The following is a 72,089-nucleotide window of genomic DNA, read 5'->3' as shown; positions in this document are numbered from 1 at the left end:
TTGTGCATTGTTTTCTTCTTGGGGGCGTCGCCTTTTCAGAGCTTGGACTTCAGGTTTTGTCTTGGTAGTGGTTGTACTTTGCAAGGACTGGAACATTGTAGTGGGACTTTTCTTTCTCTTTGTAGCTTCTTATTTTATTTTTTTTTGGTTGTGTGCATCCATCATTAGGATATTGCGTTGTTGCAAAGATTGGGTGTAATTGGTGTCTTCACGATATTAATATATTCTCCTTATTGAAAAAAAAAATCAAATAAGAATCAGCTCGGCGCATTGGAAAACAAACAAGAGAAATCCTGCCTACCTATCGCCTTAAAATCTAATCCAAGTTACACATGCTGTGTTTTTTTGAGAAACACGGTATAGACGTAGTGTAACATCCCAAATTTTAATAAAAGAAAGTTAGAAGAATTCCAGAGAGCAAAGTGCCAAACCAACAAAAACTTTTTAAATTGCATATAGTGCCATGCATAGGACTTGTGCATTTGATTGATATGCCATGATGATTGTTATTATGTGTATAAGCTAAACCCTAAAACTCTAATGTGATCATGAGAAGATCACCAACCAAATAAATCAAAAAGAGGAAGAAAATCAAATAAAGGAAAAACCCTAAAACCCTCACATATGCCCTATGGCATTTTTATAAATTTTGACCTTAGACCAATTTGGTCTTCACCATTAGTTGAATAATGTTACTAAACACTTATTACAACTTTTGGAATCAAAGAATCACAAATCAAATGATTTTCAAATACAAAATGGGCTCACATATGATAATGGTCAAATCTGCCAATTATAGTCTGATCACTACTTTGAGCCCTTGCAATTCAAAATTTTCAAACTAAACCTTGCTAACTCTTTGCACCACATCCAAGACAACATCAAGGTGAACACTTTTTGTAAAGATCACCATGCTAAATTCTTTCTAGATCAATAGCTATGCTCATCCAAAGTTGATACTTTTTATTAAGTGCAACAATCTCACACTTGTCAAATTTTGCACTTCTTTGAATTCAACAATTCCACCACCACACTTCATCACCTCTGGTCATTTCTAACTCAATGAAACACACGCAATTCCAAACTTACAACCATTTGAATTAAATCGAATTTAAACAAAATTCACAAATAGCATCTATGTAACTATTTGACACTATTTGCAATAGTGATCTACCTCATCTAATCCTCAAACCTAGTCCAAATGGTCCCCTGGTCCCCTCTAACCATCAATGAAGCATAGTAACCCTAAGGGAGAGGAGGAGCAAGGCTAGGACATGGCCATGCCGGCCATGTCATCAACCCGACAACCTCCCCCTCTCCTCCTTCCTTCCCCAACCTGGCCACCTTGCCAATGCTCGCCACCACACCCTACTGAACCTCCTAGAGCAAGCCCTGGTCGAGGAGGAGCTCGACAGCCGTGATACGCGTACAACACGCGTCCGTTGGGAACCCCAAGAGGAAGGTGTGATGCGTACAGCTGCAAGTTTTCCCTCAGTATGAAACCAAGGTTTATCGAACCAGTAGGAGCCAAGAAGCACGTTGAAGATTGATGGCGGCGAGATGTAGTGCGGCGCAACACCAGGGATTCCGGCGCCAACGTGGAACCTGCACAACACAACCAAAGTACTTTGCCCCAACGAAACAGTGAGGTTGTCAATCTCACCGGCTTGCTGTAACAAAGGATTAGATGTATAGTGTGGATGATGATTGTTTGCAGAGAACAGTAGAACAATTGCAGTAGATTGTATTTCAGATGTAAAGAATAGGACCGGGGTCCACAGTTCACTAGTGGTGTCTCTCCCATAAGATAAATAGCATGTTGGGTGAACAAATTACAGTTGGGCAATTGACAAATAGAGAGGGCATGACCATGCACATACATGATATGATGAGTATAGTGAGATTTAATTGGGCATTACGACAAAGTACATAGACCGCTATCCAGCATGCATCTATGCCTAAAAAGTCCACCTTCAGGTTATCATCCGAACCCCTTCCAGTATTAAGTTGCAAACAACAGACAATTGCATTAAGTATGGTGCGTAATGTAATCAATAACTACATCCTCGGACATAGCATCAATGTTTTATCCCTAGTGGCAACAGTATATCCATAACCTTAGAGGTTTCTGTCACCCCCCCAGATTCACGGAGACATGAACCCACTATCGAGCATAAATACTCCCTCTTGGAGTTAAGAGTAAAAACTTGGCCAGAGCCTCTACTAATAACGGAGAGCATGCAAGATCATAAACAACACATAGATATAAATTGATAATCAACATAACATAGTATTCTCTATTCATCGGATCCCAACAAACACAACATATAGCATTACAGATAGATGATCTTGATCATGTTCGGCAGCTCACAAGATTCGACAATGAAGCATAATGAGGAGAAGACAATCATCTAGCTACTGCTATGGACCCATAGTCCAGGGGTAGACTACTCACTCATCACTCCGGAGGCGACCATGGCGGTGTAGAGTCCTCCGGGAGATGAATCCCCTCTCCGGCAGGGTGCCAGAGGCGATCTCCTGAATCCCCCGAGATGGGATTGGCGGCGGCGGCGTCTCTGGAAGGTTTTCCGTATCGTGGCTCTCGGTACTGGGGGTTTCGCGACGAAGGCTATATGAGCTCTCCGGTCTTCTGGAAGCTTCGTGTAAAAATAGGCCCCTGGGCATTGATTTCGTCCAATTCCGAGAATATTTCCTTACTAGGATTTCTGAAACCAAAAACAGCAGAAAACAGCAACTGGCTCTTCGGCATCTCGTTAATAGGTTAGTGCCGGAAAATGCATAAATATGACATAAAGTATGCATAAAACATGTAGATATCATCAATAATGTGGCATGGAACATAAGAAATTATCGATACGTCGGAGACGTATCAGCATCCCCAAGCTTAGTTTCTGCTCGTCCCGAGCAGGTAAACGATAACAAAGATAATTTCTGGAGTGACATGCCATCATAACCTTGATCATACTATTGTAAGCATATGTAATGAATGCAGCGATCCAAACAATGGCAATGACATGAGTAAACAAATGAATCATATAGCAAAGACTTTTCATGAATAGTACTTCAAGACAAGCATCAATAAGTCTTGCATAAGAGTTAACTCATAAAGCAATAATTCAAAGTAAAGGTATTGAAGCAACACAAAGGAAGATTAAGTTTCAGCGGTTGCTTTCAACTTATAACATGTATATCTCATGGATAATTGTCAATGCAAAGTAATATAACAAGTGCAATATGCAAGTATGTAGGAATCAATGCACAGTTCACACAAGTGTTTGCTTCTTGAGGTGGAGAGAGATAGGTGAACTGACTCAACAATAAAAGTAAAAGAAAGGTCCTTCAAAGAGGAAAGCATTGATTGCTATATTTGTGCTAGAGCTTTGATTTTGAAAACAAGAAACAATTTTGTCAACGGTAGTAATAAAGCATATGTGTTATGTAAATTATATCCTACAAGTTGCAAGCCTCATGCATAGTATACTAATAGTGCCCGCACCTTGTCCTAATTAGCTCGGATTACCTGGATTATCATCGCAATGCACATGTTTTAACCAAGTGTCACAAAGGGGTACCTCTATGCCGCCTGTACAAAGGTCTAAGGAGAAAGCTCGCATCGGATTTCTCGCTATTGATTATTCTCAACTTAGACATCCATACCGGGACAACATAGACAACAGATAATGGACTCCTCTTTTATGCATAAGCATGTACCAACAATTAATTTTCTCATATGAGATTGAGGATATTTGTCCAAAACTGAAACTTCCACCATGGATCATGGCTTTAGTTAGCGGCCCAATGTTCTTCTCTAACATTATGCAATGCTCTAACCATTTTGGTGGTAAATCTCCCTTACTTCAGACAAGACGAACATGCATAGAAACTCACATGATATTCAACAAAGAGTAGTTGATGGCGTCCCCAGGAACATGGTTATCGCACAACAAGCAACTTAATAAGAGATAAAGTGCATAATTACATATTCAATACCACAATAGTTTTTAAGCTATTTGTCCCATGAGCTATATATTGTAAAGGTAGAGGATAGAAATTTAAAGGTAGCACTCAAGCAATTTACTTTGGAATGGTGGAAAAATACCATGTAGTAGGTAGATATGGTGGACACAAATGGCATAGTGGTTGGCTCAAGGATTTGGATGCATGAGAAGTATTCCCTCTCGATACAAGGTTTAGGCTAGCAAGGTTATTTGAAACAAACACAAGGATGAAGCGGTGCAGCAAAACTCACATAAAAGACATATTGTAAACATTATAAGACTCTACACCGTCTTCCTTGTTGTTCAAACTCAATACTAGAAATTATGTAGACCTTAGAGAGACCAATTATGCAAACCAAATTTTAGCATGCTCTATGTATTTCTTCATTAATGGGTGCAAAGTATATGATGCAAGAGCTTAAACATGAGCACAACAATTGCCAAGTATCACATTATCCAAGACATTATAGCAATTACTACATGTATCATTTTCCAATTCCAACCATATAACAATTTAACGAAGAAGAAACTTCGCCATGAATACTATGAGTAAAGCCTAAGGACATACTTGTCCATATGCAACAGCGGAGCGTGTCTCTCTCCCACACAAAGAATGCTAGGATCCATTTTATTCAAACAAAACAAAAACAAAAACAAATAGACGCTCCAAGCAAAGCACATAAGATGTGATGGAATAAAAATATAGTTTCAGGGGAGGAACCTGATAATGTTGTCGATGAAGAAGTGGATGCCTTGGGCATCCCCAAGCTTAGACGCTTGAGTCTTCTTGAAATATGCAGGGGTGAACCACCGGGGCATCCCCAAGCTTAGAGCTTTCACTCTCCTTGATCATGTTGTATCATCTCCCTCTCTTGATCCTTGAAAACTTCCTCCACACCAAACTCAAAACAACTCATTAGAGAGTTAGTGCACAATCAAAATATACATGTTCAGAGGTGACATAATCATTCTTTACACTTCTGGACATTGCACAAAGCTACTGAAAGTCAATGGAATCGAAAAATCCATCAAGCATAGCAAAACAGGCAATGCGAAATAAAAGGCAGAATCTGTCAAAACAGAACAGTTCGTAAAGACGAATTTTATTGAGGCACCAGACTTGCTCAAATGAAAATGCTCAAATTGAATGAAAGTTGCGTACATATCTGAGAATCACTCACATAAATTGGCATAATTTTCTGAGTTACCTACAGAGAATTTTGCCCAGATTCGTGACAGCAAAGAAATCTGTTTCTGCGCAGTAATCTAAATCTAGTATGAACCTTACTATCAACGACTTTACTTGGCACAACAATGTACAAAACTAAGATAAGGAGAGGTTGCTACAGTAGTAACAACTTCCAAGACTCAAAAATAAAATAAAAGTACTGTAGTAAAATAAACACATGGGTTATCTCCCAAGAAGTTCTTTCTTTATAGCCATTAAGATGAGCTCAGCAGTTTTAATGATGCACTCGCAAGAAATAGTATTTGAAGCAAAAGAGAGCATCAAGAGGCAAATTCAAAACACATTTAAGTCTAACATGCTTCCTATGCATAGGAATCTTGTAAATAAACAAGTTCATGAAGAGCAAAGTAACAAGCATAGGAAGATAGAACAAGTGTAGCTTCAAAAATTTCAGCACATAGAGAGGTGTTTTAGTAACATGAAAATTTCTACTACCATATTTTCCTCTCTCATAATAACTTTCAGTAGCATCATGAGCAAACTCAACAATATAACTATCACATAAAGCATTCTTATCATGAGTCTCATGCATAAAATTGTTACTACCCACATAAGCATAATCAATTTTATTAGTTGTAGTGGGAGCAAATTCAACAAAGTGGCTATCATCATATATAGGAGGCATATTGTAATCATAATAAACTTTATCCTCCATAGTAGGTGGCACCAAGATACCACTATCATCATAAATGGGAGGCAAAGTATCATCAAAGTAAATTTTCTCCTCCATGCTTGGGGGACTAAAAATATCATGCTCATCAAAACCAGCTTCTCCAAGCTTAAATTCTTCCATAGCATTAGCAATAATAGTGTTCAAAGCATTCATACTAATAACATTGCATTTAGCACGCATATAAAGTTCCATAGGTTTTTTAATTTTCTCTTCAAACACCTCATGTCCTAACTCAAGATAAATACTATAAAGATCTCTAATATTTTTGTTGTTTTCCATTAAGCCTAACTAGTGAAATAAAAACATGCATGGAATTAAGTAAAGTAAAACAAGTAACTAATTTTTTTGTATTTTGATATAAGGAAGCAAACAAAGTAGTAAATAAAATAAAGCAAGATAAAAACAAAGTAAAGAGATTGGAATGTGGAGACTCCCCTTGCAGCGTGTCTTGATCTCCCCGGCAGCGGCGCCAGAAAATCTGCTTGCTGGCGCGTAGTTGACGTGGGAGTTAGAAGTCTTCTTTTCTTCAGTTCCCCGGCAACGGCGCCAGAAAATCTGCTTGATACGCGTACAGCACGAGTCCGTTGGGAACCCCAAGAGGAAGGTGTGATGCGTACAGCGGCAAGTTTCCCTCAGTATGAAACCAAGGTTTATCGAACCAGTAGGAGCCAAGAAGCACGTTGAAGGTTGATGGCGGCGAGATGTAGTGCGGCGCAACACCAGGGATTCCGGCGCCAACGTGGAACCTGCACAACACAACCAAAGTACTTTGCCCCAACGAAACAGTGAGGTTGTCAATCTCACCGGCTTGCTGTAACAAAGGATTAGATGTATAGTGTGGATGATGATTGTTTGCAGAGAACAGTAGAACAATTGCAGTAGATTGTATTTCAGATGTAAAGAATAGGCCCGGGGTCCACAGTTCACTAGTGGTGTCTCTCCCATAAGATAAATAACATGTTGGGTGAACAAATTACAGTTGGGTAATTGACAAATAGAGAGGGCATGACCATGCACATACATGATATGATGAGTATAGTGAGATTTAATTGGGCATTACGACAAAGTACATAGACCGCTATCCAGCATGCATCTATGCCTAAAAAGTCCACCTTCAGGTTATCATCCGAACCCCTTCCAGTATTAAGTTGCAAACAACAGACAATTGCATTAAGTATGGTGCGTAATGTAATCAATAACTACATCCTCGGACATAGCATCAATGTTTTATCCCTAGTGGCAACAGTACATCCATAACCTTAGAGGTTTCTGTCACTCCCCCAGATTCACGGAGACATGAACCCACTATCGAGCATAAATACTCCCTCTTGGAGTTAAGAGTAAAAACTTGGCCAGAGTCTCTACTAATAACGGAGAGCATGCAAGATCATAAACAACACATAGATATAAATTGATAATCAACATAACATAGTATTCTCTATTCATCGGATCCCAACAAACACAACATATAGCATTACAGATAGATGATCTTGATCATGTTCGGCAGCTCACAAGATCCGACAATGAAGCATAATGAGGAGAAGACAACCATCTAGCTACTGCTATGGACCCATAGTCCAGGGGTAGACTACTCACTCATCACTCCGGAGGCGACCATGGCGGTGTAGAGTCCTCCGGGAGATGAATCCCCTCTCCGGCAGGGTGCCGGAGGCGATCTCCTGAATCCCCCGAGATGGGATTGGCGGCGGCGGTGTCTCTGGAAGGTTTTCCGTATCGTGGCTCTCGGTACTGGGGGTTTCGCGACGAAGGCTATATGAGCTCTCCGGTCTTCTGGAAGCTTCGTGTAAAAATAGGCCCCTGGGCATTGATTTCGTCCAATTCCGAGAATATTTCCTTACTAGGATTTCTGAAACCAAAAACAGCAGAAAACAGCAACTGGCTCTTCGGCATCTCGTTAATAGGTTAGTGCGGAAAATGCATAAATATGACATAAAGTATGCATAAAACATGTAGATATCATCAATAATGTGGCATGGAACATAAGAAATTATCGATACGTCGGAGACGTATCAAGCCGCCGGACCACGCGCGCCCAGTGGTGGCCACGCCATGCCGACGACGTCGCGCGTGCATGCCCGCAGACGCGCCCTGGACACGCGCCGTCTGGCCACCTCGAGCACGCCCTGGACCACCTCGCCACGAGTTGAGCACCGCCGCACACGTACGCAGCCGCCAGACATGCTCTCGACCACGACCCGTGCCCGCCGCCGCCGGAGACGAAGAGGAAACCCCGACGCGGACACCGCCAGACATGGAAACATTGCGACCGCGTTAGGCACCGCCTACCCTAGCTGTCGCCGCCCAGAGGACCGTGGTGACGTCGCGAACACCCCTGCGCCCTCGCCTAGCTCGATAGCTCGCCGGAGGAGCCGCGCCATGGTCGACCGCATCACTGCCCCGCCACCCTCACTCAATCCTATAAATAGCGAGTTCCCTGGAAGCAACGGAGCACACCACCGCACTCACCACCCTTCACTGCCTCTCCACCACCCCACCACTCACTCAATCATCGCCGGAGCTGCTCCAATTTGAAGATCGGAGCCGCCAGTACCCGGAGGTCGCCGCCGTCGATTGGAGCCGTTCCAGGAGCTGCCGCCGGTACCAGACGCTTCGCCGTCGTCCACAACGTCATCACGCACACTGCCTACCCTAGCTGGAGCCACGGTGAGCTCTCCGACCCCCTACCCTCACCGCCAGCACGTCGGGTTCTCATCGGAGAAGACGATGAACCTCGACCGTTGATCTGCGTTCTAATCCAACGCCTCAGTTTAAAACATACCGATTCGGTAGTTATGAGCCGCTGACGCGTGGACCCCACGCTGTCAGCAAGCCCGCGCGTCTGTGGACCGTGGTGGGCTGGACTGGGCCATTTTAATTCGAATCAGCCCAGTTTCGTTTTTCTGCCGGCCCTGTTAATTCAAATCCTATTTAATCAAATCCAATTAATTTCAATACTGCCCCAACTTTGAAATTGAATAGATTCAAATTGGCTTAACCAAATTCAATGAATTTTATATTGTTGGAAAGCTAGTAAAAAGATCTACAAATTGCCACTGGTCCCATATCAAGATGAGTTGTAGAATTAATCTGATAAAAAGAAGAAGACATGGACTTTTCCCTATTCAAATAATTATTAAAAATCAACTAAAATAGATATTAAGTTAGTTCCAACTCCAATAGCTCACATTTGACTTACATTAATTGTTTATGCAAGAAAATGGTGTGGTCACTTTGCATGATCATGCCCTAGTTTAATTAATGGACAATATGGCTAGTTTAACTAAGTGATATTGTCCAAAACTATTATACAAATCATATGAAGTATTATACTTCATTTAAAACTTTGTCTCAAATGAATTCATGTGATGTTTGGACCCCTGGCCAAACTCACTTATATGAATTACTTGGAGATTTAAATCATATGTAGCATTATTAAATGGTATGAGGTGGTCTACCTCATTTAAAGCATTTTCTCAAATGATAATGATGAATGTTTGACTTAGGTCAATATAAGTTCATGTATGATTGTTTGAGAGATTAAATCTTAAGAAGATTACAATGAGAGGAAATTATTTCTCAAGAACCCTATGGAAACTATCATTTACATATTAAATAAAAAGAAGTAAATTCTCCTCAAGCCACACAACCAATGCACCCAAATTAGATTAATTGTGTGCTTAGAATAGTTTGTGTGATTATATGTGATGTATGGAATAGCCATTGAATTAGTGAGTATTTATACACGTACTTAAATTTAGACGCTAGCACCGGCGAGTACACGGAAGAAGAAGGTTGCTACCAGGAGGGGGAGGAGTAGAACTTTGAGAACTACCAAGGCAAGCTAATATTCTTGCAAAGTGCAAAGCCCTTTGGGGCAAGGCACCATGAATCTTACCTTTTCTTACCATAAGCCTATCCCAAGTACATTACAAGTTTTACTTGTTGTTTTCCAAGAGTTATTTTTATAGTTAACTTTGGTCAAAGTACAGGAAGTTTACTAGACTAGTAAAGTTAGTCTCAATCTAGCAAAGCAAGGTAGCACCCCTCATGATTTAGAGCTAGTGCTAATGAATTAAAACTTGACTACTCTAGATGGGAACAATGTGACTTGAATTGAAATTTGAAACCTTGGAATGATGAAGCATTCCATTGAATGATTTTTGAAGGTGAATATGACCAAGAGAAGATAGTGATTTTTGATAAACATGATATTGGTTTGAATGCGATACCTTTCCAATATTAAGTACCCCCACAATACCTGATTATGGGTAGGGCTTAACTGGAAGTTTATGCCTCTTAGTATGGGTTCCCCCTGAACACACGTCATAGGGGTTATGCTTGAGGCTGCCTCCGTTGTTGAGAAAAGATGTGAATTGAGGTGAATTGTACGGCCAAGCCCTGTGCAGTTCCCAGGTTGACAGTTGGTCTTCACTGGGAGGCCAAGCTCATGGGGAGAGGTGCTCATACTAGGATTCGTAAGTGAAAAGTTATGGTTGATGATCCGCGTACTGTGTTACGATGATTCGGGGTAATCCCGACGGATGAAATCAAATGTTGTGGCACAAGTGTGCAACCTCTGCAGAGCGTCAATCTGTGGTGACCCGGCATACCACTGCATGGTGTAGTATGCAAGTCTGATATAACACCAATGAAACACCGTTCCACTAGTATTATATCGCTCAGAGTGGTACAACAGAAACATATGCGGGTCCAAGGCATGTCTATAGAATTACAACAATGACTCTATTACATAAGATCAGCACAGCCTCCTACTTTACAATGAGGTAAACTGCAGATAACTCCAGAAGAACGACTCGTAGTCTAATCCTATCACGAACTCTATTTGTAGAGTATTTAACTAGCTATAGAGGCTAAGAATAAATTCTAGCTAAATAGGAGCTAGGTTTAGGAAGCTAGTTCCCTTCTATGGGTAAACTAGGTTTTCTCCTTGTTGGATGCAGTATTTGACTCCTCTGACAAGGTTCCTGTCTCTTGAAGTAGTTGTTGACTCCTCGCCCTTCGAGTTGCACTGTAGATCCTCCTTCGATGCCTCCATATCTAAGCAGGGGATTTAAGAGTGGGATGAGTACGAGCGTACTCAACAAGTTCATTATAGGAAAGAGGTGTTTAATGCACTAGCTACAGCATTAGACCAGAAAGTCTAATACCAATGCAGGTTTTCATAACCATTTCTTCAAAAGGTTGCTTTTATTCAGAAGAACTATGTCCGTCAGCCTTCACCGGTTTACTAGAACTTCATGGAGCTCCTTTCTGGCCGCGTTCGCAGTTCCATATCCCGGAACAGGGAGTGACAGGTCACGGTTCTTTACACTCTGCAGAGGTGTGTTGCTTTACCCATAAGAGATCTTATCCTTGGTGCCAACCGGGCATATTCCCCGTCCACACTTCCTATGGTGTGAGGCCCGGTATAAGGTCTAGCCAATCATGTTCCTTCGCTACCTCGCACACCCACCCTTTGTTGCATGCCCCAACCCTGGGTCCACGCCGATCCCATTATTCCCGTAGATTTCAGGGTGGACCCCGACCACGACGTCAATGCAGGGCTCTACCATACATTCCTACGCCGGTAGCTGCAACCCATCATAGACCGCAATACCGTGGGGACTTAAGGCTTCCCCAGCCTACCGCTTGTTCTTCGGGCGACAAGTGTCTACGGACAATGCCGTGGGGACTTAAGGCTTCCCCAGCCTACCGCTCGCCCCCGACAGATACAAGTGTCTACGGTAGAGCGCATCCGTTGATGTACGAGAGGTGGAAACACTTTTGACTACTCCGTCCCACTCCGGATCTTATGGTTAACACGGGTATTACGGCACAAGAATCACTGGCGACATTTGTTGTTTAATCCTAGATGGATATAAACCCTTGCAATGGAACCTCCACCATATCAACACAATCCATGGTTCCATTGCCCACCACATAGTCATATTCATAGTTATGAAAATAGTGGTTTTGGTTTTTATGCAATAGTGATAACCATAGTACTTTGCAAGTAATTTGATAAAGATACTCAAATGACATGAGCAAGTGATGAACTTGCCTTTCTTGACTGCAAGATTAAGCAGGCAAGGTCTTCGATACGCAATAACTCCAAATTCTAAAATAGCATCATCGTCCGGTAAGGACGATGTTTAAAAGATTGGCAAGGATGCAATAATGCATAAGAATGAGATGCAATCGCTCTAAGCGTGATCTAACCCCGATGATTTAGGATCAGTGAGTTGTAATAATTGGTTTATGGTGTGTTGCACTTTTAGAGTGATTCACATACAAGGTTCTTGTTTAGGTGTGATTACTTGGTATTATAAACAGGTAGATAATAAAGCATAATAATTAATTGAGCACACAAAGAATGACAATTGGCATAATGTTTTCAAGTAAAGAACAGTGGTCAGTTTTAGTACTATATGGCATGGTTAATGATTGATTATCATATACTTTAAAAGAATAACTTTTGAAGAACATGTACTTTGATAAAGAACAAGTATGATAATTAGGTTTGTGGGGTTCTATGGTTTTCTATGGTTCTAATTGGTTTCTGGAGTAATTAGTAGATGGATCACAACATAGTTGGATTCATCAAAAGCTAGAACTTGTAAGGTTGAGTTAAGCCTAGGTATCTTAAGCATTTATTCGTACAAGGTTGCTATCAGGACGGGTTCATCTTATTGGTGATAGTCAGCTAGGGTTTATAGGTCCTTATTGTAGGGATTCGTTGCATAGAAAACAAAAAATTTCCTACCGCGAACACACAATCCAAGCCAAGATGCAATCTAGAAAACGGTAGCAACGAGGGGATTATCGAGTCTCACCCTTGAAGAGATTCCAAAGCCTACAAGATGAGGCTCTTGTTGCTGCGGTAGACGTTCACTTGCCGCTTGCAAAAGCGCGTAGAAGATCTTGATCACGGCGCCACGAACGGGCAGCACCTCCGTACTCGGTTGTTGATGAAGACGACGTCCACCTCCCTGTTCTAGCGGGCAGCGGAAGTAGTAGCTCCTCTTGAATCCGACAGCACGACGGCGTGGTGTCGGTGGCGGTGGAGAAACCCGGCGGAGCTTCGCTAAGCGTGCGGGAAGTGGAGGAGCGGGGCGGCTAGGGTTTGGGGAGAGGGGGGCCCTGGCCACTAAGGGGTGCGGCCACCTTGTGGTCTTGGGGTGGCCGCCCCCCTCCCCTTGGCCCCTCATTATATAGGTGGAAGCCCCAAGTGTTGGACTACAAGTCTCCGAATAAGACCCGAACCCAAAACCTTCCATGTGATAGGGAAACCTACCCAAGGTGGGAATCCCACTTGGGGTGGGATTCCCCCCTTCCATGTGGGGGTTGATACGTCTCCGACGTATCGATAATTTCTTATGTTCCATGCCACATTATTGATGATATCTACATGTTTTATGCATACTTTATGTCATATTTATGCATTTTCTGGAACTAACCTATTAACAAGATGCCGAAGAGCCAGTTGCTGTTTTCTGCTGTTTTGGGTTTCAGAAATCCTAGTAAGGAAATATTCTCGGAATTGGACGAAATCAACGCCCAGGGGCCTATTTTGCCACGAAGCTTCCAGAAGACCGGAGAGTCAACGAAGTGGGGCCACGAGGTGGCCAGGGGGTAGGGCGGCGCGGCCCCACCCTTGGCCGCGCCGACCTGTCTCCTGGGCCCCTCGCGACGCCCCCTAACCTACCCTTCCGCCTACAAATAGCCTTCATCGCGAAACCCCCAGTACCGAGAGCCACGATACGGAAAACCTTCCAGAGACGCCGCCGCCGCCAATCCCATCTCGGGGGATTCAGGAGATCGCCTCCGGCACCCTGCCGGAGAGGGGAATCATCTCCCGGAGGACTCTACGCCGCCATGGTCGCCTCCGGAGTGATGAGTGAGTAGTTCACCCCTGGAATATGGGTCCATAGCAGTAGCTAGATGGTTGTCTTCTCCTCATTGTGCTTAATTGTCGGGTCTTGTGAGCTGCCGAACATGATCAAGATCATCTATCTGTAATTCTATATGTTGTGTTTGTTGGGATCCGATGAATAGAGAATACCATGTTATGTTGATTATCAATTTATATCTATGTGTTGTTTATGATCTTGCATGCTCTACGTTATTAGTAGAGGCTCTGGCCAAGTTTTTGCTAGTAACTCCAAGAGGGAGTATTTATGCTCGATAGTGGGTTCATGTCTCCGTGAATCTGGGGGAGTGACAGAAACCTCTAAGGTTATGGATGTGCTGTTGTCACTAGGGATAAAACATTGATGCTATGTCCGAGGATGTAGTTATTGATTACATTACGCGCAATACTTAATGCAATTGTCTGTTGTTAGCAACTTAATACTGGAAGGGGTTCGGATGATAACCTGAAGGTGGACTTTTTAGGCATAGATGCATGCTGGATAGCGGTCTATGTACTTTGTCGTAATGCCCAATTAAATCTCACTATACTCATCATAATATGTATGTGCATGGTCATGCCCTCTCTATTTGTCAATTGCCCAACTGTAATTTGTTCACCCAACATGTTGTTTATCTTATGGGAGAGACACCTCTAGTGAACTGTGGACCCCGGTCCAATTCTCTATACTGAAATACAATCTACTGCAATACTTGTTCTACTGTTTTCTGCAAACAATCATCTTCCACACTATACATCTAATCCTTTGTTACAGCAAGCTGGTGAGATTGTCAACCTCGCTGTTTCGTTGGGGCAAAGTACTTGGTTTGTGTTGTGCAGGTTCCACGTTGGCGCCGGAATCCCTGGTGTTGCGCCGCACTACATCTCGCCGCCATCAACCTTCAACGTGCTTCTTGACTCCTACTGGTTCGATAAACCTTGGTTCTTACTGAGGGAAACTTGCCGCTGTGCGCATCACACCTTCCTCTTGGGGTTCCCAACGGACGCGTGTCGAACGAAAAGACAATACGTCAATCACGCGCATCAAGCAAATTTCTGGCGCCGTTGCCGGGGAGATCAAGACACGCTGCAAGGGGAGTCTCCACATCCCAATCTCTTTACTTTGTTTTTGTCTTGCTTAGTTTTATTTACTACTTTGTTTGCTGCACTAAATCAAAATACGAAAAAATTAGTTGCTAGTTTTACTTTATTTGCTATCTTGTTTGCTATATCAAAAACACAAAAAAATTAGTTACTTATATTTGCTTTACTTATTTCAATATGTTTCCTTTTAATTTTACCGTAAAAGACATGCCGGTAGGACGCGGGTCTATAATTGGGAGAAATAATATAGAAGAATTTTTCAATCATGTTAGTACCATTGAAGATTTTGAAGATAGACACTTGGTAGAACTTGCTCCTACTTATGAAATTGCTGCTGCTGCTTTAGTTCGCATGTTGGAAACTAAATTTGTTAATCTCAATCCTATAATCCAACACATGTTTCTTACACTCGGTGATATGGAAGAAGGGGAAAAGAAAGATTTTGTTTTAGAAACCCTTCTTAGAGAATTTGGTGGTATAGCAAGAGAGGCTAGAAAAGTCTTTATTAAATATAAGATGCTTGGTTCTTATACCAATTTTGTTAGTCTCCTTGAAAAGATGGATATGGATAGAATTAAGTATACTAATAATGTTAATGACGGTGGGGAGATCAAAGCACCAATACCATGTAAGCTCCTAGCGATGAATGATGTACTAGAAAATAACTATGATTGGTTTGTTCCTGAAAATTTGTTTGATGAGAGTAGCAAGCCCAAGACTAATGAAAAGGGAGCCGCTAAAACTTATGTATCCAATATACTATGCATGGTTGAGAAAACTCCAAACCCCGCTGTAGATGCACCATCTCTTGATAACACTTGATACACACTTTCTGCGCCTAGCTGAAAGGCGTTAAAGAAAAGCGCTTATGGGAGACAACCCATGTTTTTACTACAGTACTTTGTTTTATATTTGTGTCTTGGAAGTTGTTTACTACTGTAGCAACCTCTCCTTATCTTAGTTTATTGTTTTGTTGTGCCAAGTAAAGTCGTTGATAGTAAAGTTCATACTAGATTTGGATTATTGCGCAGAATCAGATTTCTTTGCTGTCATGAATCTGGGCAAAATTCTCTGTAGGTAACTCAGAAAATTATGCCAATTTACGTGAGTGATCCTCAGATATGTACGCAACTTTCATTCAATTTGAGCATTTTCATTTGAGCAAGTCTGGTGTCTCAATAAAATTCGTCATTACGAACTGTTCTGTTTTTGACAGATTCTGCCTTTTATTTCGCATTGCCTGTTTTGATATGTTCGATGGATATTTTGATTCCATTGACTTTCAGTAGCTTTTTTCAATGTCCAGAAGTGTTAAGAATGATTATGTCACCTCTGAACATGTATATTTTGATTGTGCACTAACCCTCTAATGAGTTGTTTTGAGTTTGGTGTGGAGGAAGTTTTCAAGGATCAAGAGAGGGAGATGATACAACATGATCAAGGAGAGTGAAAGCTCTAAGCTTGGGGATGCCCCGGTGGTTCACCCCTGCATATATCAAGAAGACTCAAGCGTCTAAGCTTGGGGATGCACAAGGCATCCCCTTCTTCATCGACAACATTATCAGGTTCCTCCCCTGAAACTATATTTTTATTCCATCACATCTTATGTGCTTTGCTTGGAGCGTCGGTTTGTTTTTGTTTTTGTTTTGTTTGAATAAAATGGATCCTAGCATTCTTTGTGTGGGAGAGAGACATGCTCCGTTGTTGCATATGGACAAGTATGTCCTTAGGCTTTACTCATAATATTCATGGCGAAGTTTCTTCTTCGTTAAATTGTTGTATGGTTGGAAACGGGAAATGTTGCATGTGGTAGTGTATAATAAAATACTTGTAGAACACTGAGCTTTGATAACTTAATTCTTTGCAAATGTTTTGAGATATTTAGATGGTAAGGCTTGCTGGATAAATAAGTTAAAATTAGTAGTGGATTGTTGTCTTTAAGCTTGTGCCATACTACAAACTCTATTTAAATAGTTGAAGGCGTAGTTGGACTTGATAACTTTCCATGTCTGAGAGTTCATCGTAATGACTAAGTTGTGCTGAAGGTTGAGGGAGCTAGCGGGGTACTTGTGCCACCGTGAACGGCCCTCCTTGGAGTGAATTTTAATCATGCTCTTAATGATGAACCTGTTAGATGTTTGCAATAAGCTTGTGAGTTCTTTTTGACTAATGTTAAGCTACGGTTTTTGGCACTTCCACCATCCAAATTTGCTAGCCTCTTCGGTACTGTGCATTGCCTTTTGCTCACATTGAGAATTGTGCATACTTCGCCGGTACATCCAAACCCGTGGGAGAACTTTCTCTTGTTCTCCTACACATAAGCCCATACATCTCCTCAAAACAGCCACCATACCTACCTACCACAGCATTTCCATAGCTGTTCCGAGATATATTGCCATGCAACATCCATTTTTACATTACATGCCATGTTGTCATTTATTATTTATATATTGCTTTGCATGATCATATACAGCTGATGTGTGGTTTACCCATGTTACGCTAGATCATTGCACATCCTGCTACACTGGCAGAGGCATACAGTTTCATACATCATGTTTCATTCATTATGAGTTATTTGTACCAAAAAGTGTGTTGTCATAATTAGAATGTTGCCCCTAAAAATGAAAAGAGCCATGGAGGCCATCAAAAAGAAAAAAAAAGAAGAAAGAAAAAAAATGAAAAGAAAGAAAAAAGGAAAAAAAAGAAAAAAGAAAAAAAAGAGAATAAAGAAAAAGGGGGCAGCATTACTATCTTTTATCCACACTTGTGCTCATGTTTTAGCACCCGCATTATTCATAGTCATCATTTGTGCTCATGTTTAGCACCTACATTCATATGAGAGAGTTTTCATGTTTTACTAGTATAACTATGTGGGGATTTTACACTATAGAACTTGGGTTGTATATTCCAATGATGAGCCTCCTCAAAAGTGCTCTAGGTCTTCATGAGAAACCAAGTAGGATGGACCCCCACTAGTTCCATTGGAGAGCTTTCATACACATATAGCTCTATGTGCATCCGTTGCATGGCAATCACTACTCCTTGCATAGCTTCGATCATAAGGCTTTCTCTTGTCTAATGGTCATTTACAGCTTTGCAAGCCTTTCTTCCATTTGGCCTTCCAAACCCCCATTAAAGTTCTTTATGCCATAACATCCTGGTGCTAATACCAAATGCTTGCGCTCACCGGTTGAGTAGACTTCGAAACAGTTGATTCATGACGTTCATGTTTATGTTTACTTGACTGAATCCTTCTTATGTTGTGAAAATTTACTTGATGCTTGGAATGAAGGATAGAACTTCTATGCTGAATACTTAATACATCTTTAATGAACTTTGTACGGTTGCATGTCTTTAAAGCAATAGTTCATGAAAACTTCTAGCTTGTCTAACTCTTGCATTATCATCTCTTATATCAATATAGATACTTTCTTTGAATGATTTGATCTCAGCTCATATGCTTTACAATAGTATGATCAAGGTTATGATGGCATGTCACTCCAGAAATTATCTTTGTTTATTGTTTACCTGCTCGGGACGAGCAGAAACTAAGCTTGGGGATGCTGATACGTCTCCGACGTATCGATAATTTCTTATGTTCCATGCCACATTATTGATGATATCTACATGTTTTATGCATACTTTATGTCATATTTATGCATTTTCTAGAACTAACCTATTAACAAGATGCCGAAGAGCCAGTTGTTGTTTTCTGCTGTTTTTTGTTTCAGAAATCCTAGTAAGGAAATATTCTCGGAATTGAACGAAATCAACGCCCAGGGGCCTATTTTGCCACGAAGCTTCCAGAAGACCGGAGAGTCAACGAAGTGGGGCCACAAGGTGGCCAGGGGGTAGGGCGGCGCGGCCCCACCCTTGGCCGCGCCGACCTGTCTCCTGGCCCCCTCGCGACGCCCCCTGACCTACCCTTCCGCCTACAAATAGCCTTCGTCGCGAAACCCCCAGTACCGAGAGCCACGATACGGAAAACCTTCCAGAGACGCCGCCGCCGCCAATCCCATCTCGGGGGATTCAGGAGATCGCCTCCGGCACCCTGCCGGAGAGGGGAATCATCTCCCGGAGGACTCTACGCCGCCATGGTCGCCTCCGGAGTGATGAGTGAGTAGTTCACCCCTGGACTATGGGTCCATAGCAGTAGCTAGATGGTTGTCTTCTCCTCATTGTGCTTAATTGTCGGGTCTTGTGAGCTGCCGAACATGATCAAGATCATCTATCTGTAATTCTATATGTTGTGTTCGTTGGGATCCGATGAATAGAGAATACCATGTTATGTTGATTATCAATTTATATATATGTGTTGTTTATGATCTTGCATGCTCTCCGTTATTAGTAGAGGCTCTGGCCAAGTTTTTGCTAGTAACTCCAAGAGGGAGTATTTATGCTTGATAGTGGGTTCATGTCTCCGTGAATCTGGGGGAGTGACAGAAACCTCTAAGGTTATGGATGTGCTGTTGCCACTAGGGATAAAACATTGATGCTATGTCCGAGGATGTAGTTATTGATTACATTACGCGCAATACTTAATGCAATTGTCTGTTGTTAGCAACTTAATACTGGAAGGGGTTCGGATGATAACCTGAAGGTGGACTTTTTAGGCATAGATGCATGCTGGATAGCGGTCTATGTACTTTGTCGTAATGCCCAATTAAATCTCACTATACTCATCATAATATGTATGTGCATGGTCATGCCCTCTCTATTTGTCAATTGCCCAACTGTAATTTGTTCACCCAACATGCTGTTTATCTTATGGGAGAGACACCTCTAGTGAACTGTGGACCCCGGTCCAATTCTCTATACTGAAATACAATCTACTGCAATACTTGTTCTACTGTTTTCTGCAAACAATCATCTTCCACACTATACATCTAATCCTTTGTTACAGCAAGCCGGTGAGATTGACAACCTCGCTGTTTCGTTGGGGCAAAGTACTTGGTTTGTGTTGTGCAGGTTCCACGTTGGCGCCGGAATCCCTGGTGTTGCGCCGCACTACATCTCGCCGCCATCAACCTTCAACGTGCTTCTTGACTCCTACTGGTTCGATAAACCTTGGTTCTTACTAAGGGAAACTTGCCGCTGTGCGCATCACACCTTCCTCTTGGGGTTCCCAACGGACGTGTGTCGAACGAAAAGACAATACGTCAATCACGCGCATCAGGGGTGGCCGGCCCCCTTTGGGGGAGTCCACTTGGGACTCCTCCCCCTCTAGGGTTGGCCGGCCATGGAGGTGGAGTCCCTTCGGGACTCTGCCTTCCAAAGTGGTTTCTTCCGGACTTTTCTAGAACCTTCTAGAACCTTCCATAGAACCTTCCGGATCATTTTAAATCTTATAAAATGACTTCCTATATATGAATCTTATTCTCCGGACCATTCCGGAACTCCTCGTGATGTCCGGGATCTCATCCGGGACCCCGAACAAATATTCGAACTCCATTCCATATTCAAGTTCTACCATTTCAACATCCAACCTTAAGTGTGTCACCCTACGGTTCGCGAACTATGCGGACATGGTTGAGTATACTCTCCGACCAATAACCAATAGCGGGATCTGGAGATCCATAATGGCTCCCACATATTCAACGATGACTTTAGTGATCGAATGAACCATTCACATACGATACCAATTCCCTTTGTCACGCGATATTTCACTTGTCCGAGGTTTGATCATCGGTATCACTATATACCTTGTTCAACCTCGTCTCCTGACAAGTACTCTTTACTCGGACCGTGGTATGTGGTCTCTTATGAACTTATTCATATGCTTGCAAGACATTAGACGACATTCCACCGAGAGGGCCCAAAGTATATCTATCCGTCATCGGGATGGACAAATCCCACTGTTGATCCATATGCCTCAACTCATACTTTCCGGATACTTAATCCCACCTTTATAACCACCCATTTACGCAGTGGCGTTTGATGTAATCAAAGTACCTTTCCGGTATAAGTGATTTATATGATCTCATGGTCATAAGGACTAGGTAACTATGTATCGAAAGCTTATCGCAAATAACTTAATGACGTGATCTTATGCTACGCTTAATTGGGTGTGTACATTATATCATTCATACAATGATATAACCTTGTTTTTAATAACATCCAATGTTCATGATTATGAAACTAATCATCCATTTAATCAACAAGCTAGTTAAGAGGCATACTAGGGACTCTTTGTTGTTTACATATCACACATGTATCAATGTTTCGGTTAATACAATTATAGCATGGTATATAAACATTTATCATAAACATAAAGATATATAATAACCACTTTTATTATTGCCTCTTGGGCATATCTCCTTCACTTATAAGCAGGGTTGATGATGATTCTTTATTTACTTCAAAAGAATAACTTTTGAAGAACATACTTCTTAAATAATAAGAAGTATATCAATTAGGGTTGAGGTGGTCTAGGCTTTATTGTTGGTTCTATTAAGTAAGGAATAATTGGCTCCTGATTAGGATGGTTGATAAGTATCCAACACTAGTAGGGTTTAGTGGAATATGATTAGGTAATGCTCAAGATTTGGCATAGTTGCTCCTGAGGTTCATCACATTGGTGTGATGCTAAATAGGAATGAATAAGGATGATGGATTTGGTAATAGGATCTAGGGTTTACACTTGGTTGGCCCTACTTGATTATTTAGGCCTGATGAAAATGAACACATGGGATACCCATATATTAGTGATAGGTCTTCTACATTTTATGTGGCCAAGACAAGTATTTAGTTGCTATTAGGGTTCTATGCTTTGAAAGAAAAGTATCATGATCACATGTTCTAACCTAGGGTTTAGGTTAGAACCATTTAGGGTTCCTATTGAGTAATGGAGCTAGGGTATGGTGCATAATTGAATTAGGGTTTTAGGGTTCCACATGAAATTATGTGGTTATCACTTTGTTTATATTGGAACTAGGTCTTCTTATTTACCCTATAATTCTTGGATTAATAACTTCATTAATGAACTTGAGGTTATTAATAACTTTGAAATAAAATGATATTGGATTAGGTATTTTATTAATTTTCAAGAATTAATAAATAAGATATTTGTTAATTAGGGTTTAATTCCCTTTAATAAGGAATTAATAAAGTAACAAATGAAGAAAAATAGTTTTAATGTTTTATTTCTTTTACTTATTGGTTTTTATTTATTTTAGGAAGTTTTCCTAATTATTTAATTTTAATTGAATTTAGAATTAACAAAAAGGCTTAATTAATAAGTATTAAATAATTAAATTTTTATTAAAAATAAAAATTTCATTTTATATTTTTATTGGATAGAGTTTATTTTTAGGAGCATTTTGATATCTTATTTACATTATTCTGAGTTATAATGAATTTTCTAGAATTTAGCAAAGTTGCATGTATTTGCTGGAATTTATAAATGACTAGAAATACTAAACGTACCCAGTCTAGTACTACCCTAGTGACTGACTAGTGGGACCACTGCCACGCTGGATGCCACGTGGGCTGACCAAGTCAAAATTAAAGATGTGGTCTGGGAGCTTCTGGCCGGCGGGAAGGTGACGATGGCGCCGTCGATTCTGGGCTCGAGAGGATGGGCGAGTTACTTCGTTCGAACCAGCACGCGAAAGCAAAGCGGATGGTTGTGGCACCGCTCAAAAATGGTCACCGGAACACTACCGACGATCATGGAACGCGGCGGTCTCCGGTGAGCAACGGCGATAGAGGGCTACAGGGCGAACTAGGATGCAATAATAGACTCCTAAGAAGCGTATGATCACCTTGATGCTCCCTGGGTCATCGCCGGGGTTGATAGAAGACGGAGGCGACGAGGTGGTCATCGATTCCCTCGCAGAACTGCGGAAGGGATCGGTCGATTTCTTCTTCCCCCGAGCTCCCCTTGGCACAGGACTTCACCAGGAGGATTAGCAAGGCGAGGCGCTCCTCCTGATCTACTCGGATGGCTCCGGGGTGGTCGGACATGGTGAAACGAAGCAGAGGCCGGCGAGGTTAGGGTTTCGATTTTACGAAATTGAAGAAGAGGAATGGGGAAAGTGAGGGTTAGGGTTCCTAGCGGCGGCGAGGGGGTACTTATCGACGACGTCCAAGCGGTGGCGCGAATCCTGGCGCACTCAGTCGAGGAGAGCTCGACAGCGAGTTGCTTCCCGGAATGGAGGAAGACGATGGCTCCCCCCTCCTCGTGAAATATCTGGCGAAGGGGTACACTTGGGCTGGGCCAAAGCTGGGCTAGCTCGTTGGGCTGCTGAGGTGGGCTGCGGTGGCCAAGTCTGGTAAGCCTCTTTTCTCTTTTAACTTTTATTTTCTGTTTCCAATTCTGTTTTTAATTTCTATTTGAATTTCATATTTGAATTCTGTTATTTTTGCAGGTTTCTCCATTGTTAATTTTATCAAGATTTAATATCCTGACTATTATGTTAGTATTTTACTTGAACAAGCTTTTTATATGAGATTTTATTACACATTTGTGATTTTTATTCAAAATATCAAATAGACATGAATTGATACTCTCATATTGGTTTTCTTGGGAATTATATCTGTTTGATATTAATAGAGTTGAGTATGTCTACTATGAGTGTGTGATAAGTGATGATTAGGGTTTAATCCCATAACTGAGGATTTAACTCTATGCATATAATTTTATGTGAGCACTTATTTTATTAGGGTCTTATGATTTAATTATAACCCATATCAAAGTTAACATTAGTGCTGTATTTTTCATAACACCCAAAAATAATAGAGTAGATATTACTCTCCTCAAGGTTGGCTTTAATTATAAAGATTTAGCATTAGGTGTTTCTTATTTTTAATAATTGAAGCATAGGGATCAACTAGTGAGCAATTATAGAGTTCTAACTATATTCACCTAATGATGCATGGTTTGGAACTTAGTTGTGGCTTATGTTTTAGTTGTGATCACCCAAGTGATACACACACTAGGGTTAAGACATAATTCTAGGTTATAGATATGGGGTGTCACCACATTGCATGTGCTAGGGTTTAATTTCCCCTAACTATGATAAGGTGGGTACTTACTTAATAGTTGATGTTCTCCTTTAGTTACTAATGACTTGAGAGTTGGTTTTATATTATACAAATAGATTTCTATTTTATCCTTAATCTATTGTTATAGTAACTAAAGTTGTTATAGTTCTTTTTATAGTTAACTTTGGTCATATGGATGGATGGTTTCTCACCATATTAAGTATGGAGTTTTACTCTAAGGTTTTCTTATGTTCTGTAATTTTTTTAAATATATATATGGTAGGATTCTACTTATGATCACCAAGTGATTCATAAGTAAAGGTTGGGATATAAGCCTAGATTTGCTTACTAGTGATCTCCCTATAATTTCATGTGGAAATGGGATCTACTTATCCTAGTAGGGTTTAACTTATCCTCACATACCTCAAGAGAATGATCATGGATTAGGCATGATCAACTTGCTCTTAATATCTTTACCTCAAGTTCTTAGGGTTTATGATCATCACTCAATTTATAATGTTCAAGGTTTGGCTTCTAAGTTATCTCTCAAGAATTTAGGTTTCTCACTCCCAAGATTAAGTATTGTCTTGATGAACTAAGATATAGCACTTCTATTTTACTTTCTAGGATAGGCATAGTTATGGTTGCCTCAATATTTTATATCCCAGGAGAATGCCTGAGATAATTACTTAAGGTTCTTCTCCAGGTATGATGATATAATCACCTGGTTCTATAAATAGATCTCTCTCACCATTCAAGTGTTGGCTCAACTAACTTGAGTGTAACACTATAGCTTGAGCTCTCTCATCTAGGAATGGATTATCCTAGGGTTTATGGTATGTTCACCAGATCTCATTAGATAATAAAGGTTAAGTATCTACCTAGATGCTTAGTTGGATTAGTTGCTACTTTACTTCATCATTTCATAGGTATGATCTTACTCCATTTGGTATTGGCTATCTCACCATTCCCAAATGGAATGGTTTAACTCCTAATACTTTAGTTCAATGGTGTCCTTGATTCTTAAGTAGGTAAAGCTAAGGTTAGTATGAATGGTCTCTCTCATTTGGGAAGGAATTCAATGATAACCTAAGGTTAGGCTCCCTAGAGGTTGATGTGATCATCAATATCTAGGTTTAACATAATTAGGTTCTCTCTCTAGGAATTGTCTTGAATAATATCATAGTGTTCCTCTTGAAGATGATGATTTGAATACTTGGATGTATATCCAAGGTTTAGCTCCAGGTTTGTTATTGCTTCTCTAATAAATAATATAGAACTCTCACCTCTCTGGGTTTGATGTATAATAATTTGGGATAGAGAAGAATTATATTCCTTAGTTGGATCTCCTTGTCTTGTTTCCAAGATTAAAGTAGAATGGGTATCATAGGGTTTATGGTAAGAACATGGATTAGTTTAAGACATGGAGAAGATAAGTGAAGAATAGTTTCTCCAATTATTGTTACTTGATTTCCAAATAATTGTAGGTTCATATGTTATGGCAAGGAATTCCATGTTATGATCTTTTATAAGATCAAGCAATTGATCATTGGGTAAAGTGTTGTTGTGTTGATTATTAGTTCCATTTGATCTAACCCCTTAGATCAAATCATATCTACCCAAAACAAGGTTTTATCAAAGTCACATTGAGGTTTATAGCGCTTGACTTGATGAGCTACTTCAATTCCACCAAGGTCAAGTGAAACTTCAGTTATTGTGACTGTTTTACTTTAAAGCGCGAAAATTCCCTAGATTTTCTATGCATGAATGCAATGCACACATCTGTTTCCTCTATTTTTGTAACCCCAATACCTGGGATATTACAGTCTCTACCCCTTAAACTAAACTTCGTCCTCGAAGTTTGAACTCTCTCACGTTTCCGGAGTGTGGATCTGACTTGTGCAGGCTACGACTTTTCTCGGACTCCGTATTGATCTTACTGGATATAATTGAATATAATCCTTGTCCAGATTCTTCCTGAAATCCATTATGGTTTGTCTCTGAACCATGGCTCCTTACTTCAATTCCATGATTTCTTTCAATATCATTTTCTTGTTTCCTTTCCCATTGAAGATTCAATGATTGAGACTTCTTCTGATGCTGCTAGTCTTAACTGAGGACTAATTTGATATCATACTCCTAATTGGTAAATAGGTCTTTGTTTTCCCTTACTACCAAAACTACAATAATGTTACTAAGTAAGGTACTTAACATGGAAATGATCATGATGGTTTATTCCTCTAAGAATGGATTAGACTAATTTAGTCCATCCAATCATGGTTTATAATTGATACCTATAACTATTTTGGGTTCTTTAGGTTCCATGAAAGGAATCATTCTATTAGTCTTTGATTTTAGTACTATTAAACTCCTTCAGTCTGTGACCTTCTTGAGCTTTATTTGGTCTCCTATTTTTCCTTCTCCCAGTTTAATTAATCTTGGTTTACTTGCGCCTCCGTATTTCTGAGTAAATATTACTCACTTTCTCAAGTTATATTCCACTTCTTACTTCCTTGAGGTATGATCCTCGGCTTCTGGTCTGACATCCTTCCGGAAGTAGTGTTCAACAATCTTATGAAAATAAGATCAAACTTCCCCTCAGTTCAGACCTTCATCATCTATCTTGCTCAAAATATTGAGTTTTTTTTTGTACTTCCAACTCAATGTTTACTCTACCCCTTAGAGTTTTCTTATGGTCTTCAACTCCTTTTCTTCCAACCATTGGATTGATGGTTAGAATATTGGTCTAGGTGTAGCTTATGGTTTATACTTTTCTAAAGGTCTCACGAAGAATGTTTGTGGTATATCCACTCATTTGTGGGCATCCACTGTGAATCCTTCTACTAAATGATTATAGGTCATTGTTATTTGGTTAACAAAATTTTATTTGTTCACAACTTCTTGGTACAAATAATCCACTGGTGGACTACTTGATACCAATTGTGGCTATTTGTTATCTAGAACTGGATTCTATTATAGGTTCTGATGAACTGGACGAGACATCTTCTACTTTATCTCGCAGTATTGATCCTATATCAATTGGGGTATTCTGATATCAATTATGGTCTTCTTATATCTGCTATGGTTTCATAGGTCATCTTCCTTTCTTCAGGGTTTATTGTTGCAAGAAAACCACTAGCTGACACTATGATTATAGTATCCTAAGTGATTTCCCATGCATTCCCTCTTCTATATTAACTATGGATCTGCTTGAGCTTCACCATAATCATCATATTTATCACCTTCATGCTTCTTCCGTACTAAAGTACTCCTCTGTTGAGGTAAAGCATGAGTTTTGATTGGTACTATCTTCAGAATAGTGTGGTTGCTTCCCACAACTTTACTCCTTTCTTCTGATGAACCTTCACCTTGGCTTCAGAATCTTTAGAATTCGTCACTTCCTCACACGAATACCATTACCCTCTAGATCTATAGCATCAAGTAAGGACTTGATATTGCAACATGCATTTGCATATCAAAGTCAAACTTCATGTATGGATCTAGTCAAACAATGAAAATCCAATAAAATCCAAGAAGATTCAGCTTTGTGCATATAATACACACCATCATAAGCCTGAATATACTAGTTGAGTAAGACATCTCTAAACATCAGGCTGAGATGTGTAGTATATAACACCACATAAGATAGGTTTATATCGTGATACTTAGCACGAGTATATGGGATTCTACTATATGTCTCAACATTTACCTTAATTGCACAATTGCAATGAGATAAACTTGACACAAAGTGGTTTGGGATAGTTGAAGTTAACCTAGTTTTGTTTGGAAGTACTAACAAAGTATGATACCATATATAAGTGCTATTGAGGACTACTTCCTATGATACATTGAGTTCTAACACATGGCTACTCTGAATACATATCTATTAAGATATATTTCCTATACTTCCAAGTGTTTCTATCATAAAACTATGGTCATGATGTGCTTGGCACACTTCCCATTGTTTTGGAACACAATTCTTGCACTATTGTTTAGCACTGGCTTCTTATTGTACTCCTCTTAATTAATTATGAGGTTCTAGTCCATCACATAATGATTCTCAAGTGAATGATATATGATTACTATCACTACTTTGTAAGTAGACATGTTTTATTTCTATCTCTCTTACTTACTTTCCATGATTGACTCATCATGGTCAATACTACCTCATATAACTCATAGTTATCACTTACTATCAATTGTTTCACATGACTAGATAATTTTTCTTACTCATTACTTAACTTGGTCTACACCTTCTATTATGATATCTTAATTATCTTTATCACTTGATATTACTTCTATTACAGGTCTAGATAATTCTTACTTAACTGTAACAGGTGTTGGTACACATCTTCCAATAGGATATCTTCCTTATGGTTGTATCCTCTCTTTGGACTACCATGTATTGTATACCAACTGTCATCTACTCATCTTTATTGTTTTAAGGACTTCATGGTATGCTACATACTTGGGATTGGCTATCTAACTTTACTTAGGAAGGATAGGTAAAAAGGTTGACTCAAGTGTGTCAGAATTATTCTCAAGTGAATACCCATCTCAAGTCATAAGTAAAATTTGGTTTAGCTAAGACAACTTCCTATAGACACTTCCAATCCTATAGGTCTCATTTAAAGGTTTTTAATCCTAGGTCAAAGCATTTGCTCTGATACCAACTGTGGTGACCCGGCATACCACTGCATGGTGTAGTATGCAAGTCTGATATAACACCAATGAAACACCGTTCCACTAGTATTATATCGCTCAGAGTGGTACAACAGAAACATATGCGGGTCCAAGGCATGTCTATAGAATTACAACAATGACTCTATTACATAAGATCAGCACAACCTCCTACTTTACAATGAGGTAAAACTGCAGATAACTCCAGAAGAACGACTCGTAGTCTAATCCTATCACGAACTCTATTTGTAGAGTATTTAACTAGCTATAGAGGCTAAGAATAAATTCTAGCTAAATAGGAGCTAGGTTTAGGAAGCTAGTTCCCTTCTATGGCTAAACTAGGTTTTCTCCTTGTTGGATGCAGTATTTGACTCCTCTGACAAGGTTCCTGTCTCTTGAAGTAGTTGTTGACTCCTCGGCCTTCGAGTTGCACTGTAGATCCTCCTTCGATGCCTCCATATCTAAGCAGGGGATTTAAGAGTGGGATGAGTACGAGCGTACTCAACAAGTTCATTATAGGAAAGAGGTGTTTAATGCACTAGCTACGACATTAGACCAGAAAGTCTAATACCAATGCAGGTTTTCATAACCATTTCTTCAAAAGGTTGCTTTTATTCAGAAGAACTATGTCCGTCAGCCTTCACCGGTTTACTAGAACTTCATGGAGCTCCTTTCCGGCCGCGTTCGCAGTTCCATATCCCGGAACAGGGAGTGACAGGTCACGGTTCTTTACACTCTGCAGAGGTGCGTTGCTTTACCCATAAGAGATCTTATCCTTGGTGCCAACCGGGCATATTCCCCGTCCACACTTCCTATGGTGTGAGGCCCGGTATAAGGTCTAGCCAATCATGTTCCTCCGCTACCTCGCACACCCGCCCTTTGTTGCATGCCCCAACCCTGGGTCCACGCCGGTCCCATTATTCCCGTAGATTTCAGGGTGGACCCCGACCACGACGTCAATGCAGGGCTCTACCATACATTCCTACGCCGGTAGCTGCAACCCATCATAGACCACAATACCGTGGGGACTTAAGGCTTCCCCAGCCTACCGCTTGTTCTTCGGGCGACAAGTGTCTACGGACAATGCCGTGGGGACTTAAGGCTTCCCCAGCCTACCGCTCGCCCCCGACAGATACAAGTGTCTACGGTAGAGCGCATCCGTTGATGTACGAGAGGTGGAAACACTTTTGACTACTCCGTCCCACTCCGGATCTTATGGTTAACACGGGTATTACGGCACAAGAATCACTGGCGACATTTGTTGTTTAATCCTAGATGGATATAAACCCTTGCAATGGAACCTCCACCATATCAACACAATCCATGGTTCCATTGCCCACCACATAGTCATATTCATAGTTATGAAAATAGTGGTTTTGGTTTTTATGCAATAGTGATAACCATAGTACTTTGCAAGTAATTTGATAAAGATACTCAAATGACATGAGCAAGTGATGAACTTGCCTTTCTTGACTGCAAGATTAAGCAGGCAAGGTCTTCGATACGCAATAACTCCAAATTCTGAAATAGCATCATCGTCCGGTAAGGACGATGTTTAAAAGATTGGCAAGGATGCAATAATGCATAAGAATGAGATGCAATCGCTCTAAGCGTGATCTAACCCCGATGATTTAGGATCAGTGAGTTGTAATAATTGGTTTAGGGTGTGTTGCACTTTTAGAGTGATTCACATACAAGGTTCTTGTTTAGGTGTGATTACTTGGTATTATAAACAGGTAGATAATAAAGCATAATAATTAATTGAGCACACAAAGAATGACAATTGGCATAATGTTTTCAAGTAAAGAATAGTGGTCAGTTTTAGTACTATATGGCATGGTTAATGATTGATTATCATATACTTTAAAAGAATAACTTTTGAAGAACATGTACTTTGATAAAGAACAAGTATGATAATTAGGTTTGTGGGGTTCTATGGTTTTCTATGGTTCTAATTGGTTTCTGGAGTAATTAGTAGATGGATCACAACATAGTTGGATTCATCAAAAGCTAGAACTTGTAAGGTTGAGTTAAGCCTAGGTATCTTAAGCATTTATTCGTACAAGGTTGCTATCAGGACGGGTTCATCTTATTGGTGATAGTCAGCTAGGGTTTATAGGTCCTTATAAGCAGGGTTGATGATGATTCTTTATTTACTTCAAAAGAATAACTTTTGAAGAACATACTTCTTAAATAATAAGAAGTATATCAATTAGGGTTGAGGTGGTCTAGGCTTTATTGTTGGTTCTATTAAGTAAGGAATAATTGGCTCCTGATTAGGATGGTTGATAAGTATCCAACACTAGTAGGGTTTAGTGGAATATGATTAGGTAATGCTCAAGATTTGGCATAGTTGCTCCTGAGGTTCATCACATTGGTGTGATGCTAAATAGGAATGAATAAGGATGATGGATTTGGTAATAGGATCTAGGGTTTACACTTGGTTGGCCCTACTTGATTATTTAGGTCTGATGAAGATGAACACATGGGATACCCATATATTAGTGATAGGTCTTCTACATTTTATGTGGCCAAGACAAGTATTTAGTTGCTATTAGGGTTCTATGCTTTGAAAGAAAAGTATCATGATCACATGTTCTAACCTAGGGTTTAGGTTAGAACCATTTAGGGTTCCTATTGAGTAATGGAGCTAGGGTATGGTGCATAATTGAATTAGGGTTTTAGGGTTCCACATGAAATTATGTGGTTATCACTTTGTTTATATTGGAACTAGGTCTTCTTATTTACCCTATAATTCTTGGATTAATAACTTCATTAATGAACTTGAGGTTATTAATAACTTTGAAATAAAATGATATTGGATTAGGTATTTTATTAATTTTCAAGAATTAATAAATAAGATATTTGTTAATTAGGGTTTAATTCCCTTTAATAAGGAATTAATAAAGTAACAAATGAATAAAAATAGTTTTAATGTTTTATTTCTTTTACTTATTGGTTTTTATTTATTTTAGGAAGTTTTCCTAATTATTTAATTTTAATTGAATTTAGAATTAACAAAAAGGCATAATTAATAAGTATTAAATAATTAAATTTTTATTAAAAATAAAAATTTCATTATATATTTTTATTGGATAGAGTTTATTTTTAGGAGCATTTTGATATCTTATTTACATTATTCTGAGTTATAATGAATTTTCTAGAATTTAGCAAAGTTGCATGTATTTGCTGGAATTTATAAATGACTAGAAATACTAAACGTACCCAGTCTAGTACTACCCCAGTGACTGACTAGTGGGACCACTACCACGCTGGATACCACGTGGGCTGACCAAGTCAAAATTAAAGATGTGGTCTGGGAGCTTCTGGCCGGCGGGAAGGTGACGATGGCGCCGTCGATTCTGGGCTCGAGAGGATGGGCGAGTTACTTCGTTCGAACCAGCACGCGAAAGCAAAGCGGATGGTTGTGGCACCGCTCAAAAATGGTCACCGGAACACTACCGACGATCATGGAACGCGGCGGTCTCCGGCGAGCAACGGCGATAGAGGGCTACAGGGCGAACTAGGATGCAATAATAGACTCCTGAGAAGCGTATGATCACCTTGATGCTCCCTGGGTCGCCGCCGGGGTTGATAGAAGACGGAGGCGACGAGGTGGTCATCGATTCCCTCGCAGAACTGCGGAAGGGATCGGTCGATTTCTTCTTCCCCCGAGCTCCCCTTGGCACAGGACTTCACCAGGAGGATTAGCAAGGCGAGGCGCTCCTCCTGATCTACTCGGATGGCTCCGGGGTGGTCGGACATGGTGAAACGAAGCAGAGGCCGGCGAGGTTAGGGTTTCGATTTTATGAAATTGAAGAAGAGGAATGGAGAAAGTGAGGGTTAGGGTTCCTAGCGGCGGCGGGGGGGTACTTATCGACGACGTCCAAGCGGTGGCGCGAATCCTGGCGCACTCAGTCGAGGAGAGATCGATAGCGAGCTGCTTCCCGGAATGGAGGAAGACGATGGCTCCCCCCTCCTCGTGAAATATCTGGCGAAGGGGTACACTTGGGCTGGGCCAAAGCTGGGCTAGCTCGTTGGGCTGCTGAGGTGGGCTGCGGTGGCCAAGTCTGGTAAGCCTCTTTTCTCTTTTAACTTTTATTTTATGTTTCCAATTCTGTTTTTAATTTCTATTTGAATTTCATATTTGAATTCTGTTATTTTTGCAGGTTTCTCCATTGTTAATTTTATCAAGATTTAATATCCTGACTATTATGTTAGTATTTTACTTGAACAAGCTTTTTATATGAGATTTTATTACACATTTGTGATTTTTATTCAAAATATCAAATAGACATGAATTGATACTCTCATATTGGTTTTCTTGGGAATTATATATGTTTGATATTAATAGAGTTGAGTATGTCTACTATGAGTGTGTGATAAGTGATGATTAGGGTTTAATCCCATAACTGAGGATTTAACTCTATGCATATAATTTTATGTGAGCACTTATTTTATTAGGGTCTTGTGATTTAATTATAACCCATATCAAAGTTAACATTAGTGCTGTATTTTTCATAACACCCAAAAATAATAGAGTAGATATTACTCTCCTCAAGGTTGGCTTTAATTATAAAGATTTAGCATTAGGTGTTTCTTATTTTTAATAATTGAAGCATAGGGATCAACTAGTGAGCAATTATAGAGTTCTAACTATATTCACCTAATGATGCATGGTTTGGAACTTAGTTGTGGCTTATGTTTTAGTTGTGATCACCCAAGTGATACACACACTAGGGTTAAGACATAATTCTAGGTTATAGATATGGGGTGTCACCATATTGCATGTGCTAGGGTTTAATTTCCCCTAACTATGATAAGGTGGGTACTTACTTAATAGTTGATGTTCTCCTTTAGTTACTAATGACTTGAGAGTTGGTTTTATATTATACAAATAGATTTCTATTTTTCCTTAATCTATTGTTATAGTAACTAAAGTTGTTATAGTTCTTTTTGTAGTTAACTTTGGTCATATGATGGATGGTTTCTCACCATATTAAGTATGGAGTTTTACTCTAAGGTTTTCTTATGTTCTGTAATTTTTTTAAATATATATATGGTAGGATTCTATTTATGTTCACCAAGTGATTCATAAGTAAAGGTTGGGATATAAGCCTAGATTTGATTACTAGTGATCTCCCTATAATTTCATGTGGAAATGGGATCTACTTATCCTAGTAGGGTTTAACTTATCCTCACATACCTCAAGAGAATGATCATGGATTAGGCATGATTAACTTGCTCTTAATATCTTTACCTCAAGTTCTTAGGGTTTATGATCATCACTCAATTTATAATGTTCAAGGTTTGGCATCTAAGTTATCTCTCAAGAATTTAGGTTTCTCGCTCCCAAGATTAATTATTGTCTTGATGAACTAAGATATAGCACTTCTATTTTACTTTCTAGGATAGGCATAGTTATGGTTGCCTCAATATTTTATATCCCAGGAGAATGCCTGAGATAATTACTTAAGGTTCTTCTCCAGGTATGATGATATAATCACCTGGTTCTATAAATAGATCTCTCTCACCATTCAAGTGTTGGCTCAACTAACTTGAGTGTAACACTATAGCTTGAGCTCTCTCATCTAGGAATGGATTATCCTAGGGTTTATGGTATGTTCACCAGATCTCATTAGATAATAAAGGTTAAGTATCCACCTAGATGCTTAGTTGGATTAGTTGCTACTTTACTTCATCATTTCATAGGTATGATCTTACTCCATTTGGTATTGGCTATCTCACCATTCCCAAATGGAATGGTTTAACTCCTAATACTTTAGTTCAATGGTGTCCTTGATTCTTAAGTAGGTAAAGCTAAGGTTAGTATGAATGGTCTCTCTCATTTGGGAAGGAATTCAATGATAACCTAAGGTTAGGCTCCCTAGAGGTTGATGTGATCATCAATATCTAGGTTTAACATAATTAGGTTCTCTCTCTCGGAATTGTCTTGAATAATATCATAGTGTTCCTCTTGAAGATGATGATTTGAATACTTGGATGTATATTCAAGGTTTAGCTCCAGGTTTGTTATTGCTTCTCTAATAAATAATATAGAACTCTCACCTCTCTGGGTTTGGTGTATAATAATTTGGGATAGAGAAGAATTATATTACTTAGTTGGATCTCCTTGTCTTGTTTCCAAGATTAAAGTAGAATGGGTATCATAGGGTTTATGGTAAGAACATGGATTAGTTTAAGACATGGAGAAGATAAGTGAAGAATAGTTTCTCCAATTATTGTTACTTGATTTCCAAATAATTGTAGGTTCATATGTTATGGCAAGGAATTCCATGTTATGATCTTTTATAAGATCAAGCAATTGATCATTGGGTAAAGTGTTGTTGTGTTGATTATTAGTTCCATTTGATCTAACCCCTTAGATCAAATCATATCTACCCAAAACAAGGTTTTATCAAAGTCACATTGAGGTTTATAGCGCTTGACTTGATGAGCTACTTCAATTCCACCAAGGTCAAGTGAAACTTCAGTTACTGTGACTGTTTTACTTTAAAGCGCGAAAATTCCCTAGATTTTCTATGCATGAATGCAATGCACACATCTGTTTCCTCTATTTTTGTAACCCCAATACCTGGGATATTACACAATCTATTCGAATAGCCGCGTCCACGGTTACGGACGGTTGGAAAGGCCATACAGTTTCCGATGTCAAATATTTGAAATATTGGTGAAGTGGTGAATTGAATTGAAATCACCACTTGAATGGTGGGAGTGACACTAATGTTCCCACTTGAGTTAGTTAGCACTTGAATAAGCTTTTTCTCAAATACTTGTGAACTAAAATTGGCTTTATGCAAATAAACTAGAGCTTAGCAAACCTTACTAGAATGTCTAGCACTTACATTAGTTTTAGTTTGCGAGTACTTGAAGTACTCACGGCTTTGTCCCTGGCTATTCAAATGGCCAGAGTATGAAGATGAACAAGGAGATGACCAGCAGGACGCCTACGACAACTAGGAGTCTTCCGACGTCAAGCGTTGGCCTGTGGACTAGAGAGTCCTTGTATCTTACGCTTCCGCTATGACCCTGTGTTTGTTCGTTGATCAATAGATCAACTATTCGTGTAATATGGATGATGTGATTCCACTTGTAAGACATTATGGTTTGTAATAAATGATGACTGTGATACTTAACTATTATGCCTCGCAACAACAATATTCCTGGGATTGCGATGTATGACATAATAGACATTCGGACTTAAAAATCCGGGTGTTGACACGTAGACATTCATAAATATATACATACACTCATCTCTTTTAATGCCCAACACACACTCTATCTCAATAAGACTGACCATAGTGGAAAGTATCATGTAGAAATATCATGCATATAGTACTTGTGTATGCTACTATCTCTATAGTGGGTAGTATCATTGAATAGTATCATATTCATGCTATATTTATTATTTTTAAAATCTCAGTGCAAAATTTATGTATAAGATTTGCTAGCCTAAGCACCTCCGCCTTTCAAGAGACTAGGTTCGAGAAACTAATATGGGAGCCAGGAGGTCTTCAGATTGAAGAAGTCACTAGTATCAACATGAATTTTGTCTCTCACTGGAAAATATTTCGTCTTTGCTAAACAATAAAACGTCAAATCTGAGCATGACCTGGTGAGTTAGGGATATCATTGTCGACTTTCCAACTACAGGTTGGTTCTCATATCGAGGGTATCTATAATATCTAAATAGGAGCAACCCACTAAATTGATTTCTCTCAACATGCAAACTATACACCTCACCAACCATCCTAAGCAATCCTGCGTTGCCACGTCATGCAGTGATTAGTCGTGGATACCACGTTGTCAGGTGGAGTATTGATTTCGTGGTGCCTCTTTATGGTAAAAGTAGCAGCAAGAGATTAGCGTCAATGTCCACTAAAATTACGTCTGAATCCTACACTAATTGACTTCGGCGTCTCACCTTCGTTCACAATCTCTACTACTTAAAAAGTATGGTAGTGTTCCATCGTCAATCGTCGACCATCGTCCGTCGTCAATCGTCCCTCTCATCCATTTTGCGTTTAAGTCCCTCGAAAATGGAAAATCAACCAGCAGTCCTTCCATCAGTCGGAATCTCTCGGTTCACATGTGTCGCCAACCACATCTCTCTCGCGAACTAGGGTTGGCCGCCGCCGTCCAGTCCTCTTCCTGCCGACGGCGAGCTCCCACGTCTTCGCTGGCCGCCCCCATCCTCGGCTCCCAACCATCTTCCTCCGTCCCCCTTTTCTTCCATGGCGACTTGACCCCGCCGCCCTCTCCCTCCACGGGAGTTTGACCTTAACGACCGGCCACCGCAGCAGCTCGACCACGACGACCGGCCGCCGCAGCAGCTCGTCCACGATCCGACCGGCTGAGGAGTTGTTCCACGACAACCAAGCATCTTCACCAGCGGCCTTGGCTGCTGCCCCTTCCGGCCATTTTCTCTCGACCGGCACAATCGTCGCTGCTGTCCGCGGGCTACCGTGTCGGACGCCTCCTCCACCCCTCAAGTTCAGAGCCTGGACTCATTGCAGGGCCCCTTCGTCCCTCCCGTTTTCTTTTGTAATTTCTCGAATTTAATCTTGGCTGATTGATATGGTCTGCTGGTGATGTAGGTTTCTAAAGAAGCATGTGCAAAGATGCTTGAGATTTGAGAAGGGGAGCTGCCAGAGCACATCAGCCACCAGCTGTGGCTTTCAGCAGATGTGCTTAGTATAACTGCAAGGCAATGAAAGTCACTCTTAACTTCATTTCTCATGTTAGTTGTAGATGTCGATCATCCTCATGGACAAGTGGACAACATCATCAAGTTACCTCTGTGCTCTATGCTATGGGGATCAACTATTGCAGATGTTTTGAATGCAAATATATGTGGGTCAACATATTTTTTTGTGATTCCAGTGGAGAGGATTTGGGTACGGTGCTGCATGTTTTCTTTTGGAATCCCTATATCCCTATAACTCTAAATTTCAGATTATTGGCATGGTATATAATTTGGTCTTGCTAGATTCAGAAAAGATACAATGCCTGAACTTTGAATACTTCCATATACATTTGGCATTTAAATTTATGCCAAATTCTCCAGTTTAGCTTGAGTATCCAAGGAAAGCACTCAAAATATTAGCTTAAAGTACAGTTTACCTGTTGGTTAGAGTGAAGATTCTGTGTTTACTTCCATCATTAAGTTGGTTTATGGTCAAGGAATGATGAATTTTATTCCGCATCTATAAATTCGAATCAAAATTCAGGGTGGAGTATATGTAAAGCTTATTTCTTTCCAGGTTAGGTATCCTATAAATGACTTTATAGAAGCACTAAAGTCACCTATTTAAATCTTTGACGTAGTTTTGTTACTAACAGTTATGGGTGTAGTTTCGAAAACTTCATTCAGAAATTACTAATATATTTGATAGTGCAATTTCTGGGATGCCATTAAGCACGACTTATGTGCCTTATAATAGCGCAATATTTAGAAAGGCTATTTTGTGGAGTTTCTCTCTTACTGTGGGTTAAATGTTGGTTTCAGTAAACTTTTAGTGGTTGTGTACTCTTATGCAATTATTTTCCAATGACGAGTATACTTTCTGTTTGAGTAGTATTCTCTGCTACATACCAATGTTAAGTTCGTTATTTACAGTGGTACGATTTTAATAATCTTGAATACTCTAGGCTGACATTGTGATTTTTCACCAAGTTTTCATTTTTAGTTCTATATCAAATACGTACTGTCAACGGACAATGAAATATTCAAGCAGGAGAACAGGAGATGATCACTAATGTGTCCGAGTTTGAGAAGCTATCGAAGGAGAAGCTGCTGAAGATGGTTTACAACTACTACGCCTCCGGCGCAGAGGATCAGTGAACACTTAGGGAGAATAGAGAGGCTTTCTCCAAAATCCTATAAGATATGTAATTATGTATACTTTGAACTTTCAAAGTAGCAGCTTAAAAGTTTAGGAAAAGCATTGCAGTAGAGAAGTCCGAGGATTGAATTTTTGCAAGGATGATGTTCATTTTAGGGTGTAGCAACAACTGCCGTGTTGCTTGATTTTCTTTTTGTTACTTTGGATAAGGCTAGATGAATCGTTGTGGAATTTTTACACTCCACTGTTACCATTACCTGGCAACCTTGACAGTGTAGGCATAAGTAGATTGGTTTGCTTTTGATCAGTATAATAGAGTAGATGACAATGGTAGCTAAAGTGGACAAATAACATTGCGTAGAGGACAAAATATCAGACTAGCTGCCGTTGAATATAGTGCGACAACTCGTGAAAAGGGCTTAAGTGGTTGGGTCTAAGGCGATCATTCTCACTGTCGACACTTCGAAGCTTGGTCGCAGGAAGCTGATATCAAGAACAGGTCCAACATGTGTGCACGTTATCATGCTTAATTTTGTTTGGACTTCCTTATCAGGCTTGATTTGTCAATGAAATGGTTTATAGATTGCATTTCACCGCGAGTTCTATAATCGTTGTGTGTATTCTGAATAATCAGGATAACCAAACTAGCTCATTCCTAGGCTCCCATCTTTTGTTCACAGGTATGTAATCATTAATTCAATATGATTTGTTTATATTACAAAACTGGGAGAGTTATTCTTTCATCGAGAATCAAGTCAGCTTTGACATTATAAATGAACATTAAAGTATTAGGAGCTGTGCTTTTTAATGTATGTGAGCAGTTGTGCTTTTTTCATTCAATAGTTCAAGCCATTAGAAGAACCACTTAGTTTTATCCACTTAAGTTAGTTTCTGATTAAGCGAGAGTCTATAGTAAATTACATAACTACTATTGATGACTATCACTAAGAATCCAATGCTTTTATGATTTATTTCTCTTTTGTAAGTAATGAATATGTAACAATTTTGTAGATTAACTTTCAGATCATATTAGGTGAGATAGGGTTGTAGTGTCTCCGAACTAGAATTACAACAAGGATTTGCGTATGTTGAAAATTATTGTGGCACATTGCAGTATAGGAGAAGTGAGAGGACAAGGATGAGAACCAAAGGGTCATCATGGTTGTTTGAAAATGGTAATTGTCTCAATTTACATGCTCACAAAATATTATTGTAGTTAACATTGACGATTGTATCTTGCATATTTTTGTTGTCCCATAGTAACATCACCTGCGCGTGAAAGGGGTTTGAGGGAGAGCCTACAAAATAGAGTGGCGACACTGTCCGAGCAGGGTGACTACAAAGCACAGAAAGAAGGAAGAAATGTGGAATTTTAGAACATAGTAAGAGTAGTCTTTTTTTGTTTTTTTGGAGTTTGGCTTGGTCCTTTCTGTACGTAGGTTTGAGGAGCCTAAGTAGGGAGGAGATGGAGTTTTAGTACATAGCCAAAGAGTAGTCTTTTGTTTTCTTTGAAGTTTCCCTTGATCCTTTTTGTACACAGGAAGCGGCTAATCTTGTGTATAACATTTTTCCTTCTATAAAAAGTTATATGTTCACCTACTCTCAAAAAATACATATGCATCCTTGTCATGCCTTTAGATAGCAATGATCAAGAGCATGATTTATGTCATGCCTTTAGAGAGAGAGAGAGAGCATAGTTTGAGTAACCCAAAACGTATAAAATATTGTATTCTTTCACATATTCTTCACATTACTGAGATAGACGTGTGTATTATGTTTTAAAATTTGCAGCAAGGAAAAAATTAATGAACCCAGTGCAACGCACGGGCACCTAACTAGTTTAAAAAACATTACTTCCCTCCCATCTATCTCAAAAAAGAAAGACAGTTGTGCCAACTTGACGACCCAGCAAGCAGAAGATGGGCCTGGGTCAGTCGCGGCGTGGATTGGAGTCACCACTGGACCTTGCAGGCCTGTCTACACATCGTCGGTTTTGTGGGGGCGGGCCAGCGTCATCATTAACCCGATCCCGCTGGGACCCGCACCCAAGTTGTCTTCTTCCAAGTCGTCTTCTCCCCGTCGGGAAAACCTCGCCGAGACGCAGACCGCCTCTGTTCAAAGCCAAGAGATCTCGGCCCCCCGTACCACCACCCCCTCCGCGTGGAACCTGCCAGACCCAAGTTCTCGCCTCGCCCTGCCAACGACGGCACGAGGAGTCCAACTCCCCACAGATCGGGGATCTCCCCGCCGCCGGTGAACCCTAGAGGACCTTCCCCGGAGGTAACTTGCCGACCCTTCTGGAGCTCACTTATCTTTGATCCCTCTTTGGTTGGTTCAGTCACTAGCATGCGCAAAGCCCGTGTGCGATGGGATCCTGCGGGCTCTCGGTAGGCACACTTGCCGGTGCATGCTTAGATTGCCATGACCGAGTGCCAGAGTTTCTCAGTTCAGTCCCGTTTGTGGCAGCTGCGGGTTGCTTGTCTCTTGAGTATTGCCTGATGTAGTAGATTCTAGTGCTCGATACTCACAGTGAGGCTGCATAAGTTGAGCGCTATAGTGTGTACCCCGTGGTGCAGATTGGTCGCTTGTCATCAATTGCTACAAGAGTGAGATAAGAAGGGTGACTGCGCTACTGTAGAGATCTGTCCAGATTGCTCTTAGGGCATCTCCAACGCTGCGATCCAAACGGACGCGTTTTCGCGTCCGATTTTGGCTGTTTGGGTCGGCCTCCGGACATGCGGATAGGCCAAAACGCCCGCGACCCATTCTGTTCCCCAACTTGTTGTGACCCAAATAATTACTCCTTCTTCTTCCCCTAGTAGTACTAGCAGAGCAGCAAAGCAGCCGACGACCAGCAGACAATCCGCCATGGCCTCCGCCTCCAAGCAGCAGAGCATCTACCCGGAGGTACCCCAGTCCCACCTCTTCCCGGCCGACGCGGCCGAGGACGACCCGCCCACCGTCGAGGAGACCCTCGTCTCCGTCCCCGGCGCGCAGCTCCACCTCGTCGACCCCGACCGCAGCCTCGACCTTGGCGCCGGCACGCTCTCCGTCGTGCGCCTCCGCCAGGGCGACCACGCCGTCACCGTCCTCGCGCGCCTCACCCCGACCAAGACCTCCAAGTGGCGCGGCCTCTTCGGCCTCCTCTCAAGCAGCAGCGGCGCCACCTCGTCCTCCAACGAGCCCGTGCAGTGGCCGCTCGCCGCGTCCCCGCAGGCCACGGCTCGCCAGCTCCGCCCCGCCCTAGGCTCGTGCGGCCAGCTCCGCCCGTGCCCGTGGCCGACGCTGCGAGCTCCGCCCACGCCCGCGCCCGTCGCAGCGAGCGTCGCCCCGCCTGCCCCCGCCCGTGGCCGACGCAGCGAGCCCCGCCCGTGCCCGTGGACGACGCGGCGAGCGCCGCCCCCGCCTGCCCCCGCCCGTGGCCGACGCGGACAGCCCCGCCCGTGCTCGCGCTGCCCCGTTCGACGTCGCCGGCGCAGCTCCAAACTCGGCGCGGGTGGCGGAGCTCCTCAGCGCGGCGGCGCCGCTCATCACCGTTTCGGCCGCGGCGACCTCCGGCAGGGACGAAAAAAACGGACCATACTTAGCGACGGGATCCTCCACGCGAGCTCGACGGCGGCGGTTGGCCGGCGAGCCTCTTCCGGTGGGGAGCAGTGCCAATATCCATGGGCACAAAAGAAAGAGAAGGACAGAGGAGAGAGAATGTTGTGCGGCCTGGGTGTGTTGACTAGTGTGGCTGCCATGTGGGGTTTGGGAGGAAACGCGCGGATGACCACAGACGCCCGCAGGCGTCCGGCTCGCCCCAAATTACTCCCAAATTTGAGCCAGCTTTGGGTCGTGCCGGACACCACAGCTGTCCGTTTTTAATTTGGGTCTGCCCGTTGGGAGCAGGTTTGACCCAAACGGGCCCATCCGACGTCCGTTTTTGCGTTTAGGTGCCCGCGTTGGAGATGCCCTTATGAACTCGAGGTTTGTCCTACAAATGGGCTTTTGCTGTACTTCACTTTCTGCGTTTTTGGGGTGTTTGCTCATGACTGCAAGATGGAAACTTCAAAAATACTAAAGTTTGTGATCCTATTATTTGGTCACAACGTAGGTTATGTGTCTAACAAGTGCAAACTAGCATAATAGGAAGTTTGGAAGAGTCGAACATTTCCAAAGTTGAGTTGTGGTGTTGCTTCTGGAGTAAGTGTCTTTCCGTAACTAGTAGGGACCGGTGACCTTACTTTGAGATTTTTTTTTTCTATATGTGTGTGCATTCATATTACTGTGCTTCCTTTCACTACATTAGTACTAGTGAACACTTGATAATATTAAAGTTGTTTTTCCTTTTTGCAGCGCTTTCCCTACTGGATCTCAAGCTTTAATTGCAATGGAGACTTCTTTGGATATGTCACTCGATGATATGATTAAGAACAGAAGTGTAAGGGGAAGAGGAAGGGGAAGGATTCAGAGGGGTGGTCGAGGCAGAGGTGATGGACAAAGGTCAGGCAGAGGTGATGGCCAATGGCTAGGCAGAGGTGATGGCCAAAGGCTAGGCCGTGGTTTAGGGCGCGGACGTGGCGCTGGCACCTTCCGTGGAAGAGGAGTGCCTTCACAAAGGCCACTTGGTGTCAATACTCGCTCGTCATCTTATGCTATTGCCAAGGCAAGCACAAAACTACCACTGTTTTTCTGTATACCTTCCAAGAACCCAAATTACAATAGATAAGTGACAAGAAGTGGCTATCAACTTAATAAAATGGACAGCTCAGGCCTCAGTGTAGACCATATGTTGTATACTTTTGAATTGTGGAGCTTCAAAGAGGATCTGAGGGGTTTCTCATTCTGAAAATTCCCTAAGAACTGGTATTTTGCTGCTGAGAAATTTGTGGTGAGATATGTGTCGGTCCTGGTTAATGCTTCAATCTGAAAAACGTTGTCTCTTCTCAGGGCCAGCATGTTAATGCTTCAAACTGAAAAAAAGTTGCCTCTTCTCATGGCCAGCATGTTAATGCTTCAAACTGAAAAAAAGTTGTCTCTTCTCATGGCCAGCATGCTGATGGACTATGTATTTACCAGTTGGATACTTATTTCACTGGATAAGGTCTTTGGTTCATACAGGGCTATCAGCTAGCAGCGATTTTGTGCAATGGTGTATGGTTTTATAGTTTATGCTGATGCTAGTTGACTCGTCAAATACTACGAATTGATGAGTTTTGGGGATTATGCTAACAATTTCTCATCACAATCTGGGTATGCATGCATTGGAATATCATCAGTCATTCAACAAAACAAAGGATTTTGCGTGGACACATGATCGTTTTGAGGATAGCATGGTGGCTGCTGGACTTTCAGGGATAGAAACTGGTACAAAGCTATATATTTCAAACTTGCACTATGGAGTGACAAAAGAAGATTTGCAGGTAACTAGATCTTTGTATTATGTATAATTGATTATGTGTGCTGAAATCTTCAATTATGTTTCACTTTCTCAAGCTGACCTTCTCTGTCCACAACTGTGTTTCAGGAACTTTTCTCTGAAATGGGTCATTTGAAGAACTGTGCTGTTCATTATGACAATAATAGACACCCAACTGTAAGTCTCTTATAAATGCTTGTTTTACTATAACATACACATTATACAATTTAGCAGTATTCACGTCTGCAAAACTCATGTTATGAGCACAAGTGTCTTCTGCCTAAAAACATATCTGATCATCCATGATATCCGTTGGTCGCATATTTGGTGTTCTAGTAATACTTTGGTTGTTTGTAATGAAGTTGAGATCTACCAACTTTAAGCTAGAATTTAGTCCTGCGCACACCACTGATGATATACAAACACACAAAAGAACTCATGAAATTGTATTTATATGAGAACAGGGTATTTAACCTTTACTCCTACAACAGTATTGTATAGTTATTTATGTCAAACCTTGTTTGCACTATTCTGAATGTTGCTTTGATTTAATGATATATTGCTAGCACGGAACTTTTGATCTTAGAGCATGTATCTGTCCATCAATCTCTGCCCTCCCCCAGCTCATCCATACCATGAACGGTCTCTTATCTATATAAATCTTATTTTACTGGGAATGATTCCTTTTAGCAAATCTTACTTTGCAGCCTATATGATCTAATTCTCCAATTTATTAAGTAGTATTTTTTTATCTATCTCATTCATCTTCTCTTCACACTTTATAGTTACCATTACCAATCCATTTGTACCTGCCAAAGTTAATAGAAGGTGCCTGAACCAAATTTTATGATAGATTATATTCTGATTGTCCTACTCTACAGTTTTGCTTCAGAAGAAGTCATGTTACATGTCAGAATATTGTGTCATACTTTCATGGATATTCAACAGGGTACAGCTGAGGTGATATTCACTAGGAGGAGTGAAGCTGTTCAAGCATTGAAACGATATAATAATGTACGCCTTGACGGGAAAGAAATGAAGATCGAAGTAATAGGAGCAAATTTGGGTCTGACTGCTGTTTCTGCACCTCGTGTTAGTGTTGTTCCTGGTGCAAGAGGAAGAGGACAGAGAGAAGTTGTAATGATGTATGGCTCTTCTTTGCAAGTGCATGTTTTAGTTAGATGATGCCTGTCGAATTGGATTTATTAATCATGCTATAGTAGTTAGAACTTTCTGCCATTTTGTTTCTGACACATGATGTTTAATTTTTCTTCCAGGTCTCGTTCTAGTGGGTTTGGTCGAGGTGCGGCTGACTCTTCTAATTTCCTTCCTGGGTAGGTTCTTGGATTCAGTATTTCATGATTTCTTATGACTGAATACAACAACAACATCAAAGCCTTTTTCCCAAGCAAGTTGACAAACACATTAAACTTGTATGCCAGTACCTTGTGCTCAACTTTGTTCCCTGGTTCTGTACTTCATACTATGTTGCAGTGGCAAATTTAATGTGTCACCTTTCTGAATATTGCATTGTATTGCTAGATATCACTATCTGGTTTTCTTCATATAGTTTTGAACATTTGTTGTGCACCTGTCATTGGGTGCATCAATGAGCTTTGTGCTTGCTGTAGAGTTTTTTGTATCGTAGTTATATGGAAGATTCCATGGATGGACTAGTTGTTCGTTAGGCATAAGGTACTGATTTATTACCATGAACCTTGATTAACACATTGTGTTCTTACCTTCAGGTGGAAGCGCAACGGTTTCTCACAAAGAGGAGGACAGGCCCGTGGTCGTGGCCGTGGCCGTAGTTTTGGCCGGGGTCGTGGACGTGGACGTGCTGTCTATGTGCCGAAGGGGTCTTTGGGGAAATCAGTCGTCCAACTGGACAAGGAGTTGGACACCTATCATTCTGGAGCAATGAATGTTGATTAAGAGATGCTGCATTTGATCACGTTGAAGTTGGACGTGGGTTGAGGCTTGGAATTTGATTTTGTTTGATGTTTGGTTTTGCTGGGGAGTTACCACTCATCTGTGTACACATACAAACGTATGGCAGTCTACAATTTCTAGCTCTCATCTAGCAGTGACGTTGTAATTGTGGTTATTGACTCCATCAACTATTTTTAGTTGGATGTGGCCTTCAGGTATTTTATTTTCTTCCTGATTAATTAGTTGACAAGTTAATTGCATACAAGGTTCAGTGAAGATAAAGGAATGTCCCAAATGACGATGATGTTCATGAATGTAAGTGGGTTATCTGTCAGCAAACATTAGGGAAAGAAATCAAGCAGGATGATGAAATCATTTGCCGGGGGTTCAAATCCTAACCGATATGAACTTAGGTTCCAGTTTATATTTGAGAACCAGACTTCCTCTTGTACTCATGCTGTCCCAGCTGCATGAGGAGGTCACCGCTGGAGAAACAAAATGCTCCAACCCTAGCGTTGCCTAGGCCTCGGTCTAGGCACTCTTGTTGTCATTGCTGTTGGCGGTGTGTGGGGCCCACCGTGGAAGGTGCATAAATGTATGGTGGCGGCAACGACCTCCTTGTATGGCTGGGGGTGGCGCCGTGGGGGAGATCGTGTGCGGCGGTTGTTGCTTCCATGGCCCAGGCGGTGGGGAGTGGATCTCGTTTTCGCCCCGATCTGTTGTCGGTGTGGTCTTGTCCAACTGGTGGCGCGTAGAAGGGATAACAAGGGGCCATTGGAGTCTCGATGTCGGCGTTTCAACAGCTGCATGGGCCTACATGGCATGTCGCGTGGCTCGACACGGATTCAGTCATCTATAAGTTTCAGATGGCACTTCTGTCGGTGAAAAACACGCCGACTTCAGTAACGGCGGACAATGGTGGCGTCTGATGTGTCGTTACCTTGTCGAAAACCTCCTCAACGTGACAAGGGAAAAACCACGGGTGTGGATCAACTAGTCCACGCAAGCTACACTATGAGCAACTTTAGTCTTATCTGGAACATCTAGAGATTACAACATACTTCACCTTGTTGCTCACCGGGAACAACAACAACAACCACAAGAAGCAAGATACAACAAAGGCAGAGATATCACAGTTTTTGTCCTCTTCGTTAATCAACAAACTGCTCTTAAACCGCATATCCAATCAACATAGAATTTGGTAGACAAGCAGACATATGAGTGCTAACATACTAACAAAAGATCAACTCAATCAAACACCGTTTGCATGCCCAAACTGTTTGTCACCCAAAACTTCTCTGTGCTAAAACTATAGCAGTCCGAGCTGACTTAACCACTCTCAAATATGATTTTCTATTGACCCAAATCTCAAACCAGCTGACCAGATTGAAGTAGTCAAAGTAAGGAACAAACTCATCGAGTTTGGAGCTGATCCAAGAAACGTTTGAGCATCCAAGTACCAGCTTGAAAATAGATCGGTCATATCTTAGAAATCTGGATAGAAACCACCTCTTCTTCTTCTTCCTTTCTTCTTACTTAGTTGTGGTGTTGTGGTGTTCTAGTGTATTCCCTCACCCTCTCACAACAGTGGTCATGTTTTGGCTTGCTTCCTTGCTCTCTCACACACAACCACTAAGGGTGACTATGGTTTTCTCCTTTCTACCTCTCAAGGAGGCAACACATACATTGGATGCGAACATCGATCAACGACTGATACATGTTAGATTTTTTGATCTGATGTTAGGCTGCCAACACACCTTCACGTGGAGGGACATGGCCCAACACATAAATTATACAAAATCCATAAGTGGATTTCTTGATGAATACCCGTATGAATCACCGTTCTTTGAGTACCTTTATTTATTTATTTTGTAAAAAGAACCCTCTTAGCCTATTGTCTCATATTCTACTTGGCTGTTTCAAGTTGTACAAGGATTTGGACAATGCATGTTTCGATTAGGCTTTGTTTCGTGCGTAGATCCTCAAGCGAACCATGCATCTATACGTCGCCCCCACATCCATCCATTGGATATACAAATTTGTTTGTACCACGAGCAACATCAAGTACTGAAACATGCATAATTCCACTCATCCCAAGAGAATATGTTTGTATTTCACCATTCCATTGTTTTCGTTCCTCTTTCAAATCCCCCCACCCCCACATCCCATGGAAGAAACATGCCAAGGAGTGGCAAATACCCCTTTTGGTAAGCTGACTCAGTTGAGAATGACCGGAGAGTCAGATGTTTAGCTCAAGTTGGTGGCTACCCCGCAATCTGGATTCAAATCTCCTCGGACACGGATTTACGGAATATGCCATGGGTACTAGACCCCATGGGTCTTATCTTTTTGTAAGCTGACCCAGTTTATCCTCAGTTTCAACCTTCCATTTGGATCAGTGTGGGCATTTCATACACTCCGCCAGTCTGACATGATCGGTCAAATTCCAAGTCTATTGCAATCTTTGAGAAAAAAATAGTGTTGACATTTGTAGTAGTAGTACTTATTTCTGTTGAATTGATTCTCCTGATGCAACTAGTAATGGAGCACGTGCGTGCAATGCACGTGTCGACTAATACACATAACGTAATTGAAATTTTCATATTTAAGTTTCATTATGTTTACAAACAATTGTAAGTTATTAGGACATGTAAAAAGGATCAGGTCATCACCATGAATTCAATAGAATTTCACCCTCTTTAGTTGTTTGAAATCATATTCAGACATTGTTTGACACTCAGGGGAACAAATTCTGTTGGACATCACACAGCCAGGCACTCGAAAAATGGATGCAACGCCAAACAGGTTAATAAGTTTGGTCTATTGAAACATTTCTGAAAGTATTATCAATATAAATAACAAATCTCTTGTAGTGCATAAAACATCTCGATACAAAATTCCCATGGAATGAACAAAAAATTGCTCGTGCTCCGTCTTGTAAACAATGTGGGTTGTGCACATACACCCTGAGTGGTAAAAAGTGTTTACTCTTTTTTCTGAAAATTAAGAACACAATGAGGAAAAAATGAATGGTACAATAGCTGAATAAATACAAAAATTACCTTTTAAGTAAATTTGTATTCTTGTATAGAAGTTGCTCATTGCAACTTAGAATTCTGTATAATGAAGCTAGGAGCATATCAATGTATTGATATGTTTCACATGTTCCCGTTCAAAAATGGAAATAAAAGAACACCACCTATTTCCATTAAGAAAAAAATACCACATGTTCTATGTCGGACAGTGGAAATAATTTGTGTAATCAATTCTATAACATGAGCAATAGCATCGGGAAGAAGTGGCAGAAATATTATAAGTGCAAATTTTCTTGGCAGGGATAACACGAATATAATTAATTATGCCTTGGAATGAAGTGAGTGAGATCTGAAAATACAAATTGTAGGAAACATCAACACAAACTGTTGGGAGCCAGTGGTTCCATATTTGCACTTTGCAGAAGCAGCTACCTATATAGCATGTATCTCCTGTCTAGCTCTCCATGGTTGGTACGTTTCTTCTCATTTGAACTGTATTTTTTTGTTTGCGTGTAAAACGGACCGAACTGTATTTTAGCTTCAAGGTTCTGAAAAGTAATACATAAAAACAAAATAATTAATTTGCTCAATGGAGGTCTTTCCTTATGGCAGAATAATGGTGTCATTGTAAAAGTTAATGGTACACTTATCAACAGTTCAACAATAACAACACATGCCTAAAAAGATATAAGCTTAGTATATATTTTTGGGGGTTTGGTGTACCTTGGAAAAAAACGCTATGAATTATTGTTGCTGCTGCTGGAAGTATAAAGGTTGTGTATGTTGTTCAAAGCTGATAGATCTTGTTGTAGATGCCACATTTTATTTAACTTTTTAAATGGAAACCGGGAGCTCTTCATCATTTTGTTTCTCCTTCTAGATGTCTTCACTTCTCAATAGTTATGAATTTGAGTAAATTTGCTACCCAGCTTGTTTCATGTATCAAGAGTGGGTTAAGGTAAACTTCACAACACAAAGAAATGCGAGCCTCTGAAACATATCAAGCGGAAGCAAATGTATCTACGTGATTACATGAATAGTATTATGGTGTAGAAAACAAGGCTCCCCTGATCCCATCGGACTCTGTTCTGTTGCACACATTTTGGTGTAGAATCGACACAAAGAACCACAGGTATAACAGGCAGCAAGAGCATACTAATATATTTATTTATTGCGAATAAGAAACATAATAAATTGAAGTTGTTGTTTTGTAAGGCCGGGGTTAGAGAAATGAAACAGATCATTAAGTCATGCATACCAACCTTCTCCATTATGTTCAGATCCCTGCTATCTCAGTTGGTGGCATATGAGCATCATTACTGAGAAGATTTGCAGCCCCAAATGCTGCACCTGGCAAACAAGATGTATCATAGTTATTATTAGCAAGAGCCAAGAGGTTATTCAATATAACAGGATTCGTGTAAATGAAATTATCCTATCCCGTGTGTTGGTAATGTGGTTCAGAGGAGTGACACACAACCATCAAAGAAGATGCAGAGTTCAAAAAAGAGAGGAAGATGCAGGTAGTTGAGGTTCCTCCACATTAGTAATATTTGATTTGGAAGCATTCGTACCACTTTGCAGTTTATGATCCCGAGTTATATCTCAAGCGTTGTTGGTTAAGTCTAAAAGGGGAATGCTTCCCTGATGGAGATCCAGATGCATTGGCTTTATTTATCAACTGGGGCAAGGAAATAAACAAATACCTTCAAGGATTGGAGAAGGAGGGCACGGACGAGCTGGTTTTGGAGGAGCTGGGCGCGGTTGTGCTCGGTTCAGATGAACTGCAGTGCGGCGGACTACAGATGCAGTGGATGCTACGGCGTCCAGCCTTGCCCAAACCCCGTCGGGCAAGCCGTGGTAGGCGTGGTCGACGGGCGGCGGCATTGACTGGTCGGCGGCGTGCAGCCCAAATCCCGTCCGGCAGGGGGATGTCGGCAAGGGAAGTGCGCCGGCGGCGGGCGGCGCGGAGGTCGGTTATGTGGGATGAGGTCCGACGCCTGCAGTGCGGCGGCGCCGAAATCACGTCGGTTCGGCGTTGTGCAGGTCGTGCAGGGCGGTGTCTTCGTTTGGGATAAATGGCAGTTTGATTTGGTATGGGAGGAAAGAAGTCTAAATGACCCCCCTAAGTATCTGGTTTTGGTCGTTAAACCCCCCTATGTTTAAACTGGGGCACTTAGGGCATCTCCAACCGAGCGATCCAAACGGACGCGCTGGGCCGTCCGTTTTGGGCCGTTTGCGTGCCCGAGCGGACGCGCGGACGGAGCCCCGCGTCCGCGCGTCCGTTTGGGTCGCACGCTGCGCCCAACGCAGCGGCCACCCATTTGGCCATTTGGCCTATTTCTTTGGAAAATAGGTCCTTTGGCCACAGATCCTTATAAACAATGTCTAACAAATATAGAATAATATCTCGTAAACATAGAATAATATATAATAAACATAAAATATTATCAAATAGCATAAAATATTATCAAATGTACCATGATAAATCAAATAAAATGTGCCATAGTTTGAGAAAAATATAAAAATTACAATTGAGATTGTCTAACTCAATTTGGGCGCTCGAGGATCTCCTTCTGTCTCTTCTCGAACCAAGCTCTCTTTGCCTCGCTCATGTTGGTCAAGTCGGCATTCATGATGAGGTTGTCCTCGGCTTGGCGTTTGAGCTCAACTTCCTTCGCCTTCACCTCCACCTCTTTGGCCCTTGCCATTGCTATGAGCTCAAGTTCTCTCTCTTTGAGCTCAAGTTCTTTAGCTTTGGTCTTGGCCTTGACCTCTTCAATCTCAAGCTTCTTCTGCTGGACATCAAAGAATTTCTTCCTGTCCTCTTCTTTCTCCCGGCGCCTCCTCTCATCCCTCTTGTCCGTGGACACCTCTCTGTCCGCATGCATCTCCTTAAAAGTGCCATACAATAGCATGGACGAAGCATCACGCTTCATGTTGGATTTGGTTGACTTGTGGCCGCGTGGACGACTTGCACGAGAAGCGGAGCTACCGCAAGGCTGCCCACCATCAAGGTCAATGACCGTGGCATCTTTGGCGGGATTGTTGCCAGTCAAGGTCGCCATGTACCCCTCGTACCCCTCCTGGAACTTGGGGGTGCCCTGGAGTTCCTTCCAACAATGAGGGAAGGCAAAGGTCTTCTCTCCATTGTTGACTTTGTAGAATTCCAAAGCTCGCCACACCTAGAGCAAAGCGAGACAACAACGATAAACAGATGTGCAAACATCGGATGAATAAGTTGAGGTTAAGAATCATACCAAGTCCTTCACACCCATGCCACTAACGGGGATCCGCTTCGCGTGATCATACGCCGCCTGGAACTTGTTGCATTCCGTTTGAATTGCTCCCCACCTCTTTTGGAGCGAAATTTCACTGCGGTCGCTCTCAAATGGCTCCTGTCCATATTTGCGATGTTCATGGAAGTATTCATAGATCTGGCGCCAGAATGCGGTCCCCTTCTGCTCGGCACCCGTCAACGCATCTTGCCCGATGGTCAACCATCCATCGACGAGCACCTTGTCCTCCTTCTCCGTGTAGTTGGCGGTTCGTTTGCTTACCCGGCGACCTCGAGCTTGTGCAGCTGCAGCTTGTGTGAGGCCCTCACCGAACAACGGCTCCTCCTCGATGTTTATGCTGCCGGGACAGGCAGTTGTGCCCTCCTGTGTGTCAATGGGAGGTGGCTGGGGAGCCTGCTGTGTCGAAGGATATGGCAGGGTGATACGTCTCCAACGTATCGATAATTTCTTATGTTCCATGCCACATTATTGATGTTATCTACATGTTTTATGCACACTTTATGTCATATTCGTGCATTTTCTGGAACTAACCTATTAACAAGATGCCGAAGTGCCGATTCTGTTTTCTGCTGTTTTTGGTTTCAGAAATCCTAGTAAGGAAAGATACTCGGACTTGGACGAACTCAACGCCCGGGGGCCTATTTTTCCACGAAGCTTCCGTAAGTCCGAAGACGAAACGAAGAGGGGCCACGAGGCAGCCAGAGCATAGGGCGGCGCGGCCCCTGCCCTGGCCGCGCGGCCCTATGGTCTGGGCCCCTCGCACCGCCTCTTGACCTACCCTTCCGCCTACTTAAAGCCTCCGTGACGAAACCCCCAGTACCGAGAGCCACGATACGGAAAACCTTCCAGAGACGCCGCCAACGCCGATCCCATCTCGGGGGATCCAGGAGATCGCCTCCGGCACCCTGCTGGAGAGGGGAATCATCTCCTGGAGGACTCTACGCCGCCATGGTCGCCTCCGGAGTGATGAGTGAGTAGTCTACCCCTGGACTATGGGTCCATAGCAGTAGCTAGATGGTTGTCTTCTCCCCATTGTACTATCATTGTCGGATCTTGTGAGCTGCCTAACATGATCAAGATCATCTATCTGTAATTCTATATGTTGCGTTTGTTGGGATCCGATGAATAGAGAATACTTGTTATGTTGATTATCAAAGCTATGTCTATGTGTTGTTTATGATCTTGCATGCTCTCCGTTATTAGTAGATGCTCTGGCCAAGTTGATGCTAGTAACTCCAAGAGGGAGTATTTATGCTCGATAGTGGGTTCATGTCTCCGTGAATCTGGAGGAGTGACAAGAACCACTAAGGTTATGGATGTGCTGTTGCCACTAGGGATAAAACATTGGTGCTATGTTCAAGGATGTAGTCACTAGTTACATTACGCGCAATACTTAATGCAATTGTCTGTTGTTAGCAACTTAATACTGGAGGGGGTTCGGATGATAACCTGAAGGTGGACTTTTTAGGCATAGATGCATGCTGGATGGCGGTCTATGTACTTTGTCGTAATGTCCAATTAAATCTCACTATAATTATCATGATATGTATGTGCATGGTCATGCCCTCTTTATTTGTCAATTGCCCAACTGTAATTTGTTCACCCAACATGCTGTTTGTCTTATGGGAGAGACACCTCTAGTGAACTGTGGACCCCGGTCCAATTCTCTTTACTGAAATACAATCTGTTGCAATACTTGTTCTACTGTTTTCTGCAAACAATCATCTTCCACACAATACGGTTAATCCTTTGTTACAGCAAGCCGGTGAGATTGACAACCTCACTGTTTCGTTGGGGCAAAGTACTTTGGTTGTGTTGTGCAGGTTCCACGTTGGCGCCGGAATCCCTGGTGTTGCGCCGCACTACATCCCGCCGCCATCAACCTTCAACGTGCTTCTTGACTCCTACTGGTTCGATAAACCTTGGTTTCTTACTGAGGGAAACTTGCTGCTGTACGCATCACACCTTCCACTTGGGGTTCCCAACGAGCGTGTGCTTTACGCGTCATCAAGCTAAATTTCTGGCGCCGTTGCCGGGGAGATCAAGACACGCTGCAAGGGGAGTCTCCACTTCTCAATCTCTTTACTTTGTTTTTGTCTTGCTTTATTTTATTTACTACTTTGTTTGCTGCACTAAATCAAAATACAAAAAAAATTAGTTACTTGTTTTACTTTACTTAATATCATGCGTGTTTTTATTTCACTAGTTTGGCATAATGGACAAGAATGATCTTCTTATTCTATTTCCTGATTTAAAACATGGATTGTTTGATGCGAAAATTAAAAAACCTATGGAATCTTATTTGCATGCTGGTAGTAATATTAGTATGAACGCTTTGAACACCATTGTTGATAATAATATAGAAAGTTCTAAGCTTGGGGAAGCTGGTTTTCATGATCTTTTTAGTCCCCCAAGCATTGAGGAGAAAATTTTGTTTGATGATACTTTGCCTCCTATTTATGATAATGATATTGGTCTTTTAGTACCACCTGTTATGGAGGATAAATTTGATTATGATTACAATATGCCTCCTATATTTGATGATGAGAATAATAATGATAGCTACTTTGTTGAATTTGCTCCCACTACAACTAATAAAATTGATTATGCCTATGTGGAGAGTAATAATTTTATGCATGAGACTCATGATAAGAATGCTTTATGTGATAGTTATATTGTTGAGTTTGCTCATGATGCTACTGAAAGTTATTATGAGAGAGGAAAATATGGTTGTAGAAATTTTCATGTTACTAAAACACCTCTCTATGTGCTGAAATTTTTGAAACTACACTTATTTTATCTTCCTGATCTTGTCACTTTGCTTTTCATGAATTTATTTGTGTACAAGATTCCTTTTCATAGGAAGCATGTTAGGCTTAAATTTATTTTGAATTTACCTCTTGATGCTCTCTTTTGCTTCAAATACTATTTCTTGCGAGTGCATCATTAAAACTGCTGGGCCCATCTTAATGGCTATAAAGAAAGAACTTCTTGGGAGATAACCCATGTGTTATTTTGCTACAGTACTTTGTTTTTATTTTGTGTCTTGGAAGTTGTTTACTACTGTAGCAACCTCTCCTTATCTTAGTTTTGTGTTTTGTTGTGCCAAGTTAAGCCGTTGATAGAAAAGTAAGTACTAGATTTGGATTACTGCGCAGTTCCAGATTTCTTTGCTGTCACGAATCTGGGTCTACCTCCCTGTAGGTAGCTCAGAAAATTAAGCCAATTTACGTGCATGATCCTCAGATATGTACGCAACTTTCATTCAATTTGAGAATTTTCATTTGAGCAAGTCTGGTGCCATTTTAAAATTCGTCAATGCGAACTGTTCTGTTTTGACAGATTCTGCCTTTTATTTCGCATTGCCTCTTTTGCTATGTTGGATGAATTTCTTTGATCCACTAATGTCCAGTAGCATTATGCAATGTCCAGAAGTGTTAAGAATGATTGTGTCACCTCTGAATATGTTAATTTTTATTGTGCACTAACCCTCTAATGAGTTGTTTCGAGTTTGGTGTGGAGGAAGTTTTCAAGGATCAAGAGAGGAGTATGATGCAACATGATCAAGGAGAGTGAAAGCTCTAAGCTTGGGGATGCCCCGGTGGTTCACCCCTGCATATATTAAGAAGACTCAAGCGTCTAAGCTTGGGGATGCCCAAGGCATCCCCTTCTTCATCGACAACATTATCAGGTTCCTCCCCTGAAACTATATTTTTATTCCATCACATCTTATGTGCTTTTTCTTGGAGCGTCGGTTTGTTTTTGTTTTTGTTTTGTTTGAATAAAATGGATCCTAGCATTCACTTTATGGGAGAGAGACACGCTCCGCTGTAGCATATGGACAAGTATGTCCTTGGTTTCTACTCATAGTATTCATGGCGAAGTTTCTCCTTCGTTAAATTGTTATATGGTTGGAATTGGAAAATGATACATGTAGTAATTGCTATAAATGTCTTGGGTAATGTGATACTTGGCAATTGTTGTGCTCATGTTTAAGCTCTTGCATCATATGCTTTGCACCCATTAATGAAGAAATACATAGAGCATGCTAAAATTTGGTTTGCATATTTGGTTTCTATAAGGTCTAGATAATTTCTAGTATTGAGTTTGAACAACAAGGAAGACGGTGTAGAGTCTTATAATGTTTTCAATATGTCTTTTATGTGAGTTTTGCTGCACCGGTTCATCCTTGTGTTTGTTTCAAATAAGCCTTGCTAGCCTAAACCTTGTATCGAGAGGGAATACTTCTCATGCATCCAAAATACTTGAGCCAACCACTATGCCATTTGTGTCCACCATACCTACCTACTACATGGTATTTTCCGCCATTCCAAAGTAAATTGCTTGAGTGCTACCTTTAAAATTCCATCATTCACCTTTGCAATATATAGCTCATGGGACAAATAGCTTAAAAACTATTGTGGTATTGAATATGTAATTATGCACTTTATCTCTTATTAAGTTGCTTGTTGTGCGATAACCATGTTCACTGGGGACGCCATCAACTATTCACTGTTGAATTTCATGTGAGTTGCTATGCATGTCCGTCTTGTCTGAAGTAAGAGCGATCTACCACCTTATGGTTAAGCATGCATATTGTTAGAGAAGAACATTGAGCCGCTAACTAAAGCCATGATCCATGGTGGAAGTTTCAGTTTTGGACATATATCCTCAATCTCAAATGAGAAAATTATTAATTGTTGTCACATGCTTATGCATAAAAGAGGAGTCCATTATCTGTTGTCTATGTTGTCCCGGTATGGATGTCTAAGTTGAAGAATAATCAATAGCGAGAAATCCAATGCGAGCTTTCTCCTTAGACCTTTGTACAAAGTGCATAGAGGTACCCCTTTGTGACACTTGGTCAAAACATGTGCATTGTGATGATCCGGTAGTCCAAGCTAATTAGGACAAGGTGCGGGCACTATTAGTACACTATGCATGAGGCTTGCAACTTGTAAGATATAATTTACATGATACATATGCTTTATTACTACCGTTGACAAAATTGTTTCATGTTTTCAAAATCAAAGCTCTAGCACAAATATAGCAATCGATGCTTTTCCTCCATGGAGGACCATTCTTTTACTTTCAATGTTGAGTCAGTTCACCTATTTCTCTCCACCTCAAGAAGCAAACACTTGTGTGAACTATGCATTGATTCCTACATATTTGCTTATTGCACTTATTATATTACTCTATGTTGACAATATCCATGAGATATACATGTTACAAGTTGAAAGAAACCGCTGAAACTTAATCTTCTTTTGTGTTGCTTCAATGCCTTTACTTTGAATTATTGCTTTATGAGTTAACTCTTATGCAAGACTTAATTGATGCTTGTCTTGAAGTGCTATTCATGAAAAGTCTTTGCTATATGATTCACTTGTTTACTCATGTCATATATATTGTTTTGATCGCTGCATTCACTACATATGCTTTACAAATAGTATGATCAAGATTATGATGGCATGTCACTCCAGAAATTATCTGTGTTATCGTTTTACCTGCTCGGAACGAGCAGAACTAAGCTTGGGGATGCTGATACGTCTCCAACGTATCGATAATTTCTTATGTTCCATGCCACATTATTGATGTTATCTACATGTTTTATGCACACTTTATGTCATATTCGTGCATTTTCTGGAACTAACCTATTAACAAGATGCCGAAGTGCCGATTCTTTGTTTTCTGCTGTTTTTGGTTTCAGAAATCCTAGTAAGGAAATATTCTCGGAATTGGACGAAATCAACGCCCAGGGGCCTATTTTTCCACGAAGCTTCCAGAAGTCCGAAGACGAAACGAAGAGGGGCCACGAGGCAGCCAGAGCATAGGGCGGCGCAGCCCTGCCCGGCCGCGCGGCCCTATGGTCTGGGCCCCTCGCGCCGCCTCTTGACCTACCCTTCCGCCTACTTAAAGCCTCCGTGACGAAACCCCCAGTACCGAGAGCCACGATACGGAAAACCTTCCAGAGACGCCGCCAACGCCGATCCCATCTCGGGGGATCCAGGAGATCGCCTCCGGCACCCTGCCGGAGAGGGGAATCATCTCCCGGAGGACTCTACGCCGCCATGGTCGCCTCCGGAGTGATGAGTGAGTAGTCTACCCCTGGACTATGGGTCCATAGCAGTAGCTAGATGGTTGTCTTCTCCCCATTGTACTATCATTGTCGGATCTTGTGAGCTGCCTAACATGATCAAGATCATCTATCTGTAATTCTATATGTTGCGTTTGTTGGGATCCGATGAATAGAGAATACTTGTTATGTTGATTATCAAAGCTATGTCTATGTGTTGTTTATGATCTTGCATGCTCTCCGTTATTAGTAGATGCTCTGGCCAAGTTGATGCTAGTAACTCCAAGAGGAGTATTTATGCTCGATAGTGGGTTCATGTCTCCGTGAATCTGGAGGAGTGACAAGAACCACTAAGGTTATGGATGTGCTGTTGCCACTAGGGATAAAACATTGGTGCTATGTTCAAGGATGTAGTCACTAGTTACATTACGCGCAATACTTAATGCAATTGTCTGTTGTTAGCAACTTAATACTGGAGGGGGTTCGGATGATAACCTGAAGGTGGACTTTTTAGGCATAGATGCATGCTGGATGGCGGTCTATGTACTTTGTCGTAATGCCCAATTAAATCTCACTATAATCATCATGATATGTATGTGCATGGTCATGCCCTCTTTATTTGTCAATTGCCCAACTGTAATTTGTTCACCCAACATGCTGTTTGTCTTATGGGAGAGACACCTCTAGTGAACTGTGGACCCCGGTCCAATTCTCTTTACTGAAATACAATCTGCTGCAATACTTGTTCTACTGTTTTCTGCAAACAATCATCTTCCACACAATACGGTTAATCCTTTGTTACAGCAAGCCGGTGAGATTGACAACCTCACTGTTTCATTGGGGCAAAGTACTTTGGTTGTGTTGTGCAGGTTCCACGTTGGCGCCGGAATCCCTGGTGTTGCGCCGCACTACATCCCGCCGCCATCAACCTTCAACGTGCTTCTTGACTCCTACTGGTTCGATAAACCTTGGTTTCTTACTGAGGGAAACTTGCTGCTGTACGCATCACACCTTCCACTTGGGGTTCCCAACGAGCGTGTGCTTTACGCGTCATCACAGGGTCGTCGGCATTGTCTGCGCGAAAGACGGAGGGGCCTGCACGGTGGACGGTGACTGCGCGCGGCCGACAAATCGTCGAACAGGTTGCGTGCACCGGCCATCGCAGCTGCTCCCAGGTTCTTGGGGCCTTTGGAGTTCGCCGGCGCACGGTTCAGGTCAATGGACGAAGGTGACGGCCCCGTCATGGACTCGCCCACCTCTGGTGACCCATCCCGTGACTGGTACGCGTGCCGCCCATGCGCCCCCATTTCGTGCCCAAACGGGGCAGTCGGTGGGGCAGTTGACCTTGGAGGAAGGGGCCGGGTCACGGACGAGGCCGAGCTCCCCCCCGAGGCCGCGCCGGTGCCGGGGATGCTCATGTGCTGGCCGAGCGCTGCGTGGCCGTAAAAGAGCATGGCCTGCGCCTGCTGCTCTTGAAGGACAGTGCTCTTCGCCTCCGTCTTGAGTTGGAGAAGCTGCTCCGCCGCCCGCTGCCGCTCCGACGCGGCAGCGATATCCCTCTTCCGTTGGTCGAGCGCCCTGCGGCGGTCGGCCCTCTTCTTGCTCTCGATCTTCCTCTGCTCCGGGGTGAGGTCGGCCTTCGCCTTCTTCGTCGGCGGCCCTGGCTCCACGACCACCGGAGCGTCCAGTTCAGGAGCCGCCTCCACGGCAGGAGCGGCAACGGCCGCGAGTGCCTCCTCTCCGATGGTGGCGGTGGTGGCGGTGGCGGCGGCAGTCGCTTCGTCGGCCATCTCTAGGTTTTGGGAGTACAGTGGAGTGTTTCTGTTTTGGGAGGCAGACAGGCGGGCCAGGGGCGGACAAGGGGAGGACGCGAGCGACCAGCCTTTCGCGTCCGCGGCCACGCAAACTCGTCCAAGATTTGGGCCGGGTTTGGGTCGTCCCGGACGCCGCGGCCATCCGTTTTAGGGATGGGTTCGCGCGCTGGGCCGCAGTTTTGTCCGTTTCGACCCATCCGGACGCGCGGGCGCGGGATGGGTCGCTCGGTTGGAGATGCCCTTAACCCCCTATGTTTGCAAAACCGGACAGAGAGCCCCCTCCGCCCGTTTAGGTGGTTTTCATCGATGGTTTCTGGCACGTGGAGACTGGGCAGTTGCCACGGTGGCAAAGTTAGGCTGGCTAGGTCCAAATTACCCCCCGCGAGCGCGAGCTGGTTAGACTGAACCACGTACCAGTCTTGTCCACGGGTGGGCTCGCCGTCCTTGCTCTCCATCGCAGTCGTGCGACGATTCCTCATGGAAGATCGGCGACATGGTCTGTTGATTGGAGTGCGGCGCCGACGAGCAGGTCAGCAGCCATGGGCGTACCAATAGCACAGCGGCAGGACATAGCAGCACCAAGCGGTGGCATACCTGTTCAGACTTCAGAGAGCAGGCAATAGAAAATCAGTTCAAAGAGGAGGTAGCAGCAGACCTGTTTGGGACAGTGAGCTTGTTCATAAATTTGCTCACAGTAGTACAAAATTCAGTTTGCTTACAACATTCAGAGCAAACGAACTCTGCTATTTCAAGACAAATGAACCCCGTGCATTACATTACTAATCTTCCTTTCAATGCCACCATCCTGATTGGGATCTAGCACAATATGTACAGCATGATCTTGTCAATCTCAGCATCAGTAGCTAGACACACGAGGGTTCATTGACATGCAGTAGCTTGCTTGCATCCTCAATTCATAAGCGTTACTCTGGTTCATGCGCAGCTGCAGAACAAGAACAATAATTCAGGCATTGGATAAGGACAGAAGGTACATAACAGGACACTAGCCCTCATGCTGTCCACGGCCACTGCAGAGGAAGACCGGGGCGGCCGAGGGAACACCGGCGGAGGCCAGTACGACTGGGAGCATGCGGTGGCCGGCACTTCGACGACGGGGGCACGCAGCGGCGGGAGCATGAGCGGGCGGTGACAAGGGAGGCGAGGCGCGGACGGGGGCGGAAGCGTCAGCTGGCAGTGGGAGCCGGCGGCGAGCACGTCTTTGGACAGAGCAGGCATGCTGGAACGGCGGGGAGCATGTCTTTGGACAGAGCTGCTGAGCTGGTAGATAGGGGCGGCGGCGTCGGCCGGTTTTCTAGGGAGAGAAAGCACAAGGGGATTTGGACTGAGCTAAACCATTGTCCACGTCTGCTAAACCACCTGTGAATGGACAAAGAAGAGGCTCGGGAGAAAACCAGGACCCCAACCCCTCCTCTCCCGACCCCTCCCCAACCCTAACCGCCGCCGCCGGTAGCGCCGCCGGGGCAAAGACCCACGGGGCGTGGCGGCGGCGGGGGCCTTTCCTCGCCGGCGTGGGGGACGGCGGACGGGCTCTCCCTTCCTCGACGCTCGCGGCGGCGGCCGGCGCGGATGGTGATGGGGCGGCGGCGGCTCTTGCGCTGCGGTCCCCCCTCCCCTCCCGTAGGCTTCCATCCGCAGCACACCGGCAGGGGCTGGTGGTGGGCGGCGGCCAGGCCCTCGGTCTGCGCCATGCCCTCCCCCCGCCTCTAGTCGGTCGTGGAGGCGATCTCGGGCTTCTTCCGCGTCACGAGGGCGCCCGGGGCAGCAACCTTGGGTTCGATGGAGGAGGTGGCTCTCTTCTGCGCCGGAGAGGGTCTGCCTGCGGTTGGTGGTGGTGGATCTTTTGATCTATCACCGCGATCCAGCGGCGAGATGGAGGAGCATGGAAGCCGGCGATGGTGTCGCCGGTGGAGGGCTGGATTGGCCAGCCTGGGATGGTCGCCGACGTGGGGGTTCGACCTGTATAAAGGCGGCGGTCCTAGGGCCTCTCTTGCTTGAAGAGGAGGACCTACCGGAGGCCTGGACTCGTGATCTGGCCGGAGGGTTGAGTTCCGGAAGGCTCCGCCGGTGAATGTAACAGTGCTTTGCCTGGAGTTTGCTGGATCGGAGGTATTCGGTCGTGCGCACCCATGGTTTTATTCCGACCGATTGGTTCTGGAGGGAGCGGCGCGAAGCTCTTTTTCTGTGTTGACATCAAGTGACTATGGATCCATGATGAAAGTCGGAAGAAGAGAATTTCATGAAGGCCGGAGGGGAGGACTAGCTAAGGGAGGTTCAAGTCTCCGCGTTGTTGAGAGACTGGCTTGGTGTTCCGGGCTTCACAGCAGCGGTAGGAAAGTGGGGGCGACAACACAGGTGAAGCGCAAAGTCCTACCTTTCAGGGTGAAAACCCAAGGTCTGGCCTTAACTGGTTGTGCCTGGCAATGGCCTTGGTGGAGGCATTGTTTTGAGAGCGGGGACTATCTTCAGGGTGAAAACCTAAGATCTTTGATCGGGCGACGATGGTGTTTGAGCACTGTTCCCTTCTTGGAGGCGTCGTTTTTTGGAGAGCCTGTAATTCAGGTGTTGTCTTGGCGGTGGATGTACTGCTGTTGTTAGGCCCGAGATACTGTAGCGGGACTTTTGTTTCTTAGTTTTATTTTCCTTTTTTGGCTGTGTGCATCCGTAGTGCCATTAGGGTGGTGCGTTGTTGCAGAGGCTGGGTGTAATTGGTATCTTCTTGATATTAATATATTCCCTTTATCGAAAAAAAAAACCACCTGTGAATACCGCTCTCTATGAGTGGAGGGGGTAAATTACCCGGTATACAATACTTGTGGGGGTTAAATGCCCCAATCCAAACTTATGGGTGGTTAGTGTCCGAAACATGCTAGTTAGGGGGGTTATGTGGACTTCTTTCGGGATGGGAGCGTCTAACACATGTTTTAGCGCTAATCTGAACCGTTAAATGAGATGATTAGATGATCCAGATGACTTGGATCCGCCACTCTCTGTCTTTTCATAGTACTAGTAAGGATGCACGTGCAATGCACGTCTTGTGCTATGTCATAAAACATATATTGTGATCTTTTGTCATGTATTTTTACCGAGCCATTTATGCCTAAGTGGTGTGAGCGCGCCTAAAACACACAATCCATACTTACATAAAATTGACAATCACATAAATGTATTTAGAATTAGTTGTAAAAATACATAAAAATTAAAACTAAGAAACAATATGTATTATGTTTCTTCTTGAAGGTCCATCTATGTATTCTTGATACATGGAAAAATATGAGTGACAGATAAAATAACTAAGCAACATTGTATCTTCTATTTATTCGCGGATGATGGTTCTATCTTGAAGGTTCACTTTTTTATGCGATCAATAAGCCTTCGTGCAATGGCTGGGATATTGCTTAAAGCTTCATTTGCTTCATACTTCAGGATGTGAACCAAAAATCGCTTCCTTAGTTGAAAACCGTCCTATATATGCATTATACAACATTGTTATAAAAATGTGCAAAGTGTACGCAAATGAACATGTGTATATACTCACCGTGGGTACTGGAAAATATAGCAATCCATCGTACCATGAATGCATGAACTCAAAAACCAAATAACCGGACAGAGCACTGCATGCATATAATGTTACATTATGGGTCAAATAAATACGTTAAGATTGTAACATATTGTTAAGATTCTTACTCGTCTGAGTTTGTTGGAACTTTGGGAAACTTGCAACCCCATGTAGTTATGTCATCCTTTGATGCAGGGTTTGCAACTTCGAGCGCAAGATTAAAATTTTCGGCTACATTTTTAAGTATAGTCTTCCCCAAATATGGTATTGGAAGCGGGTCCAAAAAAGAGATAACTTTTTTGTGCCGATCCAAGACGAACAACTGGAATAACCCAATAATATCCCAAGACAATAAAATCTGCACCGATACATTTAAAAGTATAGCAATCATTATAACAGATAATTAACTCTTAAGAATGAAGGATTGAATTCTTACCATATTGCATTCAGATATATGATACTCATTGCTGTCAGGCTAGCTAAGAAACAATTGAGCCAACCTAGCAACGACAGGATAGTCACTACGACTTGGATCTCGCGCATATTGAGACATCAACTAAAATAATAATAATAAAACATTAGTATATGCGACAAATGAGTCACATATAAATAGATTTAATATGTAGTTATAGTAACTTACACAAAATTTCAAATCCATGTAGTGGACTGGGAACATCCCTAGCAAGCTGGATGTCGTGCCACGCCAGTATCCGTACAGCCATATTGAAGCAACTAACGTCCATATTTTCATTCATTTTTAGTATGTTACTTATTTGTCTTAAATTAAGACTAATAGGATAAGGACTTGAACTTTTAACCCATTCGGTCATGTGAAATTAGAATTATGTCAATTACAATTACGTACAAGTATGCTATCACAATTTATTAGAACAATACAATGAAATTAAAAAAAATGTTGCTTACTCTAGTGAAGGGACATCATGAATTGTGCTGATGTATAGGCAAAGTTCATCTATTAATTCCTCGCCGGTTGGATTGGCAGATGGTGACATAAGCAATGACTGCGAGATGAATCCAATTTCAGATGCTAGTTTCGATGTTTTGATGTTTTTAGGGGGTCCATCCACAATGACACAATCAGTGGATCAGATGTTTGGTCTTCATCATCTTTCAAGTCTCGATTCCTTATATTATCATCATTCAAATGTGAATCCACCAAAATGACCGCTAGTTTGCTTCTAAAATCTGTCATATTGACCTATTAATGAATCAATAACCAAATTTAATTTTCAAATAAAAAGATACAACCCGGAATAAGTATCACGATATGGAGCAAAATATACCTGTTCAGGAATGTCGGATAAAATATCCCCGTGAAGTATTCCATGAAATTTAACATCCACAAACCACATGATGAGCTGCATGATAACATATTTTTGATGACACGAAATTTTACATATATATTCAATAAGGACAATAATTATTCGGAAAAACCTTCAAAATCATTAAAAAAGAAAAATTTATGAACAATGATAATTTCAGAAGCTTATATATGACAGGGAAAATACGAGCCCACGGCCAACGGTCCACGGCGCACGCTTACCTGAAGGCCGACAATCTGAGACAAACACGGCGCTCTCACTCTCTCTGTCCTTGCGCACGCACTGAAGCAAATAGTGAAGTAAAAACAAAAAAAACAAAATCGCACTGCTCCGCATCTGCCCCAACGCCGGCGACCGGACAGCCGCTCCGTGACCGGAGACCAACCCCCGCGGTGGTACTTCTCCCCCACCCCGTCCCCCGCCCCCCATAAAAGTATTTGCTAGCGGGATGGGCGGACCTCGTCTCCACTGGATCCGCATCGGCGGCCACTGGCTCCGCCACCGGTGTCCATTGCCTCTCCGTCCATCCACCTCTTCACGCGGCAGCATCCGAGCGGGGGGACGATGGTGCTGGAGATGAACCATGGCTCCTCTTCACGCGGCGGCATCCGAGCGGGGGGACGACGTGTCGGGGACGTTGACGTCCCTGGATGAGTCAAATGGGGCGCTGAATCGGCGGCTGGAGGAGGCCATCGGCGGCGGCAGGTATCCCCTGCACCTCGCCATAGGCGCTAGGAATTCTGTGCATTACACTCAGGTTCAAGAAATATTCTTTCTCTGCTTTTTATTCTTGCAAAATAGGAGGGTTATTTGATTCAGCTTAGGCTCAATATTCAATGTTGACTTTTCCCTTTCTGCAACAGAATGCGGGGCCCTCATATTGTAGCCGCATTGCTCCACAGTGGACGCAGTCATTTACTGGCTTCAGAACGTGATGCTTCTGTGGTAGATTATGGTACACGTAGTCATAAGGATCAGCATTCTCATTCTGTTTACTCGGGGAACAACACTTGTGACTCGCCATGCTCCGAACACGTCGCCTGCCAAGACAAAACAAGCAGGAACAAATTAGATGGAGAAAATCTAATATAATCAAAATAGATATAAATTAAATGCTATCGGCAACTGTAAAGGTCGTTGTCTGTTTTTTAATTAAGCTCCCGTGCTTGCCGTCTGCGTTTCGAAATCTCCTCTTTATTTTTTGCATACCACTCTCTCTTCCTCTGTCTCTCGGCCTCTTTTGGATCTGCATGTATGGCATATGTTTCTGGAGATTAGTACATATATTTTCAATAATAAAAAGCGAGTTCAATGCAGCCACTGCCTTAATTCAATACCATTGTTTTTCCCGTTCGTTATGTCTTGAAACGGGGTGCGCTTGGAGGATGACATGTCTGCAAAAAGATACTGTTGATAATGTCAATAATGTGTTGGTAAATCCATTTGTAGCACAGTGATGGTAATTGCATGAGTTCAATTTTAATAGCAATAGCACTGTTGAACCATTGGTGTATCTGAGTTTCTGGTTAGAAATGGCCGTCACTCAAACCTCTCAGTTGAAGTTGAGTCATTCTTTAAATTGATAAAGCATTTGTTAGCACGAAGATCTGAAGTTTTGATCCTGCGTATCCTAGTACTGAAGTTTTGCAAGTAATACTGATTACAGTGTATCAGTTGGCATATGTATTTCTGCAGTGAATTCCTATGTAATGCTTTCGTTCCTTGTATTTATTGTTTCAGGTTTTGAGGAGAAAACAATATGCTATGATCGTTGCATGACTATGACAATTGCATTAGTGAAGTCCAAAGCACGGTTGAAATCACCTTGAAGAATCGGAGAAGCTGGACGTGGTGGAGATGCCCTTGGATAAGCCGGACGTGCTGGACGTGCTGGAGATGCCCTTGGAGCAGCTGGACGTGGTGGACGTGTTAGATGCCCTGGGGGAGAGGTCAGATGGGTGCAGATGGAGGCGGCGACCTGGGAGGCAGAGCAAGGCGCCGGCGGCGTGCAGTGCGAAGGCGTCTGCCAGGGCGAGGTTGGACAGGGCGCCGGTGGCGTGCAGTGCGAAGGCGTCGGCCAGGGCGAGGTCGGAGAGGGCGCCGGCGCCGTGCAGTGCTAGGCCAGGGCGACGTCGGACAGGGCGTCGGCGACTTGCAGTGTGCAGGCGTCGGCCAGGGCGAGCTCAGACAGGGCGCCAACAGCGTGCAATGCTAAGCTAGGGCGACGTTGGACAGGGCCTCGGCGGCCTGCAGTGTTCAGGCGTCGGCCAGGGCGAGGTCGGACAGGGCGCCGGCAGCCTGCAGTGTGCGGCCGTGTGCGGGGGGCGTCATTGGCAGGCTGGTGGAGAAATCGTGCGTAGCGGTTGTAATTTGCTGTGTCTTGCTATTTTTTTCTGTCTCCTGTTGCTCTGTTTTCGGTTAGACCAAAATCGTGCGTGGGACATGGGAGTTTGGCGTCTAACAATGTTTTAACTCAAATCTGAACCGTTCAATACTGTGAATAGACGGTCTAGATGTTCTGGATCTGCCGCTCTGTCTCTTTTAATAGTAGTAGTGATAAGTAGTGATATGGTTTGTGGACTCATCGTTATTTCCCACAACAATCGAATCAAGGTGTTGTGATACCCCGCTCTCTCTCTCTCAAAGAAAAAGGGCCACTTTTTAAGCTTCATTTTACTGTCTTATTACTAAGCAGTGGCAAGGCACGTCTACGTCTCGCCAAGATAACGTTTTACCCGTACCACTCTATGTCAGACAGGGATTCGGTGACATTAAAACAGTCGCAATTAAGTGATCTGAAAAATTTGCTAAATTTGTCTTTTTTTGCTGTGCCCAAAATATATAGTATTTTTGATTGAAAATTTCCATACTTACAACATGATTCGTTGGCAACATGTATAATTAAAAATCATCAAAAATTTAAAACAAAAAATGTATGTATTGCCAACGAATCATGTTGTAAGTACGGAAAGTTTCAGTCAAAAATACTTTATATTTTAGGCGCAGACAAAAAAGACAAATTTGACAAAAATTTCTGATCGCTTAATTGCAGCCGTTAGATGGAAAGTGTAGGGTGGATGAGAGGTCATGGCACAGCGGCCATGCTGTTTTAATGTCACCGAATTCCAGTCCCTCTATGTCTCGCTCTCGCCGCGATGTTCTGGTCCATCAATCATCAATCCCGACTAGAAGCAGAGCTTCTTTTTTTCCTTGTCCGAATTGACTAGAAGCAGCGCGTCAAAGCATGGTCTCCCAATCCCCCGCGCTCACAACGAAACAGAAACTCGCCCGGATTCCAATCATGGAGTCCGAGAAGAGCAGGTCTCCCCATGCAGCCATAAATATCGACCATGTCCTCTCCCTCGCGCCATCGAAACTAGGTCTCCCAGCCAGTCTGGCCGCAACTCTTCTTCTCGTCGATCAATCCCGACTGGAAGAAGAGATCAGCAGCCGAGATCCATGGAGACGCACGGGCGCGACGACTTCTACAAGCTCCACCAATTCAAGCCTACCAGCGAGCAGGCCGTGACCTACTTCCTGCCGCGCCTCCTCGCCGGCGCGAAGCATACGCTCATCCGCAACGCCGACATCTATGCCTGCGAGCCCAAGGATCTCGCCCGAGACCACCCGCCCGTGCCTAGCGCCGTGAGCACGGGCGACCGGTTCTTCTTCACCACCTGCAAGCACAAGAACGGGCGGTTCGCGCGCGTCGCTGGGGCCGGCACCTGGACCGTCCAGAAGACCACGGACGTCGTAGACGTAGACAAGGGAGTCAAGGTCGGCGAGGTCAGGAACATGTCCTTCAAGAAGGACGATGTGTACACTGGCTGGGTCATGGAGGAGTATCGGTGCTTGCTGCCGCAGGCCATGGTTGCCGATGGGGAGATGGTGCTCTGCAAGATTCATTTGGCTCAGCACGCGCCCGCCGTCGCCCGCGAGGAATCCGCCGCGTACAAGCTCCGTCTACGTGGAACAGAGCCTCCGGTGCCAAGACCTAATTCCGTGACCGTGATCGCGAGCACTCACGCGCAGAAGAGGCCAGCGCCGGTGGCCGCCGCCGATCTGCCAGGCTGCAGGAAGATAAGGGTGGCCGCCCCCGTCGCCTTCCAGGAACCTGAAGAAGAGCGCGGTCACTACGACTTCTACAAGACCCACCAATTCAAGCCTAGCAAGGAGGAGGCCGTCAGCTACTTCCTGCCCCGCCGCCTCGCCGGCGAGAAGCATGGACTCATCCGCAACGCCGACGTCTACGCCTGTGAGCCCAAGGATCTCGCCCGCCACTACCCTCCCGTGCCTACAGCCGTGAAAACCGGCGACCGGTTCTTCTTCACGTCGTGCAAGCGAAAGAACGGGCGGTGCGCACGCGTCGCCGGCGCCGGCACCTGGACAACCCAAAAGACCGAGAACGTCTACCACGCGGGAGCCAAGGTCGGCGAGGTCAAGCACCTGTCGTTCAAGAAGGACAACGTGTCCACCGGCTGGGTCATGGAGGAGTACCGGTGCTTTCGGCCGGAGGCCTTCACTGGCGAAGTGGAGAAGGTGCTCTGCAAGATCCATCTGTCACAGCACGCGCCCGCCGCCGCACGCCAAGAATCGGACGCGTATAAGCTTCGTCAAGAACAAGCAGAGACGACGGCCGGGAGCGCGCACGTACACAGGAGGCAAGCGCCGGTCGCCGCCGCCGATCTGTCAAGCTGCAAGAAGATGCGGACCGCAGCCACCGTCCCGACTCCTGATGAGGTAGAATACGAGGATTGCCCTGTGTTTTTCACGCATGCGGCGCCGCCGGTTTCCTTGCCGGCTGCGTCTATGGAGGGTCCGCACGTGCAAATGATGCCAGCGCCGGTCGCTATCCCCGTCCCGGCACCTGAGGAAGCTGACGAAGACATGGGCCGGATGTCTTGCACAATGGAGGAACTCTTCGGGGAACAACAACATGAGCAAACTCTCACGGTCGAAGCAGAGAACAACACCGAGCAGCTTGTTCTTAATGACGACATCGACCTGCTTGCGGCACCAATTGACTGGCTGCAAAGTCTTTTGGCTGATAATTACGAGGAAGAAGCAGAGCTCCAGAAGGGGTGCGATTACAATGCCGCGGCGGCCGATCTTCAAGCTCCACCGCTTAAGGGAACAGCCAGTTCTTCTCCTCGTTTGCAGCTGTGAATAACATCTGATGTGGATGAAATTGTTATGTAGGATACTGACAACAATTGTATTAATTCATCTTGTACGATCGCCACAGATGTAATTCGCTCGTGCAAACTACCTGTGTGCACTCTTCTTCTTTTTTTTGTTATGGTTTGGGCACGAAATACTCTTACCATCATTCAGCATGCAGTATCTAGTTCTCGATTTGTCAAAATATACGAATATCCAATCTATAATATCTATAAAGTTCATCCCCACTAAAATGCATTTAATGTTTGCAAGCTCAAATCTGGTGCATCCACATCACCCTAATTATTTATGTCCGTCAGATTTCAAATGGATGGTTCTTAGTTTCTTACTTATCCACGACTGGCACAATCCTCGTCTCATGCACTCCCACTTATGTCTTTTGAAAAATAAAAAACGTCATACGATTGAATACAATGGTTTCTCTTGAGCAGCAAATGATCTCTTCTGTTACTCTATGTACGTGTGTCTCGTCACCTCCTGCATTCCAATTGAACACCACTACAAGGACTACCACTTAAATGCTTGTGAGATGAACGGCCAAGCCAATTTCCACCTATCAAGCTCTTTGGTTTTTATCTGATTCTTTTGTCAGAGAACCACCTAAAATTCCAAACGGTCTTTGTCTTTTCCTCTTCCCGTTCTTCCGTATTCTCTGCAACCTCCAAGTCCGTTTCGTTCCTCAGAGTTGTTGCTTCTTATGAATCTGCCCAGTAAATATTCTGTCTATCACGGAGTCATCTCCTTCATCGGTCCTGACTCTTGAGGACATCTGGTATTTGCGCCCGTCGAATTGTTGACGTATATTCTTTCATTCCTTTCCTCAACAGGGCTATCTTCTTTGTTGACGACAACCAGCGCTATCTGTTGGCGGCAGCTGGTGATATTCGCCATCACCGGCTTCGTGAGGTGGATATCCGTTGGCCATGTTTATGTGCACCCTCAGATGGCCTGAAGCAATTGGCCACTCCGTGCTTGGATTTTGAGTTTTTGCTCCTGCGTTTCAATGCTTATTGATTGATTATGGACCTCATCTATATGGCCTTCATTTGCATCTGCAGCACCCATCTTGATGTTAGACTGCTCATAGTGGGAGTAACATAGCTAGTAACATCACACATCTCAAGGCATTTTGGTGACATGGCATGCTAATAAATGAAGAAAGAGAGTGATGTGGTAACTAGCTATGTTACCATAAGGCTGGTCATAGTGGGGGGTAACTTAGACTAGTAACATATTCATGTTACTAGTATAAGTTACTACCTTCATAGTGGATAGTAACTTATATGTGGTGTCATGCATTGTGTTATTAGTATGTTGTAGACTCATCTTGCATTGTGATGTGTGATGTTATGGTAACATAGCTAGTTACCACCTCAATCTCTTTCTTCATTTATTATCATGACATGTCATCAAAATGTCTTGGAGTGTGTGATGTCACTAACTAAATTACTCCCACTATGAGTAGTCTAACATCACACACCTCAAGACAAGATGAGTCTATAACATAATAAATGATACAATGCATGACACCACATATAAATTACTACCCACTATGAATGTAGTAACCTAGACTAGTAACATGGCATATGTTACTAGTCTAAGTTACTCCCCACTATGACCAGCCTTATCTATTTGAACGTCAAAGCTCATTGGCTGCAGCCATCCTACACGGCGTGTCATCGCTGGAGTCCCTCCAAATGCCTACAAGGATCTATGCTGCCTCATATTAATTAGTTCTTATTACATTCTATGTTAACTGATTGGTATCATATACGATCGTTTCTTTTTTACTTCAATATTAATGATCGGAAGCCACAATTCTTTCCCTGGGCACCTATGACGCCCATGGTTTTGTTCTCCTGGTATGTCAATCCTTTTCCAATGTAATTAGATTACCCATTTGGATATTCTGTCACTCTAAATCA

At 42.8% G+C, this 72,089-nt stretch overlaps 1 protein-coding gene and 1 long non-coding RNA gene across 3 annotated transcripts; one reads left to right on the top strand and one right to left on the bottom strand.

Annotated features, from left to right (window-relative positions):
* Window positions 1–40,558: 40,558 nt before the first annotated feature.
* LOC127317358 (THO complex subunit 4D) lies at window positions 40,559–46,062 on the top strand. Its single transcript, XM_051347918.2, has 7 exons — window positions 40,559–40,786; window positions 42,845–43,154; window positions 43,768–43,911; window positions 44,016–44,084; window positions 44,856–45,052; window positions 45,185–45,241; window positions 45,656–46,062. Exons 2-7 carry the CDS (start codon window positions 42,879–42,881, stop codon window positions 45,840–45,842), a joined length of 930 nt encoding a protein of 309 aa, XP_051203878.1. The 5' UTR covers window positions 40,559–40,786; window positions 42,845–42,878; the 3' UTR covers window positions 45,843–46,062.
* Window positions 46,063–48,661: 2,599 nt separating this feature from the next.
* On the bottom strand, window positions 48,662–50,947 carry LOC139833167 (uncharacterized). 2 transcript variants are annotated; one of them, XR_011748382.1, is made up of 3 exons: window positions 50,581–50,947; window positions 50,137–50,224; window positions 48,662–48,835 (listed from the first exon to the last, which is right to left on the bottom strand). It is a non-coding gene; the product is annotated as an uncharacterized lncRNA (long non-coding RNA). The 2 variants fall into 2 exon arrangements; XR_011748381.1 differs by lacking the exon at window positions 48,662–48,835 and adding an exon at window positions 48,849–49,422.
* Window positions 50,948–72,089: the final 21,142 nt, after the last annotated feature.

The sequence above is a fragment of the Lolium perenne genome, chromosome 7 (assembly GCF_019359855.2).
Source record: "Lolium perenne isolate Kyuss_39 chromosome 7, Kyuss_2.0, whole genome shotgun sequence".
Taxonomy (NCBI): domain Eukaryota; kingdom Viridiplantae; phylum Streptophyta; class Magnoliopsida; order Poales; family Poaceae; genus Lolium; species Lolium perenne.
The sequence above is the reverse complement of the archived record's forward strand: the minus strand, read 5'-3'. Positions and strand labels throughout refer to the sequence as shown.

Coding starts and splice junctions, on each gene's coding strand:
- LOC127317358 (XM_051347918.2), top strand. CDS start 42,879: ATGGAGACTTCTTTGGATATGTCACTCGATGATATGATTAAGAACAGA. Junction 43,155..43,767: donor CATCTTATGCTATTGCCAAG/GCAAGCACAAAA, acceptor GAATATCATCAG/TCATTCAACAAAACAAAGGA. Junction 45,242..45,655: donor TCTTCTAATTTCCTTCCTGG/GTAGGTTCTTGG, acceptor TCTTACCTTCAG/GTGGAAGCGCAACGGTTTCT.